At 39.4% G+C, this 72,089-nt stretch overlaps 4 protein-coding genes across 6 annotated transcripts in view; all 4 read right to left on the bottom strand.

The window, feature by feature from the left end:
* Positions 1-28,548: 28,548 nt before the first annotated feature.
* On the bottom strand, positions 28,549-34,075 carry LOC125286307 (protein S100-A1-like). Its single transcript, XM_048231273.1, has 4 exons — positions 34,045-34,075; positions 30,515-30,673; positions 29,722-29,855; positions 28,549-28,858 (listed from the first exon to the last, which is right to left on the bottom strand). Exons 3-4 carry the CDS (start codon positions 29,848-29,850, stop codon positions 28,712-28,714), a joined length of 276 nt encoding a protein of 91 aa, XP_048087230.1. The 5' UTR covers positions 29,851-29,855; positions 30,515-30,673; positions 34,045-34,075; the 3' UTR covers positions 28,549-28,711.
* Positions 34,076-35,391: 1,316 nt separating this feature from the next.
* b4galt7 (xylosylprotein beta 1,4-galactosyltransferase, polypeptide 7 (galactosyltransferase I)) lies at positions 35,392-42,776 on the bottom strand. 3 transcript variants are annotated; one of them, XM_048231269.1, is made up of 6 exons: positions 42,066-42,776; positions 38,993-39,349; positions 38,123-38,348; positions 37,087-37,170; positions 36,800-36,904; positions 35,392-36,250 (listed from the first exon to the last, which is right to left on the bottom strand). In XM_048231269.1, exons 1-6 carry the CDS (start codon positions 42,116-42,118, stop codon positions 36,095-36,097), a joined length of 981 nt encoding a protein of 326 aa, XP_048087226.1. In that variant the 5' UTR covers positions 42,119-42,776; the 3' UTR covers positions 35,392-36,094. The 3 variants fall into 3 exon arrangements, with proteins under 3 accessions (XP_048087226.1, XP_048087227.1, XP_048087228.1); XM_048231270.1 differs by having other exon boundaries at positions 38,993-39,334; XM_048231271.1 differs by lacking the exon at positions 42,066-42,776 and adding an exon at positions 41,811-41,833.
* Positions 42,777-44,605: 1,829 nt separating this feature from the next.
* On the bottom strand, positions 44,606-50,128 carry tmed9 (transmembrane p24 trafficking protein 9). The gene is made up of 5 exons (XM_048231272.1): positions 49,961-50,128; positions 48,025-48,125; positions 47,699-47,824; positions 46,690-46,836; positions 44,606-46,351 (listed from the first exon to the last, which is right to left on the bottom strand). The coding sequence occupies exons 1-5, from the start codon at positions 50,106-50,108 to the stop codon at positions 46,202-46,204; spliced, it is 672 nt and encodes a 223-aa protein (XP_048087229.1). The 5' UTR covers positions 50,109-50,128; the 3' UTR covers positions 44,606-46,201.
* A 17,306-nt stretch (positions 50,129-67,434) lies between these two features.
* LOC125286140 overlaps positions 67,435-72,089 on the bottom strand; it is a 9,693-nt gene continuing 5,038 nt past the window's right edge. Inside the window, exons 4-14 of the mRNA XM_048230907.1 lie at positions 71,550-71,608; positions 71,416-71,434; positions 71,226-71,275; positions 71,115-71,142; positions 70,765-70,823; positions 70,613-70,640; positions 70,398-70,445; positions 70,212-70,270; positions 68,591-68,615; positions 68,112-68,149; positions 67,435-67,630 (exon numbers count right to left, since the gene is read on the bottom strand). Coding sequence (XP_048086864.1) covers positions 67,569-67,630; positions 68,112-68,149; positions 68,591-68,615; positions 70,212-70,270; positions 70,398-70,445; positions 70,613-70,640; positions 70,765-70,823; positions 71,115-71,142; positions 71,226-71,275; positions 71,416-71,434; positions 71,550-71,608 — 475 coding nt within the window. The 3' untranslated portion in view covers positions 67,435-67,568. The remainder of the gene's footprint in view (positions 67,631-68,111; positions 68,150-68,590; positions 68,616-70,211; positions 70,271-70,397; positions 70,446-70,612; positions 70,641-70,764; positions 70,824-71,114; positions 71,143-71,225; positions 71,276-71,415; positions 71,435-71,549; positions 71,609-72,089) is intronic.

Raw genomic sequence — 72,089 nt, 5'->3', positions numbered from 1 at the left:
AGAGAGCTATATTTAGGTAAATATAACATAGCCTATCATAGCAACAACAACATTTACACAATCAATTTCCACCTTACAAGTTTTTAACATTCACTACTCGCTTTTTGGAGGTGAAAAAAGTATTAGTGTGACCCTACAGAAAGTTAGTACATCTGTGGAGCCGGAGGAGTGTTTTCTCTGTCTGTGTATGTTGAGATGAAGGCTGAAAACCAGAAAGATCAATCTGAAATATACTCGGTGTAATGTGTTTTTTTTTTCGGTCTTTCCCATCTGTTTTAAGTACAGAACCATTTTAGCCATATGAAGAACATAGACATGCATTCTTTCCTCTGTGTGAACTTCTTCTTACTACTGGTGTTTCAGACTATTGAAGGACACAGCAGAAGGGACACATTCAATTCTTTGCTTTATCAGTTTGCTTTACCATAAATTGTCTAATCTTCTGATGAGAATAATAATGGATAATGTAGATAAATGCAGATTAGCATGCACATCTTCCCAGTAAACCTCCCCACAGAGGCTGCGCCTATGCTGAACTTGAAATGTAACTGTGTAAGCAGCAAATACAATAATTGCCCTGTCTGGAGTAGGTATGTCATGGTACCTGACATTTGGTATTCAGTAGGCTACCAGTGACTCACATGCAGCTGATTATATATATAAAAAAAATGCAACACAATTTAAAGTTCAGTGTGCTTTCATATTCCTATTTAAACAATTTCTACATTTGCAGCTTGTCTCAGTTTAAAAATAAACATGTGACATTTGAAACGAATAACCTTTGTATTCAACTCATAAATAGCACAGTACAGGGGATCGAAACTGTGATCAGTTTTAAAACATCTGCACCTATAGCTTCAATGGGCACAGCGCCACTGAGTGGATGTTTATAGTAAGTGAAGAGTGATTCACTGGACTGTGATGAATTCACTTTACCGTCTTCTTCCTCTTGTGTTGTAATGCTGCCATCTAGTGTTGAGACAGGTTGTGTCTGTTTCTGTCTCTTCCTGACTCCTGCAGGAATTTGAGCTTCACACTCTAGTTCCTTCACTAGGAAGGAACCCAGGAAACCCTGGAATTAGAATTATTTTGACTTTTTATAATGCTATTTTAATGAGTGTATTACTGTTATTCCTGTAATGTGCTGTGCTCATTTTATACTAGTGAAATGAAATGTAGCACGGAAATATGTCATATCTCATAAAGTCATACACTCTCTTCCCTATGATATTGGTTTCTTTAAGCCTTGTGTTATCCTCAAATCTTACCGACATGCTTTATCCTTGGGGTCAATTTGACCCCAGCTAAATAAACCCTTAGAAAATTATTATAATTCATATTGTTACCCAGTTTTTGTGACAGGTACTTAACAAGAGTATAATAATCACCATCAAAAGCCCTACAAAACAATCCCACCCCCACACACCCCTTTATGAACTGTGGAACCCTGGCTGGCAATATTGCCCATCCAGTGTCAGCAGCCCAAAGGCTTGCTGTTGCTTCCCCTTTTGACTTGTACAGTCCTGCCAAAATTACTTATATGTAATATGTACTTGTGTATGTAATAATGATAATAACATTACTATATTATACTATATATTACTATTCAAATAATGTGTCAAATATTCATGTATGTTTCATACAGCTGGGGTCAAACTGACCCCAAGGAACATCAATGTACAAAATATTTGTACAGGACATTGAAAACATATTGTACAAATTTCATGCTAACTGTGTTGTACCCTTCAATTGAGGAAAAGTCATGAAACATGAAGCAAAAAAAAAAAAGTGAACCATATATTTTATGATGATATTTTATGATTTTATTATGTTGCTTGGGGTCAAATTGACCCCAAGGATAACAGGAGGGTTAAAATATTGCAGGCCGAAGTAACAGCTCACACATACATGCACACAGAACTCTTCCCAAGTCAGGAAAGGAGAAATCCGGCAAATTTTCACATAGATCTCCATTTCTCAGTATTGCCCACAGAGTGTAGCACTGTACAGTAGCCGCCTGTGTGAAAATTTGCCGGACTACTCCTTTAATAAGACATCGAACTAATCAAACGTTTTTCATAGCATGGCCAGATTAACTAGCCTGATTAAAGCCATACTCATTCAGTTCGTGAAAAGAGTCTGGGGGTTCACAATGGGGAAACGTTTCCATGCACTAGCATGGTGACAGGTGTAGACTTTGCGTTAACTTTGAACTTTGATCCATCTTCCTGAAAGGAGATCTACTGTAGGTGGCCAGGCAACAGATCAACTATCCCTAATGACATACTCATATGCAAACACAGGTTACTTCAGGTCGCAAATGCAGAGGAGTATAAGGCACATTCTTCATTCAATGGTTCAGTGACAATACTTCAGTGAAAGAAACAATTCATAATGAGTAAAATATTTATGTCTGCACTCTGTACATATTTTTGAAAATGCCATCTAAGCCAGAGTATCCCACCATCATTATATTGAATTGATATGAAAACAATCAATGAGACGTAAATTATTTTTCCTTGATATAAAAGCTGACATAGGAAATATGCAAGTGTTACCACATCATATTTCCCTTATATGGTAGTCTAGACTGATCTGAAATAAAAAAAAAAATAAAAAAAAACAAGCATTAGCATGTGTAGATAGCCATTACAATGACCAAGATAAAAGCTTAGGCAGTAAAATTAGACTGAAAATAGCCGCCTAGGCCTCAACGGGTTAAAGCATTCTGCTTTTCTGACTCGACTCCAAAGAAGCTCAGTCAGTGGAAATGGAGACAGAAGATGTAAGCTGTGCAAGGGTCAAGGGTCAAAGCATACTCTGCTTTTCTGCCCTGTGGAGATAGGTGTTAGAAGAGGCTGTTAGAAGTCAGCTCTTCTCTTGGATTTTGGGCCAATGGCTATGGCTGAGGCACTCACAGACCATTTGGGGTCATGTTGTAACCTGAATTGAATCTGAGATATGTTTAAATCTTAATGGCCAGAGCAACAAAAATGTGTGTGTTTTCACATCAAGGGCTTGCCGTTTGTCTGGTTGTGTTGCTGATTGGATCATAAACAGCCACAGCAATGAACAGTATGAAATCTGTTGGCAGAGAATGCGTCATGAGTGTGGAGGGTGGACACCAGACACTGCTGTTGAGCCTTCTGGAGGTATTGAGGGCCTAATTCAACAACACCAATGAAGGAAGGTGCCTGCTTGATAAACCCAGTGAAATGCTAATGCAAGCTGCTCTGTTGGTGATGCTGTTTTTTGTGCACTAAGGTTGCTTTGTTGGTGATTTCATTTTTGTTTTGCTTTGGTTCTTTGGTTGGGCATTCAGGGTACTGGCTGGCAGCGCATGTGGTGTGAAGGAGGATTGTTTCGGATCCTGGGTTCAACATGTGGTGCGTTTGTGGCTGCCACCAGCCAACTGTGCATTGTTGTTCTGTCATACGTTATAGTGTGTAATGTTATGGCTTGTTGATTGACCCCTAAGGGAAATCCTCTTCCTACAGCACAAGGAATTTAACACCTCTCCCATGTATATCTGAAAAAGTATAGCATTGCTATCTGGTCCTTATGTCATGGGGAAAGGTAAACCCTCAGCCCAAGGAGGTTTACAAGGAGCTTGCTAGCATGCAACTGGTGCAACATAACTTTAAACTGTGAATTGTAGCACAAAATTAGTTCAGCAACCTGCTTCCTGCAGTTTCATTTGATTTTTTATTTCATTTTTGTTGCTTTGGTTCTTTGGTTGGCCATTCAGGCTTGCGGCAGCACAGGTGGTGTGAAGGTGGGTCGTTTTGGATCCTGGGTACATGTGGTGCGTTTGCGGCAAAAGCCCAGCTCTTAAGATAGGCGACCAAAATGTTAAGCATTTTCACAGCTCAACAGGTATGCACAATGACTGCCCAATGCTCAGCGACCAGATATCATGAACATTTGTCAACTAGCGACTATCTCAAGATAGGCTACTTATCACAAGATTCTGCCAACTGAAGCCTTCAGGGCTGGGTCTGATGAAAGCCTCTCTGCGCCCCTGCAAATTTTAGAGTGGAACAAAGTTGCATTCTGGGAAGGAAGTTGAAAATAAACCAATAGGCGTGTTCGGCTTCAGGCAGATCTGTGCAGATCTGACTTGATGTGATGCATGCTGGGTTGAACACAATGCATACTAGGATGAACGCAATGCTTACTGGTTAGAAATTTTGTCCGACTTCTGTCAGCCGGGGAGGGACTTACCACCGTGACACCATGTCACATGACCTTAAAAAATCGCGGGAGTCTTAGCCTGCAGACAGATTTTGCAGTTGCCTTCCACGAGCTGCACGAGCTGAAACACGCCCTCATGACGTCAGTTCAAAGACGTGATAGGGCCATTTGGGAGGAATGTCCTCATGACGATTTTGACAGAAGTCTCATGCTGCTTCCTTATGTTGGAATATGCGAAAATAAACAGAAATCGAAGGGATACCTTCTCATACGTGATTTCTGCAACAATGGTAGGCTAGCCTACTGAAAATGTTTGGATATTCTGTTATTTTCTGCTGTTGGTTAAATAGATAGACACACATATTAGGGAAAACACTTGATATTGAATTTATGTGCTATAAAGCAGGCCTGTTACGTAGTAAGCCAGACCAAGTCAGACTCAGTCCAGGTAACACTTTACTTGACAGTATCAACATAAGAGTGACATGATACTGTCATGACACATGAAACCTAACCCTAAACCCTAGCCCTAATCCTAACCCTAAACCTAACCCTAATCCTAACCCGAATGTCACTTAATAACAGAAGCGTTATGACATTAATGTTTACGACTTGTTTATGATATGTTCATGACAGTGTCATGTCACTCTTATGTCGACACTGTCAATTAAAGTGTATTAAATCTGCAACTTTTACTTTGAATCTGCTCAAAGTCACTGACAAAATATCAGAGGACAAATTAGTTCCTCCTTTTAAAAAGGTATCACACTATCAAAGCTTCTTAACACGCTGCCTCTTACGTTTGACATTACAAAGGCGCTGTCCCAAGTGAAGGTGCTGAATTAGTTGACATCGATTGCTCAGGAATCGATTTTCTACTTCACGTGAAGGTGCATGACGGCGTTAAGAAACACAACACGTTCTATGCAAATGAAACATTCCTCAAATTATTCCAGTAACATTTATTTTAACATAGTTTAAGTTATCAGTAAAATATAAACTATTAACTAAATTATCAAAATGGTCAGTAGGCCTAATATGTTTACACGATATGTTGTGACTGGTAGACTAACCGGGTAGGCCTATCCCTCGCTAATCATCCACCCTCCTTATCCCGTTGGGCCACTTGTGCCGCTTCTTGACATGGGTTTAACAACTTCTTAAAATGATGAAATACACTTTTATATTAATGGTACGGTACCTTACAATTATAATTGATTGGCAAGCAGCTGCAGTTACTTCTGTTTAATGCGGTATTGATAGATAGATAGATACTTTATTGATCCCCAGGGGAAATTCAAGGTTCAAATAAAAAAAAAATGCGTTGGCTTTGAGGCGGGTTGAGGTGTGACGCTACGAACAACATGACGGCATCCACAGATGAGATGAGCATAGCTATTATATCGCGCACGTTTTATTCAAATTAGAAAGTATTCCTGGGTAAGCTGTGAAGCTATGAGTCTCAGCCATGCAGCTGGGAGGAATGAACGACACAGACATCCTCCACGGCCGATTCCAGTTCATAATGGAGGAGTATACTTTCTTCAGAAGTGTAGGGCCTACCGTGAAAACTTGATGGGAATTGTCGTTGATTAGGTTAATGTCACATACAAATGGTAAGTTAAAACATCTTAACGTTAGTTACTAACGTTAGTAACGTTAGTTACTAATACAATTAAGTTACCTAACTTAATTGTATGTTAAACGAAGGCATTAGAAGAACACTTTGTTCATCTAATTCTACAAGAAAGGGCAGAGCAGGCTGTACTTCCTGAGGAGGCTGCGGTCCTTCAATGTGTGCAGTAAGCTCCTCAGGATGTTCTACCAGTCTGTTGTTGCCAGCGTCCTCTTCTATGCAGTAGTATGCTGGGGAGGAAGCATAAGGAAGAAGGATGTGGGGCGAATTAACAGGCTGGTAAGGAAAGCTGGCTCTGTAGTTGGAGCTGAACTGGAGTGCATCACTTCACTATCTGACAAAAGGACCCTGAACAAACTGATCAACATCTTGGACAATGAGTGTCACCCACTCCACAGCACTATTGTTAAGCAGAAGAGCCTGATCAGCTGGAGACTTTGCTCACTGCCTTGCACAACTGACAGACTGAGAAAGTCATTTGTCCCCAGGGCCATTGAACTGTTCAATGCCTCACTTAAGGGAAGAGGAGAGATAGACTTCTCTGCATAGTCTGTCTGCCTATTCACCCCCTCCATGTTTGGTACTGTCTGTCCACTAGCCACTTGTACCACTGTCTTTATGCTGCCTCACTGTATATTAGCACATCAGCACATATGCATAACCCCCCCCCCCTATATTAGCACATTAGCACATATGCATAACCCCCCCCCTCCATGCCACAGCCGAACTGTGGCCACACTTATACATTTTCTTAAATAGTTAAATATATAGATATATAGACTTTACTTTACTTTATTTCTTCATTGTTGCACTGTTGACTTACTCATTTGCACTATCACCATGGCCACTATCACCATTGCTCTACCACCATGACACTCATTCACACAGAGCACCTTAGAGCACCTTACCATACCTTACTATGCACAGAGAATCACAGGCTCAGTCCCTGCCTCAGTCATTGCAAGCGCCTCTGATTTATTAATCACTACTATGTGGATACTGTTTTTAGAATTGATTTAGATTAAGTGTGAGTATAATTTGTATTTTTGTAATTTGTATTTTAGTATATTTTTATATATTGTATTAAGTGTTAGTATAAGTAGTTTTTTAGTATATTTAGCATATTCTTTATCTTCTACTGTCCTTACTGCTTAGTTGTGTTTTTATATTATATACTTTAATTACTCTTTCTGCTGTTAAATAATGTGTTTGTGTTGTATGTATGCTGCTGCTGAGACCTTGAATTTCCCCTGGGGATCAATAAATCTATCTATCTATCTATCTATCTATCTATCTATCTATCTAATTGGTTGATTTGGCCCGTCGATAACCACCAAAGGTGGTGATAGACAGATGGTTTATCCAATCAGCTAACCAGTATTTCCGCCCCTTCCCAAAAGTTCTTCAATGAAAAGTTCCCAGATGGATATGCGGAGCAAATCCATCTGGCGGAGTCAGGTTAAGATTCTGTATCCTCTGGGCTAAAGAGGAGAGGGACTACCTAATTTGTTATAATGCTCAGTTCAAAACCCAGATCTATGATGGTGTGGAGGTGCATTAGTGCCTATGGCATCTGGCAAAGCACAATCAATTCTGAATGAAGTATACAGGTTTTGAGCAAAACATACTGCCATCCAGACAAAGGGAAGACTTTGAATATTTCAGGAAAACAATGCCAACATGAATTCTGCACATATTTAAACAGTATGACCAGAGTCCAGGTGCTAAAAATGGGCTGTCTGCAGTCCAGACCTGTCAAATTATGTGCATCATGTAACGAAAAACATAATTAAGAAGACCCCATGCTATTTAGCAGCTGAAATCCATATTGAGCAGTGGGACATTCTCAAAACTCTAGTCACTGCCTCCTCAGTTCTTAAACATTTACAGAATGTTGTTAAATGAAGAGGTGAAGAAACACAGTGCTAAAAAGCCCTATGAGACATGGCATCAACTTTTATTTCCCCATGAAATAGTAAAATTATTATTATTATTATTATTATTATTATTTTATAATAATAAACTATATTAATATACTATACGGTGTTGTTGTTTTATTTTATTATTATTATTATTATTATTATTATTATTATTATTATTATTATTATTATTATTCACTGTTTATTATTCATTGTCATTATATGATATATTAAATATATTTTTAGATGCACACAGCACTGTGACATCCACTAACACACTGATTACTGTCAATGACAACCCCAAGATGGAGACACCTGTTTGTGAGTATGTCTTTAATTACTTTAATTAATTACTCATTAATTAATTGATTGATTTATATATGTCAATTCCATACAATAATATTTTGTGAATATTCATATTCTCTTTAAACATATTTAGACGTGATCATAGCATCAGCTTGTCTTGGCGTGATCCTGCTGTGTGGGGCTGTGGGAGTGCTCTATGTCTGCCAGAGGAGAACACACACACCCAAACCAGGTCAGACAACCAAGTGCAGTGAGACATGAGTTAGACCCAGGAAAGTGTAAAGAAATCTGATATTTTTTTCTAATAATGATTGCAGAAAAAACAGCAAACAGAAACCAAATTGCCATAAAAATATCTGAAATGTCAGATATGAAAGTTATTGGCATAAATATTGTCCTTCAATGATTACTTGAATTCTTCTAGGTGATAGAATTCTTCTAGGCTGAATTTGGGATTATTAACACTCCACGCTTTTTTGATGCATGTACCCCCCACCTTCCTGTCTTCCCCTTTAGCTGAGACTACTGGACTGGAGTATGCTGTTGTGTCTACACTGAGAAGAAAGAAAAAGCAACCAGAACAGGAGAGTTGTGAGGAGGAGATGGACCACAGGGAGGGGAACTTACCTGCAGCCATTACAGATTCTCCGATTGTAGAGCTAGAAGAGATTGTGTATGCTGATGTGCGACATAGAGAGTGAGAGAGGATTGAATGGTCTCCCATGCATCGTCCTGGCTCAGGATAAACCTCTGCTTTCCTTTATGTGAAAACTGCATCGCCACATTTTAAACATGACCATGCAAAAGTTATTCTGTTGCAGCTTTGTTTTTTGCAACCTGTTTTATTTATAATTACATATTAAATTAAATAAATACACTATTATACTATTTAATATACTAAAACTGCAAGACATATTCTACTGTTTGCCCCATTCATTAGTTGTACTCTCCAAAGTTAGGAATTTATTCTGTTGATGTTCATTCTCAGTTTATTCTGTAAATTCTAAAATAATTCCAAGCATTGAATGTATATATATAGAAAAATTATATTTTATTATTTTATATTTAAAAGTTAAAGTGTGATTGCCAAAAAAGTGTTAAAATAAATCTTTATGCTAATTTTGTAAATTAAATAAAAATAAACATTAGAGAGATCAATGTAGTATTGATTAATAAAAGTAATAAATAAGTAATTCATAATCTTTGACATATTATGTTGATGTTTCCAAGACTCTTTGTGTTAATGCATTCAAAATACATACAGTATACACCCATGAAACCTGCCTCCCCAGGCCAAGAGCACAACAAATAACCCTACATGCAGCAGTCTGACTGCATACCCTTAGGCTAAATGTCCCTACATGCAGCAGTCTGACTGCATACCATCAGGCTAAATGTCTAAATGACAATCAGACCGTACCTAACCCAACATGCCACCCAGCTCTAGTACAGACCGTAGTTATCTCACAGATTGACTACTGCAACTCCCTCTTCACAGGTCTTCCAGCTTGTGCTGTAGAACCGTTACAGACAGCCCAGAATGCTGCGGCCCGTCTGGTCCTCAATTAACCAAAAAGGGAACTCGTTACCCCACTGTTCCTTCAGCTCCACTACCTTAGCCACCCACATCCAATTCAAGTCACTAATGCTTACATACAAATTGATTGCTTTGCTGGCACTGCCGCCCCCACACCCACGGCAATCCTGACTATTTTAATCTGTGGTTCCTTGATGGTGGAACCATCTGCCTAGTGCCACTAGAGCAGCAGGGATGTCCCTCTCTGTCTTCAAATAGCTTTTGACTCCATTTTGGGCTAGACTGGCCTCGGCTTTTTAACAGTCTTCTCTGCATTGTAGCTTTGATGTTATTCTATTGCTGTAAGTTGCTTTGGGTAAAAGTGTCCTCCAAATGAATACATGTAAATGTAAATGTTAATCGGTCTGTCAAGTGATACATTTCTTTTGACTGTGTACAGGGGCTCTGTAAAGTGAATTGAATTGAATCTGCAACTTTTACGTTGAATATGCTCAAGGGCACTGACAAAATATAAGAGGACAATGGAGTTCCTCCTTTTAAAAAGGTGTCAGAATCAAAGCATTAGTCTGCAAGCCAAAGCAAAGAACATTTTCCACTATGGTTTCACTGACAAGAGTTGCAAATCACCACAACTTTCATACAAATGAAAGACAAAGGAAAGAAACAAGTGGGTTTTAAAAAAAAACATGCAGTACACCTTTAGAAAGCTTTACAGATCTGCAGAGCTGCTGCTCACAGCTCTCCAACCACAGTGTATCACAGGAAATGTTCTTGACTCAGAAGGCCAGTCACACACAAACACTCAGTGGTGTAGTAAAGGCACGCTGTTTGTCTGCAACCTTTTGAGCAAAAATCCAAAGCTGCATAATGGGGAAAACATTTGCATGCATAGATAAGGGTTTGAGGCTTCTAGGAGGTATCTGTGTTATCACACAAAGGACTCAACATGTTTAGTATTGTATTTAGTAAGTTTTGTATGCATTTTAACATTCCTTTCAATTCATTTACCTTCTGTCTTTGTAGATTGTGAATTTGATTGGATAGGAATTGTATCAGGTTTACCAAGTGACTGTTATCAAATTCGCAAACATTTTCCTTGAACTTCTTTTTGAGAGCCACTCAGAAACAGGTGGGGAGCTACTGGTAGCTTGCGAGCTGCTGTACCTGTTGGAGACCCCTGGAGTAGGGTACCAGGATAAATTACGTGGAAGCAGGGCAAGAAGAGCTGGTAGCTGGTGACCACACTCATGCCTTGCATCTAATGCATGTACAGGAGACAGAGGGAAGATCACAGTTCATTTTAGATGCTGTATGAACATCTCTATAAATATCTCCTGTCAAGGCACCATACACCACACTGGGTTTTCACCACATTAGCGAGAGAAGACAAGAAGACAGTGTGGCTTTGTAACAGGGTCACAGTCAGGCTCAGATCTTATAGACTTTGTTGATGCAAAAAAGGCATACAGCTTTATTTTTACATGTGACCATAGAAATAGACTTTTACAGGTTACTTTAGACAAGGAAGTCCTTTTAGAAACCCCTGCATTTCTCTCTCTCTCTCTTTCTCTATCTCTCTCTCTGTCTCTCTCTCACACACTCACACACACACTCTCACACACACACACACACACAGACACATACACATGCCTTGTTCTGCGACAGCCATCTCAAGCTGAGGCCGTATTAGATTTTCTCACTTTCTCACTTGACTCACGTCATTTTGGTAAACTGAGATCATAATGGGTGATAATCAATTAATGAGTAGTTAGATAATACTTACAGTAGTACTGTATTAACTTCATTTTTGTGTCATTACAAGCAAAGAAACAATGTTAGGCAAGGGCGCGGGAAGGGGGGTGCTGAGGGTGCTGCAGCACCCCCTGCTGGCAGGAGATAGATTTTTAAAAAAAAGATTATATATATTTTTTAAAATAATTACTAATTCGCTGTCTGACATTATTTATATTTTTGTATGTGAAATGATGAGTCAAATAGCAAAAAAGGGTTATGGATAGGTTCGAATATAGGCTACTAAAAATTAACAGTTATAGAGATCAACGTGAACGTGAGTCAGTTACTGTAAGAATCGTAGCGTGGTTTCAGCTATGTGATAGCGATCAAGTGTGTAGGCCTACGGTTGATATAGGCCTACATATTCTATGCGATTTACACGTTCAAAAAAAGCATGGATAAGCTGAAAGAAACTAATAAATGTATAGCTATTGAAATCATTTCACTATCCTAGTCGCTAAGATAGAAATTATGGCACATACTTGCTGTGGAGACGACACACTTTAGGCTATTCAGAAATTATTTGCGAGATCATTGCAGCCTGATTATTAGCCTATATTTAAAGCTTATACCATGGTCTAGGTTGAAAAGGGTGTCATTTAAAAAGTGATATACTACACCTATAAAATTATTATGACGTTGCTTGACAATGCCTGAGTTAGTCCGCTCTGTGACTTATCAACATTCCACAGCATTGCAAAAACAACGAACGGTTTTAACTCTAAAACTCATTTAGTATTAATAATTGATTTCATTTTTATTTATTTCGTAAGTGACCATGGTATAAACGGGATAATGCCCTTCGATTCGTCCATTATCAGAAATAAATACTTCGCAAAAGCAACCGTCCTCCGCTTCGCGTCGGACAGTTCACGTCCATTTATTTCTGATAGCCTAATGGACACCTCGTCGGGCATTATCCCTTACCTAACAATTCTGGTATGGTTTTGACGATCAGAAAAGTAATTTTCCTTAGCTATACTGAAATAGGCTAATGATGTCAAGTGCGCTTCTGTGGGGTTAGGGTGGGTGCAGTGGACTCGGAGTGCTGTCGCGGAACATTGGAATTTATGGCTGCCCAGGACTTTTCTAAAACTTCGCGCTATCACCCGCATACCACACTACACTGTTTAGCAGTCAAAATCCGAAACATGTCCAGGGGAGGGGAGGGGGAATCGTCGGACATCCATTATTTTTGTTATTCAGCACCCCTGGTCAAAAATAGGTTCCCGCACGCCTGTGTTAGGCTGCCGTGAACAATAAGGCACATTTCACAGTTTAAACGTGCATACTTTATGTCTTCTTGGTAAAGAATCTATTTATTTTAGGATAACATTTCATTACATTATATTTAACTAAAGCAATAAGATGGGGCAAAGCATGTCATTGGAGGGCAACTGCAAGTTCCACAGTGTATTGTTGTACACTTAATACTTTGAGACCAGACATGGTATTGTATTCTGAGTGTGAGCGAATCACCTACCTATTTTACTGAGCTGTCTATTCCCTTTGAAATATGCTGAACTGATAACAAAAGCAAGAAATTTAGTTTTTTATGGACGATCACTGAAAAGAGATGTAAAGGATTTGTTTGAGGCTCCTGAAAATGCAAATCAATGGTTATTGAGCACTCAGAGACAACTTGGGGTCATGTTATGTGACCTGACTTGTCTCGGACATAAAAAAAAAATCTTGTCACTGTGTTTCTGAAAATGCATTTGTTGATGTCTGTATTTTTTTAACATGGCCAATCTTATCATCAAGAGTGTGGGTCCATGATGCCTGAGGGGGGTCCATGATAATGGAAAACTCCGGCATTTTTTTACATAGATCTCTGTTTCTCTTTTTCTTTCCGTACCGACAGTACTCGGTGACCTTCGAGAAACAGAGATCTACGTGAAAAATGTTCTCCTCTCCAGAGTTCTCCTTTAAGCCCTTTAGCGGTGTCATGGGCCTAATTCAATGAAAGATATATGAAGGATGTGGCTATATTTGTTAAGGATGCCAGTAAGCTCACATTCATATTTTATCTACTAGGGAGCAGTGTCACAATGATAAAATAGTAAATGGAGCTGTTGGACTCTGTAACTGTCTGGACATGTAGAAAGGTAGTGGGGCATGCAAAGTTGCAAACACCCACATACACATAGCTACACGAACACTCACACACCAGTTGGTCCGCTTGCATTCTCAAATTCCTCAGGAGAAGCTTGAGAGCCTCCTCTACTGATTAAACTATCCTGTTAAAGGCATCATGAAAGCCAAGTTCTTAAATTGATATAGGGGACCAAAAGGCAAGAAAGGAGTCTGAAATAGACCAACATCATGTGCATTTTTCACAGTTCAACAAGTGTGCACATGACTGCCCACTGCTCGGAGACCAGATCATGAAAGTTTTTCAACTAGCATCTATCTCAAGATACACAAGATCTTGCCAACTAAGCCTTCAGGGCTGGGTCTGATGAAAGCCTCTCTGCACCCCTGCAACCTCTAGAGTGGAACAATGTAGTTGCATTGTGGGAACGAGGCTGAACAAAGGTTTCTATTTTTAAACATAGCACACATCTCTGAATGGCCCGGTTGCAGACAGAAATGATGTGTGTATTTCTCATGCTGATGTTATCAGGAGTTTCAGATGGTAAGACTTTATGGGAATCTATGAATCTTTTGTCATTAGTGAATACAGTTTGACTGGTCTATATGAGTCTAAATAAAATGGGGGCCCTCTTCAGAAACCTCAAATTACAAAACCTCAAATATGAGGAGCCAAATTGTTAAGCAAACATTGTCATCATTTAAGCATTTCACTAAAACTCTTAAGAAGTCATACTGATTCTGATGTAAAGTATAGCATCTTCAGTTTAGAGCAGAGATAGAAATAGTAAGGCTAAAAATAGTTAGAAATGTGATGTAATTACCTTTACAAAAAATGAATTAAGTTAAAGTTGTCGTTATGTTGTCAACTTTGTACTAAGCACTATAGATTACTGGCTGTGTTAAACCAATAGCTGTGTTACATCACACAAGATATATATTGATTGTTTGCTAATGTATACATAGATACCTTATTATATTGTTTGGAATACTGTCCCGTAAATCCTCTTTAAATTGATCTGTTGACTTGTTTTGCTTCATTGAAAGGAAACACTTTTATCTGTGATGCTACGAAATCCATTACATGCCATGGAGTCCAAGGAGAACCTCTTTATCTACAGGTGATCCCTAATGCCACTGGATATCGCCTAATTTTAAAGGAAATAACCCAGAATGGTGCGAGTGCGATTTTTAGATATAGAAGAAACCAGATTCTGTTCTTCAATGAAACGCTCAGTTCATCTTTAAAACAGAGATTGCACTTTACTGCTATGAACGGGACTATATCTATAAACCCAGCAACAAAAGGAGACTCAGGAACATATCAAGTAGAGATCATCAATGATGACAAAGGGGTAAATGTGGCAAACATCACAATTCAGATTATTATTCAAGGTAATTTATTTTTAAATGAAATGTTTGTGTTTACTTTTCAAATATCTATATAAATGATCTTTTCCATCTGTTATAAATGTGTGATTTTATTGAACAGTATATAATATATAAGTATATAAAGGACAAATTAGACCACAATAATAACAATACAACCCCAAAACAGGAAAAAGTTGGGATGTTGTGGAAAATACAAACCCCCTCCTGTAAACCCATATTTAGCTGGAAAAAAGACAGACAAGATATCAAATGTTGAAAATTACAGATTGGATTATTTCATGGAAAATATAAATGCATTTTGAATATACAAAATGCTGAAAAAGCAAACCTGTGTGGGCAAATGATGAATATCAGAATAATGCTTCTAAATATAAAATTGCTGAAAATAATTATAGGATTTCATCATACAGTACATAATTTCATTAAAATATTTAGAGAATCCAAAGACATCTTTGCAGACAAAGGACAGGGCTGAAAAACAATATTTTATTGCCATTGTCTCTTGGATCTCAGATGCATTTCTGTAAAGAAATATGGACTCTTGTATGAAAATTGTATGGAAAACTTCCAATAGTCATTGTCTGTGAGCACAGTTTGATGCTCAGTTTGCAAATAAAGTTTGCTAGTATAAACTTTACCATGCACAGAAGAAATTGTATTTAGACATGATACAGAAATGCCACCACATTTATCCACCTTCACAGCTCATATAAATATATAGATGCACTCAACACTATGACATCCACTGGTTTTAACCAGGCTATTATTATTATTATTGTTGTTGTTGTTGTTGTTATTATTATTATTATTATTATGTAGAATATTAGGCATTGTTTATTATACATTGTTAGTATATAATATATTAAATATATTTTTAGATGCACACAGCACTGTGACATCCACTAACACACAGATTACTGTCAATGACAACCCCAAGATGGAGACACCTGTTTGTAAGTATGTCTTTAAGAGTCATTAATTAATTAATTGATTTATTTATATATGTCAATTCCATACAAAAATATTTTATGAATATTCATATTCTCTTTAAACATATTTAGACGTGATTATAGCATCAGCTTGTCTTGGAGTGATCCTGCTGTGTGGGGCTGTGGGAGTGCTCTGTGTCTGCCAGAGGAGAACACACACACACAAACCAGGTCAGACCACCAAGTGCAATGAGACATGAGTTAGACCCAGAAAAGTGTAAAGAAATATGAACATTTTATAATAATAACCCCCCCCCCCCCCATTTTTTAGCTGAGACTATTGAACTGGTGTATGCTGATGTGTCTGTGCTGAAGAGACAGAAAAAGCAACCAGAAAAGGAGAGTTGCAAAGAGGAGAAGGACCTTACGGAGCTGGAGGACACTGTGTATGCTGATGTTCAACATGGACAGTGAGAAAGAATTGGGGGGTCTCTCCCATGCCTGGTCCTGGCTCAGGTTAAGCCTCTGCTTTCCTTTATGTAATAACTGCATCACTACAATTTGAATATGACCGTGCAAGTTATTCTGTTGCAGCTTTGTTTTTGCATTATTTTATATTAAATATATTTGTAAACTGCAAGACATTATGCTACTGTTTGCTCCATTCATTACAGTAATTGTACTCTCCAAAATGTATTTTAATTATCAGTTTATTCTAGTAATTCAAAAATAATTATGCTTATAGGGTTCAGATCTTAAAATACATCTGCATGTGTTGGACCACGAAGAGCTTACATATACCAAAACATTGCACTTTCTTATTTAGCTTTTAATTTTGAGTGCTACATTATTTTCTTTGAATTCTTTTGGAGTGGCCCATTATTTTATGCTAAATATATTGTTATAGAAATATTACAGTAAAAAAAAGTGTTAAAAATAATCCTTCATGGTATTGTTTTGAATGAATATTAGAGAGATCAATGTAGTTGTGATTCATAATAAGTATCTTTGACATATTATGTTGATGTTTTAAATTGGTCATTGAAGTGATATATTGACTATATCCAGGGGCGTTGCAAAGTGAATTAAATCTGCAACTTTTACTTTGAATATGCTCAAAGGCATTGACAAAACATCCTATCAAATGCTTTCCTCCTTTTAGTTGTTGTCAGTGTCAAATCATCAGGCTGCAACCACTGTGGTTTTACTGACAACACTTTAATGACAAAGGAAAGAAACAAGAGTTCTGAAGGAAACTTCTCTGCTTCCTGACCACAGTTCATCACAAGAACGATTGTTGACTCATTCAATAGTCAGAAACACACACTCAGTGGTCTAGTAAAAGCATGGTTTTTGCCTGCAACCTTTTGAGCAAACGATTTTTCGCCATTAAGCAGCTTATTGAGAAGAGTTTTTTTGGAGCCACCTTTGGAGAAACGGTGTACTACAGCTCTGCTGGGTTTTGTTCTTGCGTTGTTGCTGTACCCACTCACTCCACCACCGTATAAAGCACTCCCCACTTTCTTTTTAATTTTCCCAAAGGAATAAACTCTTTCCATGTCTGACCACCGTTACATATGCCATAAATTCATGAGACAGATCTTCAGGAGTACCTGACCTGTAGACCATAGCCTACACGATTTTAGGATGGTTGTCTTCCACACTCCTTTTAAGAACGCTATCATATCCATTTGCCGTCTGTTTAATAAGTTCAAATAAATAGACTTGCCCCTTGCAAACATTTCAATATCAGAGATAGTTCTAACATCATTGAACATCAAATTGGGAATGGATTGGGGATTGGGAAATCATGACCCGGGTCAGACTTGAACCCAGGTCCCTGTGGGAGCCACAGCGCCCCCACTGACACCACTCTTTCCAACCTGTGATCCTGTAATTTGTACAACTCTGTTATGTGTAGAGTTTGGGCTTTTGGGCTCATCCATTTGAGTCTAACCTCACCCCGAGCATTAGGTCTGAGGATATTATCCACTCTGACTAAGAAGCCTTATTCAACAACTTACACACTGCAGCTGGGCGCCAGTTATTTATTTATTTCATTTTTTAAGTTGAAAGTTCTGCTGTGCATCTTACAAAAATGGATTTAAGCCCATGTGACTCGGAGACATTCCAAACCCAAGGTAGGCCTACTCGTTGGCAAATTCAGACTTTCCTATTAGAAAAACATAGAGGTCTATGTGCTGTGCTGTGAGTCAGCTAGCTTTACTACACCTGTTTTTGTTCCCCTAAGATGGATTTTGCTCTGCCTTCTAGATGCCTCTCATTTAAACCATACTCTCTCTCTCTCTCCCTTTGTGTGTGTGTGCGTGCGATCTGTGCAGACATGAAAAAAAAAACAAGTGTGTATGATGCAGAGGTGTGAAGGCCCTGTATAAGGTAGGTGTACAGGTAGAATTAATATGGTAGGACTTACAGTACTTTCTGAAGCCAGACTTTTACACCTCTGGCATGATGAGAGTGAGTGAATGCACAGGCATAGGGACCATGCTGACTCATCTCTCCTGTTTTGTAGTCCCTACAATACAATGAACAAAAGCTCACAGACACCACCAAAACCACAGAATCCCATTTCAGAATCCCATTTCAACGTTCTTCTGACCTGACCAGAAAACCTGACCAGATATACTTGAGTACTTCCACCAGGGGGCAGCAAGGAGACAGCGTGAACAGTTGTTATATTACCTTCTCTGACTTCTGTCTCCACTAGTTATTATGAGCGCCGCGCAGCGAAGCGGCGGTCATATAGGTTTAGTCAGATTTATTTATTTATTTATTTATTTATTTTTTCTTTTTCGCATGCCCAAATTTCCGTCAATGATTCCCGGGACACTGAAAGACCGGGGTACACGAAACTTGGTGGACATGTAACCCCACATGGATAGCATGGAACCATCGTTTTTCGTTTTGATCTGTAGCCCCCGCTGAATTGGACCCCCCAAAAGGAGGGTAGGGCAGACACAGTTTTCTGTGAATATCTCGAAAACCGTAGGGTTTAGGAGGACCATTTTTTTTTTTGTATGTTGATCTCAAGGGGCCATGTCAACCCATTCCATAACCACTCATTTCATGTATAGCGCCACCTAGTTAAACACAAAAAAGTAAAAATGAGGTGGTGTAATTGAAGGTATCTGTGACCTAACATAGTCAAAACTGCACGAAATTGGAAGTGTAGGATCATTATGACAGCCTCTGTATGCACGCCAAGTTTTGTGGAATTCCGTTCATGGGGGGCCACACAATAAATTAATTTATGTTACTATACACCAACTGGCCTGTAGGTGGCCGGAGACAGTTTTCTGTGAATATCTCGAGAACCGTAGGGCCTAGGAGGTCCACCTTTTTTTTGTATGTTGGTCTTAAGGGGGCATGTCAACCCATCCCATTACCGCTTATTTAATGTATAGCGCCACCTAGTTAAAAATTAAAAAGCAAAAAATTAGGTGTTTTCATCTCAATATCTCTGGCTGACAAGGTCAAAACTGCACGAAATTAAAAGTGTAGGATCATTATGACACCCTCTGAATGCATGCCAAGTTGTGTGTACTTTCGTTCATGGGGGGCCTTACAATGAAATAATTTATGTGTACATTTAGTGACGTACACCAACAAGGATTCCCGGGACACTGAAAGACCGGGGTACACAAAACTTGGTGAGCATGTACCCCCACATGGATAGCATGGAACCGTCATTTTTCGTTTTCATCTGCAGCCCCCCCGCTGGACTGGACCCCCGAAAGGAGGGTAGGGCAGACACAGTTCTCTGTGAATCTTTTATGGTATGTTGGTCTCAAGGGCCCACATCAACCTGGCTCATAATCACTCATTTGTGAATTGCCCCCCCCGGTAAAAAATTAAAATCAGTAGGATTAAAAGAAAGCCAAAATAAATATTCATCATCATCATCATGGCTGCATTTTCAGTATTGGCGAGAAGTAGTCGTTTGTCCACTAGATGGCGATCGTTGCAGTGAGACGTAATTTTGTTGGAAGTTAAAAAGTGGGTTGGAAAAAACAATGGACGCCTTCATACAAGGACTGTAATTTACCGCGAGCGAACATCTAATAAGGATAGGACGATGTTCACATGAAGTGTAATTCCCATTTCTTCTTGAAGCTGAAATAAATCTGAGGATGTTTATCGGACATGCTTGGTTTTACTGCAGGTACGTTAATCTTGTAATATCAATAAGGACCTAGGTAATGTTACCTTTAAGCTTGGTTGAGTGATGGAGGCATTTGATTTATTGCATTTGTAGAAAACTATAAATGCGGTTATACCAAGCAAATGTATAGCAGCACTGTTTGTATCTTCGACTGTCATTTATTGCACGCGTGCTAAAAATCATTCTGTGCAATGGAAGATTTACCAACGTTACACCGGGTCTGATACAGTTTTGCCTATACATGCGTGAGACTGAGACGCCTGTTTATTTTGTTTTAAGTGCGTGCAGGGTGTGAGAGGGGAATCGATGTGCTTTGATTACAGCTTGGTAGTTGTAGTCTGTGAAATTAAAAAGCGTGTGTGTGAAGTATCCAAACAATGACGCCTTCATTTCATTATGGCTGCTTTAGCAAAACACCTTAAGCTACTGTGTAGTGGGTCCCATTTAGAAGTGGCTACTTCATTCGCTTTTCCTTGACTCATGGAGCTGCGTGAATGTTATTACAACTTTTCGCCACGATATGACAGTTTAAGTCCGGCTTGATACTGTAAGGCGTAGTTTTCATTGGTTTCAAAGGAGATTTTATTTGTGTCGCCAGCATAGCCTATTGACAATTTATGTTGTCAATAGGCCTACCTTATAATCCTACCTGTAGCTTAGGGAAGCTAACAACTTTCTATTAGGATCTAGTTTGTTAGTTACCGTTTTGTCATAACTCCCTGATGCATTTTTGCATTTAGAATAGCCAGAGCGTGTATATCTCAATCGGAAAATTAAACAATATCGGTGCCTATGGACTAGGCTGGGTGAACCCAGCCTGATCTGCCCGCTATTTATTTTTGATTTCTTAAAAGATTGAGCTTGGTCTGATGAAAGCCAGACTAGCCATGGACCTCAGTTAAACAATGCAAGGGAACATGAATCAGCCTATATTTGCACTAACAATAACGGACAAAAGCTCTTCAACTTTGGCCCGTTAAAATGTGTATGAACAGTCTAGCGGCGCGATTTCATCAAGGCCCATTTGGACATGTCAGTAATTTGCACCACTGGTTAGATGTAAAACAGCATTTCGTTTCAGACTAGGCTACTGTTACTTAATTTGTGCATTAACAATAACGTTTCAGACTACTGTTACTTAATTTGTGCATTGACAATAAAGTATTACATGAACTAAAGATGACTAAAATCTTATGTAGAAGAAGAAACATTCACAAAAATCCATCCATCCAAAATGACCTTTGTTTTTGATAGCTGTTGAAAACGGCATGGAACTGACAGAGATGTTTTTTTTGTTTATAAATACATAAAAATAAATAAATAAATAACATTATGCTGATACCTTTTGCTTTTCCCAAATACAATGTAGCCTACAGGTGTAGGTGACCTTTCATCCATCCAGTTGCAATGGATGAACTGTGATGAACTGCCCTACTTGTGATTGTTTAGAGATTTTAAAGGTTTTATGACAATTCTACATCTTCTTTGGCTATTCTACAATCTATTCACCTTTTCAGCACCAGTAGGGTACTTTCTGTGCAGCCGCACACACACACTCAGGCATGCCAAACAAGCATACACAAAAGTTTCAAGAGTGGGGGATGGAGTAAAATATGGAGACAAATTGAAGTGTGATTTATTTTCGCGGAACGGATGTACAGGACTGAGCGGCGGTCATATTTTGTACCGCTATGCGGTACATCTAGTTTAATCTCATCTCAGTGCAATAACCATTGTTTTTCTTAATTGCTCTTTACAAGCGTTTTAGCAGTGAAATCAAGCTTCTCATGATGTCATGATCAAAGGTGAAATGATTTTGAGTCATGATAGGGCCCTCAAAAGAGCCTCCCAATTTGAAATTGACATATTCTGTAGTTTTAAACTTTTTTATGGACTAGAATTTATAAACATGTTTTAATGTAGGCCAAGTAACTCTCAAGATGTGTAGACAAGCAGGAAGAAACACACTGATTTATTTTTAACTAATATATCCACCTCATTCCTGAAGCCTATTTCTGTTCTGGTTTTCATCTTCCATTCATTCTGTTTACATAATAACTTAGTGCAGTCTCAGTAGGCTACTTGAATATTCTTCAACTTATATCAGTTTCGAAATGTTGACAATTCTGCACTTAACATGTATATTTTAATATTATATACAGTATAACTGACAGGAAAATTATACTTTTACGTTCACATGGGTTAGGTGTCATGTGTCATCATGCAATACCCATTGTTTGGTTCAGGAATGAGTTGGATAAGGATTTAATTTAATTGCCCCTGCCATTGTGTTAAGATGGGATGTGTTTGGCAGTAGATGACTGTAAATGACTGTACAAACTGCTGTTCAACCCAGAGAGTGTTGTGTAGTTACCAGGCTCAATTATTTGTGTGTAACAGGAGGAACAGGTGTCCAGTGGTGTGATTGTATAGGCTAGTGGGAATCCTTTTATCTGATTTTATGTCTACACAATTGCCTCCTGCAGGTGCAGCCAGCTGCCCTGTCAAGCTTTCTGCAGCAAGGACAGGGAGCTGTACAGCAGAGAGTCTAAACAAACACACACACACACACACACACACACCACACACACACACCAAACACACACACACACGCACACACGCACACACACACACACACACACAGGTGACATTGTGTTGAGATGGGATGTGTTAGATGCCTGTAAATGGTTGTACAAACTGCTGTTCAACCCAGAGAGTTTTGTGTAGTTGGCAGTAACTCCGCAAAAACTACGCCAAAGAGACCTGTGGGGTATACTACGAATCTCGATTAGTGTGTTAGCGAGGTATGTTGCGCTCAAAGCCAGGCTATGCTGTGACACGAAAGTGGATCTGTTTTAGTGTCGCTATATCACCATGGTATCTTATGCTGTCACCAAATCTGGTCTGGAGGAGGTTATGTGCTAAGTTATAGCTCAAATCGTGTAATCTACCGCACACTGACCAATCAATTGTCTTAAAAACGAAGTTCTCTCACGTGTAGGATTATGTCATATATCTGACAGGTGGAGCTCCGCCTCTACTAACATTTTTGATCTGGAATGTGCTTTAATAGTGCTGTGCGTGCAAATATCCCACTATGGACGTGCATACCATACAACAACTGATGACAATTGATTTATTTGATGTTATAGGTTAGATACAAAAAAATACCGCAGTGTAGATTACTTTAATGCGGAAGTAATTGTTTTTAATTAAAGACGGTCTTGTTCGTCTCCACGTTTCACGATTGGCCAACGTCATCCCAACACCGAGAACGCGCACAGATCTGAGCTGAAAGCCTAGTTTGACAAATATATCACATAACTGCAATCGTAGTATCACTTAACGTATACCCCTGAGTCAAGGCTTTGTCAAGCCTCGATATGTCTAACGTGCTTCATAGTATACCCCACTGGTCATCTACCAGCAGAGAGTCCAAACACACACACACACACACACACACACACACAGGTGTAATTTCCATTAGAGCTTATAATTTACAATTTAAGAGTGGCCATCAGCTGGATTATTATCTTGATGATGTGTGCACAGGATGACCAGAGGGGTATTCCAGAAAGGAGGTTTAACAAACACTGAGATAAAACTTAACCTCTGGGTTGTCTGAACCTGTGGCGACTAAACCCGAGCTGTCGGTTCCAAAACACCGGTTACCAGTTAGTTCAATCAACCCTGTGTTAGATAACCTAGAGTTGTGCGCGTTCACGGCGAACTTATAAAGGCATCATCTATTGAGAGTCGAAACAATGAGTGAAACCGGCGAAACGAAGAGCACCGTATTTTTCAGAGGCGGAGTAGTCGAGGCTTACGAGGAGAGAACTGTAATAACAAAAAAAAGAGCCAATACTTGCGTCCGAGACCTTGCTTGGCAGAGAATAGCCTAACTGACCGTGTAAATGCGTACGTTTAGGATAGCCTATTTAATGTCAAAAGCACAATGAAATAATTCACTGGACATCACGTATTGTATTGACTGCTTTCAATGATGCTTTCTCAAACTAGCCTACCTTGTCACAGATTGAGTGGGCCATAGAATTATTTGAGAATCCCAAATGCAATTTTCTATTTTAACGCGGGTTCTGCAACTGTGGGCCAAGTTAAACTTTTGCGCTCCATCATCGGAAGGGTGAATGTCGGAACGCATGGGTAGCCTATTGGACACATTTCGGTGCACATTTGGAAAATTTAATAAGTGATGCTGACCTGCCAGTTGGTGAAACTACACTTTAATGATCATCGTGGGTTTGTGTCCAGGAAAACGAATGAAGTTGCGCAGGAACTGCTTTAGCGCAAGGCTACGCACCAACCGACAGCTTGCCGATATGCTCTGCGTCTCCAACACTACAAAAACTCCCAGTCGGAGAGCGTGTGTAGCCTATTAAAAATACATTTTATCCCAAATGCCATCAGCATTCTTAACCAAACTTAGTGACAACATGCATACCCGGCTGAGCTGTACAGCTATTTAAACTTATTTATTAATTTTCTATAGGCTGTTTCCCCTTTTTTGTACTGTACTCGTTTTATATGATCAATGTGTCTTCAATGTGTCCTCGAGTGTCCTTTGGAGTAGGTAAGACTGTTTTTAGTGGCAGGCTAGCACATACCGTTGACTTGCGCTAGCCTAGCACCTGCGAACTCTGCAATTAGAACGACTGGATGAAACGTGTTGAAAACGGTCTCCACTGATCAATATCACACTTGCTTACTTGGAAATGAGGTCCTATGTCCAAAATCCTGAACCACCCCTTTAACATACCCAGTTAAGCCAGTAAACCTGCTTTCTGGAATACCCCCCAGGGGAATGAAGATCAGCATCAACAAAGCACATATTTTGGCTGTGCTGGATTCCATTTGATCTTCACCTTTGAATGTGAGAGGGGCCGTTGCCCCATGTGCAAAAGAATCAGAGTGCTGCTTGTGTGTGAATATCCCTAAATGAATGCCCATTCTTTCAGCTCCAATATTAAGGTCATTCCTAAAGCTGTGTAACTTTCTAACTGGTCTGATTAACATAATATTTGCCTATATGAGGCATATCATCTGTTCACATCACAAGTGATGGCAGAGCACTTGTGCTTCTGTATCAGGTAGTCCAGGCCATCTGAGGAGAGCTTATGCAGAGGCAGAAAGTCAGTACACAGTGCTGTTGTTGCCATACAGACAAGACACTTACGCAAATAAAGGCCTCTAAAGAGCAGGGGCCTGTACTACGAAGGGAGCTTAACCTACCCAGATGTAACCCAGGGTTACTTTGTTAAACCAGGGTTGACAAAACCTGGTTATCTTAAGTGGTGTTAATCGGTACTACTGACGCTGATTATGAAGTTGATTTGTTGAGCGGGGTTAACCTAATTGGAGTTTGTGCGTTCACATAAAAGGGGTTGCAGCAAAGTCACCACTTTCAATGATGACGCGATCACCTTATTTTACGGATGAGGAATGCACAATTATTATGACAAGTTATGAGGAATTAAAACCCACTCTACGACAAAAATCAAATACGTCGGCAGTGAGCAAAGCAAGGCTGTTGGCAACGTATTGCAGATCGGGTAGCCTAAATGCCTAAAAGTAAAGTTTTATTCCCACATGTTCTTCAAATATGTGTTACGGAGGATTAGTAGCTTGCGGAATGTCTGAAATGAGTTGAAATAATTAAATAGCCTAATTTGAGTTCATAGAAAGGCCTACAGATGCAACCCAATTCAGAAGTGGGCATATAGATTACAGTAATAAGGATAATTGAATGTTTAAGTAGCCCCCATTGACTAATTTAGTGTGCCTAATCCTGTGAACATTTCAGATGCAACACCATTGCCAAACGCACATGGCAGCAGGTGAAAATGATACACAAAAACATTATTCAGAATAGTAGGTTTATATAGTTATAGATTGCATTAATATTTCTTAATTATAAAAACATGTAGGCCTAGCTTATAGCCTTCACTTGGCCTCTGTTTTACAGCTAACAAGAAACAGGTGTCTTTGAACACTAGGCCTACTGTAGGAGGAAAGGCACCAGAGTGTTTTACAGTAGCAGAGGAGTTGGCCATCGCAAATAATAGTGGAAGGCCGATTATGGAGGGGGTTGAGGGAGGCATTCGGTCGGATTCTGGTGCTGTGGAAATGTGTAGCCTTTATGGGCAGGGTACATAGGCTAATATGACATTGAATTCAACAAGTTTGTTAAAATGGTGATTTTTATTTATTAGGCCTACTGTAGGCTATGTCCGATTTATTTTAGGCTATTCTTGCTCAGATGTTCAGCATACTGTAGGCCTATGTCCGATTTATTTTCGGACATAGCCTACAGTATTCTTGCATCACCGATTGAATACATGAATGTCCACGTACGGGCATTGCTATGAGACGTCTTCCTAGATCATCTGACAAAAATAACGAATTCCCTCGGCTGACAATCTATATCTTCATAGAGAATATCGTCCGGGTAGGCTATATATATTTTCTGGCGGTCTCTAAAACCCCTCGCCCTGCGAAGAGAGTGCCTCCACGATTTAGCTCCAATGTCGTATGGATCATCCAGGTACGCCGATATGTCTCGGGAGAAATTGTTAGTGGAGGGGTGGTACTTATAAAGGGTGTGGTTAACAGAAACCTCGGGTTAACCAAGAACATAACCTGGTCGGAGCAGGTTTGAGATCCAGCGTAAATTGCCATGGCAGCATACCTAGGTTAAAACCTATCCACCTTTCGTAGTACGGGTTAATCGGGAAGTTACGCCACACTTGATCAAGTTACTCTCGAAGTTACCCAGATAAGCCAGAAACCCCGCTTCGTAGTACAGGCCCCAGGCCTCTTAGCCCCCGGTCAATCACCTGTCATTTTGCACACCTGGGCCCCAATCATCTGCCACAAAGAGAGAAACCACAGGCAGCAAACACATTGTAGAAAATAACACAAATGCATTTTACTGCAGTGTCACAAGTATACTATAGACTGACCTAGTGTTCTTACTAGAGTAACATTACTAATGTGCTGAACTTGCATGGATGGGGTCTAAAACTCAGTGGTGGAATGTAACGAAGTACAAATACTTCGTTACTGTATACATTTTCCACGTATTTGTACTTTACTTAAGTAAAATTTATAGTGCATACTTTTGACTTTTACTTCGTTACATTTTACAGCAATTATCTGTACTTTTACGCCGCTACATTTCTACAACACCATCATTCCTTTTTACGATACATTTTATGATCAGTTTTTTTTTCTCTCTGACAAACACGTTTGTTTTACCAGGGGGCGGGGTTGCTACCAAAGATTCTGGAGCGCTACGTGCATTCTTAGAAACATAAGCTTCTAGTCTAGACCAGGCAAAGCGTGAGCTTGTAGCCATCTGCATTCGGTAGGCTATATTCACCAGACCCATGGCTACACTGTACATGCAACTGTGTTCTGTGCCTTTCTCTGTCTGTTATCTGCAGCGTTAGGGCCTCCTCTCCGATGACATTGCTATCCGCGGATCAGCGAAGTTATAGGCTATGCCCATGCTTCTGTCACACGTCTGATCATTTGCGGCACAAATGAATGGTAGACTATGAACCGGTGGCCGGAAAAAAACGTATCATTTTCCAGATTAGGAAATATTCCTTAATTGTGTGTGATCAAATAAAGATGCATAGCCTACAATTGGGGGGTAGTAATGTGAGCGTTCATTCAATCTCTATTCGTCTGAACCTAATCATAAAGACACCTTTCTCAGCAACTTTTCTGTTCAATCAGCATAATTGGCATTACGATCCACCCGACGTTTCCCTTGTCTACCCCGTTAAACTTCAGGCTCTCGTGTTTTGCTGACTGATATTACTCAGCAGATCACCCTAGTTAGATAACCAGAATTACAGTCTCTAGAATTGTATGTCAGAATGTAAACTGGGCCACAGATGGTAAGCACAATTGCATTAGCTTAAAACTATCTAGTCGAGTATAACCTAAAACTAGCTTAATTAAAATGGCACAGCCCATACTGATTTTTCGTTTTAGAATATAGTATATAAATCATTATGCAAATACTTTTACTTTTAATAAAGTACATTTAAAAGCAGGTACTTTTTACTTTTACTAAAGTAAATATTTCTCTGTGTATTTGTACTTTTACTTAAGTACTGAGTTTCAGTACTTCCTCCACCACTGCTAAAACTTGAGATACACAACCTGAGTAAACTGGACTCACGCAGTGCACATGCGTACAAGTGCGATTCAGTCAGCAGAGGGAGCATTCTGTATTCCACAACCAACGGTCGGCAGTGTTCACCTTTCACAACGGTGTGTAGCTGACTTTTGGGACGGGAGTGTAACGTAGCTTTACCAGTGACTTGCTCTGTAAGTTTACAATATGTATTAATGTGTCAAATGTCAGAAAAATAAATAGGTCTAGACTAGATTTGCCAATAGCAGTTGTCTTTCAGAAAAGTTTTGTTTACTTATTTAAGGCAACAAGTTTCCACCTTTTCTTCAAGTAAAATAAAATATTTCTCTCTTCATTTTCAAACAATTGGTTATTTTTCTTACACACAGGAGGCCTGTGATGGTCACAACTCTTTATTTCAGTTAGTGATCCATTTTTTGCTTACAACACAAAAATGTGTGCGAGAAGTGGTTTTATTTTGTGTTTCTTTATCAATTGTTGAATGGTGAAAGAATGAAACTCATAGATGAGCTGTAGGCCTATTGCTATGACTTTTCTCTCTATTTTTTTTCGTTGAACAGCATTTCATTGGTTAAGGCAGTAATCGAGGCCACCATTGTGACAAACTCAGTGAAGTCCGCTGATCCGCTCCCATCCTGGTCCAGCATGTTAAACAGCTTATCCACAGAATTCGGATCCTTTGCACTCTGAGGGGAAGAGAGAGTATGGCTGTTAGCATTGCCAACTTTATTTCAGAGCATCAAACACAGCTGCTGCTGTGGAATTGAAGTAATTTGATATTGTATCCACAAGACTCGAGTCTTTTGCATTCTGAGGAGAAGAGAGAGTATGGCTGTTAGCATTGCCAACTTTATTTCAGAGCATCAAACACAGCTGCTGCTGTGGAATTGAAGTAATTTGATATTGTATCCACAAGACTCGAGTCTTTTGCATTCTGAGGAGAAGAGAGAGTATGGGCGTCACTTTATTTCATAGTATCAAACACGGTTCCTTTTGTGGGGCAGCCGTGGCCTACTGGTTAGGGCTTCGGGCTTGGAACCGAAGGGTTGCTGGTTCGATCCCTGACCAATAAGAAAAAAATGGGCGGGGAAGTGGTTGAGCACTGCTCTCCCATGCTCACATCCACGGCTGAAGTGTCCTTAAGCAAGGCACCTAACCCCTCACTGCTACCCGAGTGCCACTGTAGCAAGGCACCTAACCCCTCACTGCTACCCGAGTGCCACTGTAGCAAGGCACCTCACTGCTCCAGGTTAATGTGTGCTTCACCTCACTGTGCGCTCTGTGTTTTTCACTAATTAACGGATGGGATGGGATGAATGCCGAGACCAAATTCCTTGTCTACACAAAACTTGGCATATAAACCTGATTTACATTTACATTTTTGTGGAATTGAAGTAATTTGAATTTGTCCAAATTTCTGGTCCAACACTGTTAACAAATGAACATTGATAGACTTCAAATGATGTTGATGGAATCTGTTTGTCTTATTTCTAATGCTGGCAAATTTGATTTGAAGTGGACATCTGTGAGCTGGTGACGCATGTCTTACCCCAAGGTCATCACCGAATTCCTTCTGCAGAAGACCCTTGAGCTCGGCCTTATTCAGCAGTTGGTCCTGGCCAGCATGCTCATGGAAGACTGAAATGAGTCCGACCATAGCTTGCTTTAATTGACTCATGACGACTGTTAAAGAGAGACAGCACAGTGAGTGTTTTCACAATGCCATTACTGTTTCAATACAGATACTGTACCAAGCGAAGAGTTTAGATTTCGATACTTTTTCGATTTCTAAAATTGGATTTGATTTAGGGGCCCCCACCACCTTGACGCAATCAGTAATATTGAATATTGTGTGTTACACTTAATATCATTACATTTGTGGTGTGTAGGTCTAATTGAGGGCCTGTCACTTTAAGAAGAATGTGAAAGTAATTAGCTTACCTTGACTGTAGGGTCACCAACTTGGGTAACCCTACAGTCACAATTAGCTACAAAAGACAGCGACAACTCCGGCACCAACTTGCCGTTAAGTTGGCTGTAACATAAAAGAAGGCTGTGCTTCGCGGGTGATTGATGGCTATCAATTTCTAGGATTTCCACTTGGCTGAAATGTTGGTGCTACATTTAAAAATACAATTACCCAGTCAGTTTATCTTCATCATATGCGCAAGTTAAAACGAATACAGTACACACAATTTTGACAGCCTATGTTATAGACATTATAAATAAAAACCCAGATTAAGTAACCAGTATCCAATAGGACAACAGAAGTGACAGACAGGAAAAAGCCCTCCGAGGTAGGCTAGGCTATATGAGGATATTCAAAAACCTGTTGAACTCACCGACAGCTGTGATCAGGATCTGGTTGCGGTGATAAGGGAGAGCTGGAGAGCAGTAGTTGTGCCATTGGAGGGAAATGCTGCATCTTTTATACCAGCCAGCCAGCCAGCCAGCCACACCTTCCTCATAACATGCCCTCTTTATCCTTCCCTCCACATAAACTACAATACACAAAGTACAAAGTATGCTGGTATCTGCCTTGGCGAAAGATGCATGTTTTGACACACACAAACACACACACACACACACACACTGTGAGCTAGCTGTGCACAGGTTTACCTACACAACATACAGTATATACACGGTTAGAAGTCAGTAGTCGGTAGCTTGACAAATAAAATCGACCCAATTACTTGGGACTGCAGTGATGGGCAGCATTATTCACAGATAGTTATATTGATATTATTGTTTCTGATTAATTTGTTTTTCTGCTGGCCTGTGACATAAATATCACATACAGAGATCACAGAGGTTCAAATAACACTAGATTGAGCTAGTCCACATTGGACATAAATGTTCATTTATAGGCTGTCAATTGCTCTCTATTGCTTTCATCTGTATCATTTGCATTGGGAAAGTTCATAATTAAGGCACACAAGCGAATGTCTCATTTGCACACATCTCATGTCTGAGTGCTCATATGAACAGCCACACTTATCACTCATGCAAATACAGCCATTAGGGAGGGTAGTCTTTTCACAGGCCACAGTGTCCCTCTGTCCCCCTTTCTCTCGTGTTTGCAGTGTGAGTCACCTTTGTTTGCTTTTCCATGATAGGAGATGTACAACTCCAACACAGAAAAAGTTGTTACATTGTAAAATGCAAATAAAAACAGAATGTGGCAATCTGCAAATATCGTAAACCCATACAGAGCAACCGGAAAGTTTTCATACCCTTTCAAGTTTTCCGCATTTTGTTATTTTTCAGACTGATCTTAAAATGGATTCAATTAATTTTTTTTCTCATCAATCTACACACAATACTTCAACACTCCACAAAAAAACAGGTGTTTGGAGTGTTTCGTAAATTTATTAAAAAAATAAAAGACTGAAATATCCCATTTACATAAGTATTCAGACCCTTTTTTATGACTTGCAATTGAGCTGTGGTGCATCCTACGTAGGGTCCTTGAGATGCTTCTACAACTTGATTGGAGTCCACCTGTGCCTAAATGAATTCACTGGACATTAGTAGGAGAGGCACACATCTCTTTATATAAGCTCTCACAGTTGGTGATGTATGTCAGAGTCAAAACCAAGCCACAAGGGTCGAGAGAATTGTTTGTAGACCTGGGAGACAGGGTTGTGTGAAGACACAGATCTGGGGAAGAATACTTATGTAAAATGGAATATTTCAGTCTATTATTTTTTTATAAATGTACAAAACACTCCAAAAACCTGTTTTTTGTGTATGTAGATTAATAAGAAAAAATGAATTTAATCCATTTTAAGATGTGTCTGAAACATAACAAAATGTGGAAAACTTGAAAGGGTGTGAAAACGTTCCGGTTACAAAAAGGACACACACTACATATCAAATGTTGTAAATTACAAGTTCTACTTCATGGAAATGATGTGTTCATGTTCAAAAGTTGGTACGGGGGCAACAAAATGCTGGAAAAGTTGTGTAATGATAAAGACAACATTAGGAGGAATATTTCATAACTAATCAGGGTAACTGGCACCATGATTGGGTATTAAAAAAAAAAACATCAGAGAGGCAATCTCTTAGAAGATAAATCTCAAGACATAACTTTTTAACCTAGCATTCCACTTGCACTTTATTTTCCCTACCTGCCCTCTTAATACCTTGCTATTTCAGTGAGATCTGAGACGAGTTAATACTAACATATCATTATAATTTTATTGACATGGTTTCATGTATGAATGCCTTTTTCCATGTATGTATGTATGTATGTATGAATGTATGTATAGTATATGCTGTATGTTTATGAGAATTGTATAGCCTTTGTTTGCACTGATGTATAACTACCTCGACCACCCTACTCAGCCAGGCCCTGCATAGGGACCCCCCCCTCCCTTAAATGGGTGTAAGTGTTGCCTTGCCCCTGACGCTTTGATGCTTGCTCTAGCCAGGGCTGTGGTCACCGTGGGCTCACGGCTCTGTAAAGTGCCCTAAAACGCTGGAAAAAACTGAACTGAACTGAACGGAACATTACTGTGAAGCACCTTGTATGCGGAAGGTGCTAAATAAAGATTGATTGATTGATTGATTGATTGATTGATTGATTGATTCATTCATTCATTCATTCATTCATTCATTTATTGATTGATAGTAAAGATGTAGAGGTATTCATCACTCTGTGTAAACCTGTGCAGACAAATTATTAAAAAATAGTTATAATGCTTCTTACCATGAAATTGCTAGATATGTTGGGGATTTCATCCTACATAATATTATTAAAATATTTAGAGAATACAAAGAAATCTTTGCAAACAAAGGACAGAGCTGATAAAAAATATTGGATGGCCGATTGGCCGTGGTCTTTTGGACCTCAGATGGCACTGCATTTAAAACCAGACCTGTTTCTGTAAAGAAAATCATTATATGGGCTCATGTAAACCTCTGATAACCATTGTCTATGAGCACAGTTTCATACTCAATTCATTTGTAAACTGTATTTAGACATAATACAGAAATACCACTGTCTTATCTCTTGGCCTCAGCTCATTTTTTCTAGAAATTATTTTTAGAAATTATGGACTCCTCTGGGCTAAAGAGTAGAGGGACTATCCAACTTATCCAACTTGTTATAGTGCTCAGTTCAAAACCCAGCATGTATGATGGTGTGGAGGTGCATTAGTGCCTACAGCATGGGCATCTTGCACATCAGGCAAGGCACAATGACTTCTAAATGATATATAGAGGTTTTGAGAAACATCCAGACAATGTCTTTTTAAGGGAAGACCTTGAATATTTCAGGGAAACAAATAGTCCTTGAGCCAGACAACCTAATTTAGATCAATTGCCTTTCAAGGAGAATAAGTCTCATAGTGATTTTTGACAAGGTACAACCCCAGAATTAGAAAATATGTGATAGCATTGCATTTGGGGTAGCTTTTTGTGTTTTATTGGCCTCTTTATGTTCATTGTATGTCTATGGAAGGATATTTCACACACACACACACACACACACATATATAAACACACACACACACATGCAGGTGAGCAGGGGCACACACACACTAACACACAGACACAGATAAATGCACACAAACACAAGGCCAAAGTAAAACATTTTGATATTCCCTTTGCTCTTCAGCATGTACATGTTTGCCCCTTTTTGTGGTTTGTAGATCAGCTATGCCATTATGCAGAGTCTAAGTAGGCAAACTAGCCATACAAACTGGCGACTAGTAACCAGGCTTTCAAATTCGGATTTTAGCCTACTGTGTAAAGTAACATTAGCTGTTAGGATTACCCAGGATATTGTCACAGCTAAACCTAGCTTCTGCAATCTTACTTTGGCCTTTTATGGGGTATGTATTGGCAGACAGCCCTGGTAACTTACCGTTGTCGTTGACACACCTGCTCGTTTGACTGCCAAAGTAGCCTGTGCATTGGCATTCTCCATGCGTGTAGCCTGCGTGTCAGATAACCCTGACGTTTCTTGTATTGTCGTGCTGGCTGTCGGAATGATCAGCAAATAAGTTCGCTATCGTAACACCCCCAATTATCACCACTTTTGTTCAGAAATTCTAAAACAACGATGTTTTTTAACACTTCAAAATAAAATTTACTAAATGAACCTTACATTTTTCAGTAGCCATAGATGTGTAGATTTGAACTAAATCTGGTTTGGTTCTTAACGGGAGCATTTACTGCCTGAAATATCCGATTTTGTTTACCACGCTCGGAGTTATAGTGCTGGCCTGATGGGTCGCCTATTTACACCGTTTCAACGGCACATGAACGGTTAGACCGAGAATTCTCGTCATGAAATTAAACCGGACCGACGGTAATAGGGGGAGTTCCGATAAAATATTGGTGGGGACAATTTTGTCATCTTAAAATTTTGATTAGGACTAGTCCTTAGCGTCCCACCCTAAATCTACGCCCATGGCCTATGTTACCATAGTTACTTACATAGCCTGATAATTTTTTAGCTTTCTGGAACTGAAATCCCAGGTTTATCGTTTACTCTGGGTTTACATACCCAGTTCAGTTCAGAGCCTATGTTACCATAGTTACTTACATAGCCTGATAATTTTTTAGCTTTCTGGAACTGAAATCCTAGGTTTATCGTTTACTCTGGGTTTACATACCCAGTTAAGCCAGTAACCTGCTTTCTGGAATACCCCCCTGGACCGGTCTGGACATGTAGTGAATGAAAACACAGAGGTATGCAAACACCCACACACCCATAGCTACACACACACACACACACCAGTTGGTCCACATTCTCAATCTGTAGTTTTACAGGCAGACCAATGAACACTGATCAAAGAACATCAAAATTGATTCAGGTTTTTTGCTATTGAGGACTATTAAATTAATTTACTACTGTTAGCATTTTGCATTAATGTTGGGAAGACAATCGGCAGCTCTTGAAAGTTAGTCATTTAGCTAAAGTGCATCTGAATCACAGGCACAAAACTCGCACTCGTTTGACCAGCGTGTCTGAAATCCCCATTTTAGGCTACCAGGCCGGAGGTCTGACAAGTATCGACAAGGACTCTTAATTCTGCTCTTGAACTGTTCAAGTAGTTTTGGGGGTTTCCAGACCAAGATGGATGAAATAATCTTCTTGCATCAATATCTTTGATGAATACATTACCACAAAGTAGATCTTAAGGATGCCTACTTTGGAACAGGCAGAACAATGTAAACTTCACACACATATCTCTCACAAGAAATGTTGGATTGAAATCATTTTATGGGTTTTATAAGAATAAAACAATGTGCAAATAAATTCCAGACACTTAATGTTATATAAATAGGTGCAAACGCACATGAGAGTACCCTAAAACCATCTGTAATATTTGAGGATTTTGTCCTTCCAGTGATGATCTTAGTATCCCACTTCAAGATGTCCCCTCCATCACTGTAGACAGCAGATGTGAACCACTGCATTAAGTTACTGTTGGATCCCTGTGAAATAAAGGTCACTGCTGCATCCTACCATGTAACTTGACTCCACAAAAAAATTAAAATAAAAACAAACAAACAAACAAAACATAAGCATAAAAAGAGGCTGGAATCGGAAAACATTTAACTTCTGTGCAGTTCACGAAATCCAGCTAATTTGTTCTGAGAAGAAATCAGGCAGCTATACAGCAATTTTGCATTTGCATAAAAAAAGATATCTAAAGCCTTTGGATGTATGGATTCGCAACATTTTTGTCACTCGTGTCCACTTTTTGTCTCATGTCAAACATTTCATTATTCCACAACCAAAGGGACTAACCCAGTACCCAGAGTTTGCCTGAGTAAAAATACAACTAAAGAAAAATCAAAATCAATCACAAAATGTCAAATGCGTGACAGTGTCTCCTGCCAAAAATCCGTCCAATGAGAGGGGCCCAAAAGAGAGCCAATGAGAGTGCTGGCAGGCCAGCAGACTAGTTGAACTGGCACCAGGGCGTGTCGTCCAGGTCACAGTCCAGTTTGGCGCTGATGACTGTGCAGGGAGCCCCACTGATGCTCAGCTCCTGCCTGGAATCCACAGTGTAGCGCAGGTTAGTCAGGCCGCCCGAGGGGTCGACCTTAAACTGCTCCTGAGACAGACGAAGGGAGGGAGAGAGAAAGAGACAAAGAGAAGGAGAGAAATGGCATTAGCATGGAGCACCAGTATAATTCAACATTATACTGTTTTACCAAAGTATGGATGGACACAGATCAAGACATTGGGCTTGAAATAATGAGAAAAACCACCCTTGCAACTGTGGGCCGGCGGGCCGACGGCCTCAGTGTCAGGAAGTATAACTAGTGTAACGAATTGCTTTACTGCATTCAAATACACATACTGTACACGCCAGGCACCGGCTAGAAAAAGGTAGCGATGGAGTTTCTCAGACATTCGTCATGACTGAGCCAGCGGAAAAAAAAAGCAAAAACCGAGAAAAAACTAAGGAAATTGCCAATACTGCATAGTTTACCTTTAATTTAATAACAAAATGACATCAAGCTCTTACGGAGTTACCAAACCGAGAACTTAATGAAAAGTAAGGCTTGTAAATGCCTGTTAGAAAGCCTAACATCCAAACTACAGTAATATGTTATTCAATTAGAGCAATGGCTTTGCAGAATGAGCGTGTCCTCTTTACCTGCTTCTGAGATGCTATTCTCTTCTGGTCTCTCTTCCTCCATGCAGGGTCGTGGATGTGGCGGAAGGTTTTGTAACCCGTTTTTATCCCAGTCGGCCTGAATAGCTGGAGGCACAATGACAACTGATCAGGGGTCATATTGAAGTTTAACACCAGCAGGAAGCACAACAAAATCTTAACTGTGGTGATCAATAGCCACCTAGCACTGTATGCCGTGAGACAGGATATCTGTACAGCAGGTAGCAATAGTCTGCCACCAGATGGCGCAATTGAACCCAAAGGATTACCTGTAGTCCAGCAGTCTTGAGTCTCCGGAAGAATTCGTCGTCTTCTCTTCCCCAACCCCAGAACCGGTTGGACATGCCATTGCACTGTGGGTGACAACACTACATCAACAGGACAGTCCACTACGGTTGCACACGGCATAATGGTCCACTTCCTGGTGACATGGATTAAGTACTGTAAATGTATAGTTTACTTGTATTTATAGAGCTATTTTTACAGTCTATGGTATAGAGTCAGAACATATTGGTGAGTGTCTCTCATAATCCATCAAAATAAAACAAGACTAAATACCTCTCTAGGCTATGAACACTAAAATACTAAAACTGACAAAAACGACAGGCCACACAAAGAAGCCAATATTAACACAGTTCACACACACAATTGAAATGACAATATATTAACACAGTTCACACACACACAATGGAAATTTCCTACAAATGAGCCGAATGCAGATCCAATTCCAGATATAGACAGTAAAGATGTTCAATTCCTTGTGCTGTAGGTAGGTGATTTCCCAAAGTGGCTGGCTGATAAACAACCAAGCCTTTAACATGATGCAGGATACAACAGCAATGCACAATTGTCATGAACACAGAACAAAGCAGAAAAGACCTTAAAGCAACACCAAAGATTCTTTTGTACCTGAAAATAATGTTTCCAAAATCATATCAGTGGTTCATCAACTCGTAACAGGGTGAACAGCATTTCTGCATTCGCTTTGCGGCCCTCTATCGGCTATAACCGCACTATGTAAGTTTGCCATATCGGGTAGCAGATCTGTAGTTCGAATGAGACATAAGAAACTACAAATTTGACTTGCTTTACGGCAAGCGTTACAATAGCTGATAGGTGGAGCAAGGTGGAGCGTACTCTGCAGGTACATATAAATGGAAGACGGTAGGCTGCGGTAGGCTAAATTATTTACGACAGCGGTAATGGACAATTCCGCTTCCAACTTGCAGGGGATCCGAAGTGGAAAAGTGCTTTGGTGTTGTTTTAAAACCATGTCAAAGAGCGTAACGGAAAGGGCTGAGTTACCATTTGATAGTGCTGTTTGGAGAGGAGCAGGATGCCTCCTACGTAGGTTTTGTAGTGGTAGAGGGGGTGCAGCTCTGGCGAGGCCACATGGAAGGGCCCCTCCTCTGGGAAGCTGTAGTCCAGTGCCTCGTTCATGGGGAGGAGGTCCACATCATGCATGGCTATGTAGTCCGTGTCGTTCCCACTCTCCTGGTATCCCACGTTAATGAGGGACGCTCTGTTGAAACTAGGAGAGATGGGAGTACAGCAGAGATTATGGAAAATCTCATATATTGATTTCTGTGATGAAAATGCACTGGTTGGTCACAGAACTGAACACCATTGAGCTGTGTGAATCTTTGGCCTGAGGCAAGGGGTGCTTGGATGTACAAAGATGTGATACATTGGAAATTGTTCTCTTTTAAAGATACAGTCAGCGATTTGGTTTCGCAAATTATCTTCTTGTTTGTGGGCTTGAAACACAATTGGCTTTGATTGGGATTGTAAGTTTGTTACAATCATTGTCATTTAACCAACACAGTTGTTACAATCATTTGTCGTTTAACCAACACCGAACCAGGGTGTTTCCAGGAGTGCAAACAGAATGGACAACTAGAGGACCACAAGAAGCAATTAGTTGAATTTGACTAGAAGTGTATGGGATGAGTCTAGAATAGAAATCTCAGACCGCAACAAAGAGGAATCTACTGGTCCACTCATCAGTGCTGATTTGTATGAAACGTCTGCACTATATCTTTGTAGAATACATAAAAAAACACACAGACTAAACACACACCATACGACAGCAAATATACTTTAATTCACACACACACACACACACACACACACACACACACACAGGTTGAGTGACCAAGCCAAACCAACGCTTACCGAAAGTGGTCCACCTGATTGATCACCAGGATCTTGTGTTGTATCCGCTTCTTGTTGAGGAAGGTGTGCATGAAGGGCACAAACACCAGCAACTCCTCAAAGCGCTCCCTGAAGGGGATGATCAGGGCCAGCTTGTGGGGGCCCCAGGCCGGGTTGTCCTGCCCGGGAATGGGCTTGTCGTGGGGGCAGGGCTGGGCCTGGTACTGGGCTCGGCCTCCGGCCTCCGCTGCGGCGTGGCCCAGGTCTCCAGAGCAGCTCAGCTGGAGCCACAGCAGGGAGCCCACCACCAGCAGCAAGCACAGGCCAAACAGCTTGAACACGGTGCACTTCCCTGTGAATAACCTGACAAAGCGAGCACTACGGATAACTAAATGGACGATTCAGTCAGCAGCACAGACACCAAATGAAATGTGAATGACAATCCTTTAGAGCCATTTTCACCAAGGGCAGTCATGAAATGATGGGCAAAGAACCAAGTCTGAAGTCTAGCTGAATTGAATGACTATGCAAGATCTATTTAAGCAATATGGCGCACACACATGTGAGAATGGGGTTGGTAAGGATATCCATGGCTGTGGTTCAGCCGTAGGTCAAGCCATGTGTATATGTATAGCCTTTGCTTCTCTGTACGTCATATGCTAAATTGAACATTCATCCTACTCCATTTTCTCACTCAATAACAGTCAAATTTGACGTTATGAAATAGCTGCTCTCGATTTGAATTTATGGAATGTTCACATCGGAGTGATCGGATAGTGGTAGCGGTACAGAGTCCAAGTGGGGATGTCCTGAGATAAGCCTACTCCAGAATGCCTCTCGTCAAATCAGAAATTAATAAATAGTTGGGCTGGACCTAACTTTCGTATTAAAACCAATTTAATATCATGAACAAGATCCTAAGCACAATGTGATTCAGTTAAGTTTAGTTAATGCAAGACACTCTTGTTCATTGATGGACTTTGCCAAGCATTTAATATGTGCCAAGTTTTTCTTTGTAAGGTATTTCAACCGAATTATTTTAATTATGGTTTAAACATATTTTTCTTCTTTAGGACAAACTTAAACAATCACCACTGAACTCAATATTATTATTGAACTCAACTGTTAGGATTTCCACTATTACAATGTGATACTTTTCATGCCTGTCTAAAATGCAAACCATAACAATCTCACCATCATAACATTAACACACAGTTGAGTTAATGTTGGGTCAGAATAAACTATTTGCCACTCAACTGTTAACTTTCCCCATTTAAAACACCTGGTGGTATATTCCACGAACGTGGTTTAGTGAAAAATCTGGGTGAGTTATCTACCTCAGAGAGTACGTCAAAGTTACTCACATCAGGTAGGGCTAGTGTGTGAGTTCATGCTTTAGCATAGGTTCTGTTCTTGGTTGTTTGTTTAGTTATGGAAGAGGAGGCCATTTTATTCACCCTTAGATAACATAACTTGGATGCCAAGCCAAAGTGCACTTCCTCCTCCATAGCACTTAGGTGGCTTGTCCGGGATGGACTTTTGTTTGCTTCTTTGTATATCTTGGTATGAGTGTTAAATCTCTTAAAAGAAGAGAATGAGGCCACGGAGCTATTCATGGGGCTATTAGAGAGTTTAAATACTAAAAACTTACTTAACTTCTTAAATCTTTCCTTTTTTGTGTAATATTTTGTCATACGTGGCTGAACAGCATGCATACTTGTTCAGCCAAGTATGACAAAATAAAAAAAGGAAATATTCAAGTGTGCAGACTTTTTATGTATTTATTGACAGTTTTCTTAGCCCACACCTGAGATGTGCACAATTACCTCCTTTAACTGCTATTAGGGAGTTTACCATTTAGGTCTACTCCAAGTTAACTTACCCAGGTTTGTCACTAAACTATGTAGGTGGTACACACCAATGAGGAACAAAGATGACAGAGAGGGCAATAAAAAAAAAAGTTATATAGAAACGGCAATAATTCACTAGGTTGTAATGGGATTCCCCTTACAAGTTGGGTTCTGCTCAATGGTTCTTCTTATTAGAAGGGAGTTGCTACCATTTAGTGCTACCGTTAGTGCTTGCCCGATGGGATTGGGGGGGCTCTGACCTCTTAAAGGGACTTGAGACAATCGACAAAATAAGGGAAATAAAACTGAACTGCAGACAGGGCTGAACTGACGATATAGGAAAATAATGTAATTGTGAACCAAGGCCTAGACATTGGGCCTTTATCTTGTCTCATTGGGCAAGACCAGCTCTCCTTCAGCACTACTACTTCTTGCCTGGCTTCTTGTGACGCTTTTTCAAGTTGCTACATGTTTGTTGTGTTGCCTCAGGAGGTAGCAACTGCAGCTTGACAATAGGTTACATAGAAGAAGCTTCTTTACATCGCTTCTGGTAAACCCAAAATATTAGCTAATAACCATAGCTGCAAGCTGTCCAATTAATTGCAGCTTTTGCAATTTGCTAAAATTAGTTGAAATTGAAGGCCTAATCATTCACTTCTAACTGCAGAAATAGCTTGAGGCAACAAAGTTAACTTAAGGTCTCCTCTGAGCAACTCTCTTGTCAAATATGTCTAATTATCAAATGTGTTGAGCTGCGTTCCAGTTCAAATTATGCACTGTTTCTTCGTCATTGTTTGGGATAGAGACAGACAGTGTACCCCAATATTGTGAAGGCAGGCAATGTCTGACAGTTGAGTATATTAGATGTGAAGAGGATGTAGCTCAGTGCCACACAAAAACAAGCATACATTTGTTGTTTAAAAGAGAACATGCGTTACATCAATCACTGGCATAGTACATATCACTTCACCCATGTTAGGCCTACTCACGGATTAATGTCATGTTTGTTCATCTTGGAGTTTGAGATTTTGAGCGAAATCAGCATAGATTCAGAACTGAGTTTTAACTTCATATTTCATTATTACGGCTTACACATACAGGTAGGTATAATGAACCAATTACAAATTAAATCGTACCATCTCACCTAGGATATGACATGAGGTTTGGACTGAGCAAATGATAATTCTATTAACGTAACGTTAAAGATTTAATCAGATAGGGTTTAACACAGGTGTAGAACTTACCTTCTGTCTTCTTTGAAATAAAGCACTGGTTTTCTACGCGAAGAATACATCATCTTGAGGCTTGATGGCAAAATAACTTCGTTGTTGAAGTGACTCAATTTAAATAGGCTATCTTGGCACTTTAAATGTCTCTGTTTAAAGTTGTAGCCGCTGGGGAATCCAATAATGTTAAAACTCCTCCAAATGTAAGAGAATAAACATGTTGTTCCCTTTACGGACACTCGTCTCCATTTTCCTCCTTAATGTAAAGTAAGCAGCTTTGAACTACAGCTCTGATTTAATCATACTCAAATCCGTACAATTTCATTTCAGCGAGCCGACAACTATCTCCCATTAAAGCCTAAAATGTTTGGCATCGCTTAAGATTATAGTTCTGTAGTATCACTGCATCAATATGACTATAGAAAGTCATATTCACAAGCTGTTCCTTTAGGTCAATTATCCATTTAGCTAGCTAGCCAGCCAAACAGAAATTCTCTGCACTTACATTAGCTTGTCAGCTAAATTGTCTCCAGCCCAAAATAGCTATAACATTAGCGCTTAAGTTTATCATTTCAATGCGTTTGGATCACAAACTTCAATATATCGCCCAGTAGGCCTACTACAACAACTGCATTTCCCCATCGCTAGTCCCACAACCGGTACTCCTTGGCATCTCTCGTAGTAGGGGGGGAAAAATCCTACACGCTGGCTGTTTTCTTTTTTTTTTGGGCTGTGTGTAACCGCCAATGTTTCCACTGCAACTGTTGCTGTGAGTAAAGGTTCCGCAGGGTCTTCTTCCTTATCGATGGATGGCAGCCCAAGTTTCTGTTACATTACCGCCGCCTTCTGTGCTGGCGTGTAAAAGCGGCTATGGACAATAAGTGTAACGAGAGGGTTCCCCAATCGTCTCAGTCTTTGATCCAAATAGCCATAGCTCTGCTGGTCCAGCTGCTGAGTTTGGCGAGAGAGTATTTCCAAGATAGCACTATATTTTATTGTTAGAATCATCGTTTTCGTTGGGGGCAGGGGGATCCACGTGCTTTCTACATAACACGAGACATTTCTAATGTCAGAAGAAAACAGAAAAAGAGACATATTTTACCATCATCAGTTATTGAGCTATTTCATGTTGTGTGATATGTTCATTCATATATGCATATTCTGTGATGCCCTGACAGAAGTTTTTCCTGATAACTAGGCCTAAAGTACAGAAACGTGTGTGTATAAATAGGCTATGTGTAAAATATGTGTGTATAAATTTGTGACCAGGACTATTCAACTTCAATACCAAGTGGGCCAGACAGGAAAGCAACTGGGTCTTCATGAGCCACCAAAATATGGTGTTGCTAAAATGACTATTGTGGCTATAAGAGACATGCGTTCATGAGTAGGCTATCCAGCTACATTTATTAAGTTCAGTTAAATATATTCACAAACGGGTCTTGAATTTCCCCTTGAGGATCAATAAAGTATCTATCTATCTATCAAACACTGGATGTGGTGGACCTTCCTTTATCCTGAGATCAATAGGCTCTCAAACAATTTCAAATAGACATAATGTGCTTATAGAGCAGGTCATTATATGTCAACCAGTAAAACAGTATCATGGGATGGAATACACAACATTCTTACCCAAATTTTGTCATAACTCATGTTTAAAAGAAACCAGTGGAACAGTAGGCTATTTGACAACGGTTTTTGGGCACTTGTCGGGCATCCATTTAAGTATAAGTATGTAAGTATATATACTCTTTTGATCCCGTGAGAGAAATTTGGTCTCTGCATTTAACCCAATCCGTGAATTAGTGAAACACAGCACACAGTGAGGTGAGGCACACACTAATCCCGGCGCAGTGAGCTGCCTGCAACCACAGCGGCGCTCGGGGAGCAGTGAGGGGTTAGGTGCCTTGCTCAAGGGCACTTCAGCCATGGCCCACTGGTCGGGGCTCGAACCGGCAACCCTCCGGTTACAAGTCCAGAGTGCTAACCAGTGGGCCACGGCTGCACGCGCATTTCGGCAGAAATGCGCGTGCACAAGGCCCCACGACACCAATCTTGCTCCAGAGGCGAGATCACAACACATGATTGGCACAATGTCTTCACAACACACCATATGATTGGCTCAATGTATTCACATGTCGACGTTTTGCCGAGGAAGGGGTGGGATATGTGTAGACAACGGCCATATTGGCGTGACAAACTAGCCCCATGCATTACTATGGAGTATTTTTTGAGTGCTGTCTCCACATTAGAAAGCTATCCTGACCAACAATAAGCAGCATTTAATGCCTCAATCAAGTCATAGGCTAATATTATTTGTGATATACATGAAATTAACATTAGTACATTCTTTACCTTTTTTTTTTTCAATCAAGAGGTTTGAGAATCAAGCTGCATCGTGTCCTTGGTTTATGAGTGTGAAGTAAGATTTCTCAACATTTCAGAAACCTTTCATAATTGTGACCTCTGGCCTAATTTCAAGCCAAACTCATATACACCCTCACCCACATGATACTTTCACCCATAAGACTGGGCTCTGGAATAATGGAATACAAAAATAAAAGGAGGCAAATCTTTTATTTTATTTTTTTCCTTTGAGTGCAATTATAAACATTTTTTTATGCAAATATCGTTACCCCTCACATTTATTTAATAAAAAGCCTCAGCCCAATGACTCAAACGTTTGTTTGAAAAGTCTAAGGTGTGACACAAACAGCCAGATGTTTAAAAACAAACAAAAACAAACAAACAAAGTAGGATGGAACCAGTAAGCATCAGCCATCTATCAGCATCATCAGTGCCTCTTTAACAGTAGTTCAGAGAAAAGGTTGCATGTTGCTGAAAAAGGTTCTTACGACAAGGCCAAATGAACAAAAAATTGCGCTTGCTTTTGCAGCTTCCACAGATACATTTTGTCCTCACATTTTCTTGGGATGAGGTGTCCTCCCATGGCAAACACTAAGGCCAAAGTCCCCATTCCCTGAACACTGTTGTGTTCAATCAAACGATCCATACACAATCGATTACTTGAGCATTTGCATGAGGAGGAAGAAGTTGAACTGTTGGTTAGAAAAACGCATTTCCTGAAACTCAGCTCATGATTGTTACAATGTTTCAGAAACTCATGTTAACACCCAAATATATTGATTTTTCTATCCGTTTCCTTCCATAGGTAAACAAAAAAGGCCAGCTACGACAAGCAAAGAGCGTCATGGAGGAGGGATGCCTTCAAACTTTGTGTCAGAGGTGGACATAACCATCAGAGGTACAAATAACTAGTTGTATTTCAAACACTTTACTGTAAAAAGTGTTTTTATAGCACAGAAATGAAATTCCCCAAAAAATAATGGGTGCCACCTTCAGAAAGATACAAAATATGTCTAAATTCTCCAAGAACTTGCCAAGGATTGAGATAGCTTGTGTCCATTTGCAGAATGTGCTACCCAAGAAACTGGGATAGAAAACTATAACCAAAAAACATACATTCATTTCTACACAACCAAAACCTTAAATATCATCGACAGTAACAAACCATTGCAAGTAAACTACCTAACACACAACCTAGTTGGATGAAAGGGATGTGTGTCAGCTAGCCTACAATCCAGTTCAAAGCTTTAAGTCCACATGGCAAATGTCTAGTATGCACAAATAAGGCGAATTGCTTTCTAATTTGAGGAACTGCATGTAATATATAGTAACTTTGAAGATGAAAGATGGTTGAAAGTAACTGAGAACTGTTAATGTAAATACAAGGGCAGCGGTTTTAACCCTTTCATGACGCTGCAAGACAAAATTTGAACAGCTCCTCACTGACTGTGCAATGACTCCAATTTAGCCATCATTTGACTGGCTTCAAACTAAGTCAACCAGGCATTTAAAATGCATCTTAAGCATGGTAAAGATTCATATTGAGAGAGGGTAGGTGACAAAAAGAAGTTGTAAAATTAATCAGAATCTCAAAGCAATTAAAACTAAACATTTAGGGAAGGGGACTTGTGTTGAAAGAAAATAAATCCACCGGCTTGTGTTCTGGCATTTTTTGAAGTTTTCGCCAAAACCATTTTCTGCATACTGCATTCACTGTACAAGGTATGTACTTTCAAGACAAAAAAGAACACTCTGCACACACACACACATATACACTCACACACACACTACACTAATTTTTTGGCCTCGAAGAAGCTCTTGAGGTGCCTCATTTGCCAGAAGCCAATGGCCACTAGGATCAGTGTCTGGACGATGGACCACCACAGCACTCTCTGATTGGTGCTCTCGCTGGTCTGACGGAAGCGCTCCTCGCGATACTGCAGGGGAAACACAGGGAAAACAGTCACTCAGACGTCCCGTGAGAAATTCAATATGGTGCACTTCATCACATTAACTAGTTATCTTATTCCCAGCCAGTTTACTTACTTATTTAAGTTTTTTTTTTATCCCCTCGACTATTAATTTGCTGTTACAGTTAAAATGAAAACATGGCCTTTGGTTAAATCTAGTTTATGAGTTAATCTAGTTTGATCAGCTTTCATATGTGTTACAGTACATTGCAACTTCAAAGTGTATGATATGTTAGTAAGTTATATGTCTGGACTCCGGAGTCTTTATAATTAAGTCCATAGACTTGACATGACTAAGTACTTACCCGCTGATAGTTCTGCTCTTTCTGAATCTGATCCACCTGCTCCACCAGCTGACGAACCCTCAACTGGAGCTCCGTCAGCTTATCTTTGGCTGCAATTTCTGCATAGTTGTTGGTGTGCTCCCCAACCTGGATGTCCAGGTGTACTCTCTGGATGTGAGAAAAGAAATCCATGTGATCAGAAACAGACAGAACCAAACCAAACTAAAGACAGTGCCATAGGGGGGCCTACTGTTTACATACACATACAATTATACATGATAACCTAACCCACAGTCTACACATGTGTAGTTGTGTAAGGCTTTGTTCAGACTAGGCTTATTTTTAAAGCTGCCAGCTTCCGTTTTCCATTTAATCCTATAGAGTAGACCATGTTTTCAAAAAAAAAAAAAAAAAAATCTGCAGCTCAGAGCGTCTTTTTAAAGTTGAGAAAAATGAAACTTCTCAGAAAAAAGTGCCCTACGTCAAGCGTTTTTTTGACAGCTGACCATTTACAAGCTGAGTAATGAGACGTTTGTAACCAGCAAAAATGGAGACGTAGCAGTGAAAAAAGGTATTACGATCAACTGTGAGCACAATGAGCTATATGACGCAAGAGTGAATCTGTATCACCATATTCATTAATGGAGTCCCACATTTTCTAGTCAGCATGTGTCTTTATTGCAGTTGTTTGAAAAATTAGCATGTTAGCTATCATTAACTCTGATTAGCACACATCGTCATGGCAGTAAAATACTCTCTCGACTGCTTTTTGCTGCCAGCGTTTTTTTTTTTAAATCAAAAGAGCACCCTGTTCAAACAAAGAAGTCTAGTTTGAACATGGCCTAAGGGACTCTCTATAATAATAATAATAATAATAATAATAATATTAATGTTTAACATTGTGTGAGCTATAGAGTACTATGAGTACAAGTCAACCAAGCGCAGCCTAGATTTGCATTTCCATACAAAAATCATGGAGGTGCTTATGGTAGGGTGAGATTCTGATTTTTTTTTTTAAACATATACTTACAAGCATCCCACCCGCAAAAAGGGAGAACTTGGAGGAATTGGAATGAAGGCAGATCTGATGTTCACCAGGGGTGTGAGAGGTAAATGTGAACCTTCCCTCTGAGCCATACTGACGAGAAAGGATCAGCTGCAGAACAAACACAAAGAAATAAAAACAAACAAACACAATGAAAGCACTTGAAAAAAACTGTACTTTTCATCCTCCTTACAGTGTACAAATGCACTTCTCCCTCTGTATTTGCATACAGACCGATTGAAAAGAGTCTTTATTGTCCACAAGGGAAATTTTATACCTCTGACAACTGTCAACTCCATAAACCTATTTACCTTCTCGTCAGGGTCTTTCACTTCAACAAACATGCCAAGTCCTTGAGTGGCAGGCATGTACTCCTCTTTCATTTTGTCATACAGCTGTACACGGTAGTTTCCTGAAAGGTTGAGCATTGACATTATAAGTGACATAGGTTCACAACCAACATTGATAAAGAAAACTAGCATTTCATCTAACATAGTGTAGTTAGGATTGGGTGACCAAACATCACCTTCTGAACACAGAGCGATCGAAAGGAGGTGTGTGATGTATGCCGCAGGTAATGTAGGCTACCGAAACTTAACATTACAGTAAAACCAATAACATCAAAATGACAAGGCAGCTAGCATAGCTCACTTGCTGTAATATCATTTTAGTTGCAATGCAAAACAACTGACTGTCAACCAAAAAATGAACAAGTCCACTCAAAAAAATAGGCTATGCAAAGCGACTAGCAAAACAACAAATCTTTATGACCAAGATCATGAGTGTTTTGTCCCTTCTGATTTCAACACCAACTGGTTTTCTCTTGCATGTGCATGTTCATCACCACAGCAGCAGCAAGGGTCTGACATCCACAAAAAATGTAATGATTGATTTCAAGCTACATTTTATTTCTACATCATGTGTACAGACACATGTACAAAAACATGTACATGTACAAAAATATATACATATTTTTGCAAACTAGCTTCCATCCTGCAATAGTACAAATGAACGGTCACCCCACTGACATGCTGCTCGACTTTCTGAACTACTCTTCCTCATACACAAGAGTTTTGCAATCATGTATCAATTAACCACGTCAGCACTACCCAGACCGTTTTATTTGAAACAAATGGATGCATTTGAGCAAACTCGCGTCATTCGATCCCTGAATAGCAAAACACTGGACTGGTGGACGGGAATAACAAATCTCACTGGACTGGTGGCGTACTGTGCAATGTGAATTATTTCTTCACTCACCATTTAGTTGCCCAAGTATTTAAATTAGTATATTACCCTAAATACGTAAGCACCCCGGGAAGCGGAATCGAGTTGATGACTAAATAATGAACCCACACACTAAGAACTGTCAACTGTCTTTGCTATACTTTAGGCTGCGGCTACTTAATGCTATTAACGATGCCAGGTAACCAATTGGTTCAGGTCAAGGCAACCACTTGTTTCAGATAACACAACGTATTGCCTGTGTGCTGCTTACGGCATACGTTGATAGATTATTAGAAAGCGACATGAGAAGAGGTGGAGTAAGTGGTAGACAGAACTGTTTTGCTGTTGCAGGGTGGAATCCAACTTGCCATTTGCAGAAATATGCATGTGTTTCACTCGAGTGGCTGTAACGTTAATGTAATGCTCACGACATAGATATAAAATGCGACTAAAAAACATCAGTATATGTTTGACAATATCTGTGTGTGAATGTCTGACAACTGCTGCTGCTATTACGAACACAGCGCATGCAAGCGGAAGAAAACCAGTTGGTGGAGAAACCAGAAGAGACCGGCAACGTCTCTTGACATCAGGGTTAAGTGACATGTCTTTGCGTTAGCTGCTTGCTAGATTCATTGCCAACATGTACCAAGACCAACCTTACAACCTTTGACAGTCTAAACACTGAATACTAAGAAGGGTATAACGGTAGGTTAGCTAAGTGAATCGATGACAACGATTTTACGTTAAGATTACTATCGTTACCTTTAACGTAACATGTGAAACATCGTAATTCACTTAGAAATGTATAACAGTATACACTCTGAAATGCAGTTCAAACAATGGTGGTTTGCCAACAAGCTTGCTAGCAAACTAGGTGACGTAGACTGGTGCCACTAGTTATCCTTCAGTCAGTTCCAGAAAGTAGTTAGCCGAGCTAACAGCTAACTTCCCGTGTCTCAATGATTAGCAAGCAGGCTAGCAAGGAAACTCAGCAATAAACAATATTTGAATACCTACCAATTATCATAGTTTCGTCTGGAATTTCTTCTATGAAACATTTCTTCTCCGTTTCCCCGATGTGAAAATATAAAGCGGAGACGAAACTGTTGAAAAAGTTCAGAAGCAAAACCGTGTATAAAGTGAGCTGCATCCTGGCTGCCACCATCTTGCCACTAACACTACGGGTACACACAGAGGCTGCGCAAAATTTCCTGTGCCACGTAACCTTTCGCTTTACATCGTCCAATCAAAATTTGACTTGCCTACCATAGAATATGTAGGCCTCCTTGACTTGCCTACCGTAGGCATACCTCTATCATTTTATATGTCTGCATCAGGCTAATGATTAGGCTCAAGAGTGGTATCCAGTATGACATGGTTGAGGAAATAACAGGAGACTAAACAATCAACACGAGAATAGCTAAGATAAAATGTTTATTTAAAACATTTGTTCTGAACCTTTTTTGTCTTCACAGAAATGAACAATCAAACAATACAGTCCAAGTTTAGGCTATATGTTTATTCTTCAGAAAGGGTTAGGGGAAATAAAGGCTAGGTTTTTGGAAATTTCATCCAAAACATAGCCTACTTGCAGAAAGAACTATCATGTTTGAATCATACATCTTTTATAACAATTTCACAGCACAAACATGATCAAGAGATATTTGACAAGCCCACTTTGAAAAGAGCATATAGATATTTATGTGCATATAACTTATTCAACTAGCTTCAAGTCGTTTTGTTGGGCAGGTGCCGATGTTCATTCCTGTTGTTTACAGAGGAACTGCAGTGTCAGGCTGTGCATCCCCATCTGTGTTAGTTTGAGAACATATTTTTGTAAAGACAAAAAACTGAACTCTGTATATGTAGACCTATGCCTGAACTTTCTTTATTTCTGGCATGAAATGATAGCCTCTGCTTGGAAATTAAAAAATCCTACATTGTGTTACTTTAAAGGGAAAATGGATTTCTTTCCTGTCTTCTCATATTTTAAGATAGGATGCAAGGTGATCTATTGGCATTGTAATAGAATATTAGCATTATTGTTTTAATGGAATATTAGCATTTAAATGGAATTAAAATGTTTCATGAGCTTAGAATGAGTTTGTACATAGTGAGCAGTTGATTGCAATTCAACAATCTCTCTAGACTCTACACACTGTATGCATACACAGAACTACACAACCGTTTCCAAAAAAACGAGACACTGTAAAATGTAAATAAAAACATAATGCTATTGCAAGTCATGTTAACCCTGAGAATAGTCCAAAGACAACATATCAATTGATGAAACAGTTTATACCACTGTGTTGCTTCACATCTTCTTTAAAGGCGCTCTAAGCGATGCTGGGTAACGTCACTTCTGTTGACTTTCAAACAAAACAGAGAGCTAGCTCGCTACTTCCTCCCCCTCCCTCCCGTGCTGCTCCTGTGCAATTGAAACTCTCCTAAACGTGCATTTCGTCTGTGATTTGCTGGGACAGTTTGTTATGTTTTTATGGGCTAGGTTTGCCCAGGTTGTTTTTGTTGCCATTTTTGGAGCCTGGGCTGTCCACAGAGATCACATTTTTTACCGTGTATTCAGGACACAGACAGCTAGCGGTTGGTTAGGTGATGTTTGCAGTAAGTGACATAAAATGTTTTAGCCTAAAAAACACGTGGCATCGCTTAGAGCACCTTTAACAACAGTCCCTAAATGTTTGGAAACTGAAGACACCGGTAGCTGGAGCTTTTAGAATGTAATGTTGTCCCATTCTTGTCCGATTGCAGAATACAGCTAACAGTCTGGGATTTTCTTAATCGTAATCATATTTTTTTCTCCATGATGCACCCAAATGTGACAGGTCTGGCCTGCAGGCAGCTATTTTGCACTATTCTATCAACCTGACAGGGACGTGCACAGGAATTTTGAAGGGCAGTTGCTCTCCCAAAAATAAATAAATAAATAAATAAATAAATAAATAAACAAAAACTCACGGCCTATATGCAGGACTGAGAATAACAGCGTCTTTTTAAAAATATATACACAAAGAAGTAAAACACTGAAATACAGCACTCAATCACCTTAACTTATCATTATTTTAATGCCCTTAGTGGTATTTATGTTCTGCTCAGGCAAGATCTTTGAAATGACCTCTAAAATAGCCTATGTTTTTTTATATTACAATTATTTAGCATGCAGCTCTTTAATCCTGTACTTTCTAGCATGGTCCTCTCATCTCATATTTGGTGATCATCACTTAGGCCTTCCTGTCCTGTGCCTTAAACAATACCCAAAATACTAGTGATAGGATTTACGGATTTATTTTGAATAAAATAATTAATGTGATGCATTACTTCCATCATTCATTCTTCTTGCTAAAACGAAATGTGAGAAACTAACTATCAGCAGACATGTAGCTTAGTTTGCCTAATGCCTACCAAAAAAAATAGTAGCCTAGGCTATGTGATAACGGGCTGCTTCTAGCTATCTGTCTGATTATTTAGGCTAAACGTGGCCTGGATTTGTGAAGATTTTAATTCATTTCATAAAACATGATGACGATGATCGTTCGTTTGTTATACATCACAAACCCACCTTTTCCGACAACGCTGAGTCGTCTCATATTACAACCGCGACAATCTCCCTCTAGGGCCGCTTATCCACTTCACGACACTTCATTTTGTCGTGTAGCATAGATGTCGCACTGCCTCCCCACGTTCAGTCGTGTGTGGGCGTTTTGTTTAAAATGTTACCAGCTCATACTCTGTTCGTTTTAACGTATCTTAAGTGTTTTTTCCACAAATGGACCACAATTTTAGGCATGTACTTAACAGTATACAACACATTAATAGCCATTTGGAAATCTTGTTTTATTTAAACTACTCAATGGAATCTCAAATCCTCACCAGAAACACCAATAGTCAATATATTCATCCAAATCCTAGTTTCGTTTGTTTTATGGACTATTAGGTGGTCGTGGAAGAGATCGTTAAAACATTATTTGTCTTGTAAGCGGAACCAAAGTTTCACAGGCACCGTTTTGGTAGAACAAATGACCTACGACCTCGTCCTTTTATTGGAGAGTCGCCTCGCGTTCAACGGATTAATTTGCATAAAGATGGGCTTCGACCAGCTTTTTGATGCGCGACATATTTTCAAATGCAGCGCTGCCTTCCCGGAATGCTTTGCGGGCGCGTTAAAGTCGCTTGACGTCACCCATAGGACTAGAGTGGAATGCGACACGACAAAATGAAGTGTCGTGCAAGTGGATCGGTACCGTTATGCAGGCTCTGCTCAGGGCGCCGGTCGCGTGCAGCGCTGCAGCCACGCAAACAGAGTTTGCCCTTCCCCTACTGACTTTCACTTTCGGTGCCCGAATGGAAGTGAATGAGGCTTTGCAATTTTTTTTTTATCTAGGCCTACGTGAAATTCTGCATCCATTGTACGATTTATTTATTTATTTTCCCCATTGGAAGGGAGTCAAGAAGGGCATATGGGCAGTTGCGGGCAACCTGAGCAACTCCCCTGTGCACGTCCCTGCAACCTGATGTAATATGTGCAGAGTGCACTTATACTTTCCATTCAAGGTCCTCCTTAAAAAAGACGTTGTCTGGATGTTGTCATTAGGCATAAATTGTGCTTTTCCAGATGTGAGCGCTGCCCATGCTAACCCTTGTAAGGTGTTGTGGGACCCGTTTTCAATGTTTGCTAAAAGAAAAATTATGCTATCTATTATTTCTTCTAACTCAAACTCATTGGCCTTGGCTCATTTTCTGTGAAGAACATGAAAATAACCGATTTTCAATGACTGCACATGGTACACCTACACATAACTATTACATATGAGGTGTTCAGGTCTACTGGACCCCGAGTGTAATAATTGTAGGTGCTACAGTATGTAGGCTACCTTAACTCATTGAGTGCCAAAAACGTAGCCTAATATTACGTTTTTCCTTCCCATGCGTTGAGTGCCAAAAACGTAATAGCCTATTACGTTTTTAGCTTTTTTTTTTTTAATTACGAAACTAGACACTCTAACACACCTTATGTGATTTTGGGAACTCTGTGATGAATGGAAATGAAATATATGACGATCGTGAAACTCATGAAAACGCACAATCTGGACATTTTATCATAACTCAGTTGCCGCTTTGGGTCGAATCAGTGACGCATGCACGTCAGGTCAAAACCAGGCCATTTTCGTGGGTCTATCACTAGGTGGCAGTCTCGCCAGGTCTCGCTGATCACTTCCCGGAACGTTTACACAAGTAACAGACAACACTTCATATTTCATGAAAGACATTATATCTCCATTTCTAGAAAAAAACAGCGATTTTGATGAAAACTAGCCACTGTTTAGCTTGGGATTTCTCAGGAACAGAGGCGTGTAGAAAAGGTGTCCCACCTTTTAATCGAGCTATCGTATGTGTTCATAGCTATAACACAGAATATGCTGTGGCTGTACAAAAATCATCAACAATGGTCTAGATTGCTGGCACTCTAGGACAAAGCTCCCGAAAACAGCTTGGCATTCAATGTGTCCTCATCCTAACTGGGCCTGCTGTGTGTGTGGCTGTGTTTATGTGTGTGTGTCTGTGTGTTTCTTTGTGTGTCTGTGTATCTGTGCGTCTGTGTGTGTCTGAGTGTACAGTAGGTGTCTGTGTGCAGGAATGTTGTCTTTCTGCACCTGCTATTCCCACACAAAGTTACACAATTGTTATAATTTCAAGCACTTTCACCTGTTCTGATTAAGTTCTAAGAAATAATCACCAATAATAATCAAAAATCTTGTTTCTATTTTTTTACCTTTTTTATAATTTAAAGGAACCGTATGTAAGAAATGTATTTCAATTAATCATAAAATGGCCCTAATATGTCACTAGACATTAAGAAATCATGTTCATTTTAAATACTTATATCACTGGCAACAGTAGTCCGGCCAGGATATTGTCATTTAAAAAGTGAAGTTGCAGCCCTCAACTGATGTTGATGTTGTGTTTTTTCATGTCATGTTGTATTTTGGCCTGATGCGCCACCCGTCACCTATCTACTAATCACAGGTCAGTAGTGTTTTGGCATCCGGGTTGGCAACCTCGAGCCAGGGGCGAGGGGGAGGGGATACACCTCTCTACAGTAATTTGAAAGTGATTGCAGTATCAGTTTTGGCCACAATCTTACATATGGTTCCTTTAATTTCCTTGTTTTCTCACAAAAAATGATCATATGATCATAAATGTGATATCACAGGAGTAATGGCAATGGCAAATATGAACCATAAATGATGTCGATATCATTGGTAATTGAGCTAAAGTAAACATTTAATAAATAATTAAATTAAACTGTTAATTTTTACATAAATTGTTAAGGCTGTATTGATTTAAAAGCCTAATCATGCGGTGGGTCCACCAGACCCGAGAACATTGGCTGAGTAACAAAAATAAGAAGACCTTTCAAGGATTAATGCACCCCTGCACTATCATAGATGCTGGCTTTTGATTGTGCACTCTTAAAGGAGAATTCCGGTGTGATATTGACCTAAAGTGTATTGAAACATGATACCGAGTGTGAACGTATGTCTCATAGCTCATCTCGACTTGTCCCCTGCACTCCAAAATCTGGCGCTAGTTAGCCGATGCTACCAACAGCTTTTTCAGTAGTGGTGCTTCGGCATCGGGCTAGCCATGCAAATAAATCACTGTTTTACACCCCATTTACGAGGGCTCAATGTATCGCCATACTTCATTGGTAGACTTCGAGGGCCCCTGACATTTAAAACGAGACATTGAGAACTTTGAAAAGCACTGGTAGTTTACTTACAAGACGATTTATACAGACAGTATCTTCACGAAGTTTAACGCTTGCAGCCATCTTGAATTTAGTCAATGCGATAAGTCGAGCAACGAGTAAGAATGAACAGGTATGATAAGGGATCAGATTCCAAAAATAATTCAGTGGAAATGCATGGATTTCAGTTTCTTCCAGTAGCAGCAACTGGAATCCATGCATTTCCACTGAATTATTTTTGGAATCTGATCCCTTATCATACTCCAGTCTGATAGTCTACCAATGAAGTGTGGCGATACATTGAGCCTCGTAAATGGGTGTAAAACAGTGATTTATTTGCATGGCTAGCCCGATGCCGAAGCACCACTACTGAAAAAGCTGTTGGTAGCATCGGCTAACTAGCGCCAGATTTTGGAGTGCAGGGGACAAGTCGAGATGGGCTATGAGACATACGTTCACACTCTTGGTCTAAGTAACCACGCACCTCAGTCCATCTCAAATGAGCCCGGGGCCCAGATAAAGCGGTAGCATTTCTGGATTATGTCTAAATATGGTTCTCTAGAGTAACTGCACTTGAGGATGGAGCATCAAACCGAGTTTATAGACAATGGGCCCTATTATCGTGGTCTAAAACGCATGGTCACTAGTCAAAAGCTTATTTAAATTAAGTAGGATGTCCAATCCACATTGGGAGGGTTTTCGTTATCGAATGTCGGCCGGATGGTGCAACAAGGCGTTCCTATGTTTCTTAATCAGTCATGGGTGTGTTTTGGATGTCATTCGCTTTAACAGCGAGCAGCGCAACTTCAAACAGCGTATCGGTATTTTGATAGTCAGCGGCACATTTGAAGGAATCTGCTTGCACGCGAGACCATATGGAACAGTTATTCCACTAAACCAAGCTTTACTAAAACCTAGGAGAGCATAGCCGACACGCATTTGCACCCGTCTATTATTTGAACTCATTGGCAAAGTGAAACTAACTTCACCGTGGTGTCAGTCAAAGACAAAACAGTTATACACAGTTAATTACTTTCACTATTGACTGACAATGGGTTACCATCAAAAACATAGCCTGGAAAAAGCAACACTTACCCCAATAATTTTCGAATGGCGCATTCATGGATGAGAGAAGCAAGGTGCGTTGTGCACCCGCCCATATCACTGTTGATAATGCACTCTTAAAATAACATATAAACAACTCGCCATGGATTTCTGACCAGGTTTCTCTTGGTCAGTGGCATAATCCGTTTTAGGTAGTATACGATAGCGATTTTTAGACAATGCGCCAGACCCCTCCTTAGGTCTTTAATTGCCACACCCCTTGGCGAGTTGCTCAAAAAAAGAGACATGCAAGATGAGAATAAACTTTGCGCTGGGATAATAATCCGCTTTCCCCCAGGCGCCAGGTTGTGAAAATAGGGCCCAATGGATCATCTTTTAATGCAGTGCTATCTCAGGCAACGGACATCAGCATCCAATATATGTTGGATTCTTTGAATATTTGAATGACATTATGTGTATAAATTGTTCGCAATTTCACGCTAAGGAGCATTTTTTTTATATTGTTATATTCGTTGTCTACACAGGTTTTCACAGAGGGATGAATTCCTCTTTATGATTTTCATCTTTACTTCTAAGAGACTCTGCCGCTCTGGGATTCTACACCCAATCATGGTTTACCTAACAAGGTGTGAAATGATCCTCCTGTGTTTTCTTTAGTATTACAGAACATTTCCAGCCTTTTGTTGCCCCAATCCCAACTCTTTTGAAAATTGTTGCAGGCATCAAATTTAAAATGAGCCCATATATTTCATGTAATGGTCAAATTAGTCAATTGTATCAATTGATATGTTGTTTATGTTCTTTTTGAGTTTATGAGATTTGAAGATTATCACATTCCGTTTTTATTTATATTTTACTATTGTTATGTAAATGTTCCTACCTTTTTGGTCCTATAACAGTTATGTGTTATGAAGATGAGCATAGAACATGTGTGTTCGGTCGGTACATAATTTTAAAAAAAAAAAAAGATCTGATAATTATGGCTGTGCCTGATACAAAAATATGAGGGTTGTATCTTTGTCTGTGTATCTGAGTATCGAAATATTCAAAAATATAAACGTGCGGTCACAAGACAAACCACAAGAACTGTCACATGTACATACCGATAAAATCAACGTTGACATATAATGGTAGCTCCTTATTTCTGCTTTAGAAAGAGAATAGAGAAATCCATCCAGACACAGCTGTGGTTAGACTCATATACATACTGCAGACATTTTGTAACTGTACAGTAGTTTAAAAGACTTTCAATGCTCTGTGGTTTGTTTATATTTGAATACTGTGCTTACACACCTAGATCTGTTGCTCGGTCTTCTCACTGTTGGTAAAAACATTTTGGTTTAGTTGCATAGTTCGGGGAGCACAATAACATCTTGATATCTTAAAGTCTATTTTAATTTCAAGTCACTAGGAAATAAAGATTGCATACCTGGGATAGGAGGCCCAATATGGTGTGTGCCCTGATTCTCACTGAACAAAGACAGAACAATCAGCATGTGTAGGCGTACATACAGTAACTACCAGGGTGTTGATGTTATGAAATCATGAAATAGTTAATTACTTAAACCCATCTTGGTGCCACTGATATTTATCTGTGACAGAGAAAAAAAACGTAATGAATTAGTTGTGTTTTGCTGCCTATGCAGTTCATCTTTATTTGCATCATCCCTGTGTATGTCTGTTAACATTCAAATCATCCGTGTCATACATACTACCCCAGGTTAGTTCATTGACATACTCACTATATATTCATTCAGGGTACATGTATATGTTACAACTGACTGATTGTTACAACAGTATTTAATCTGGACTAATTGATCAACTGCAAATAAACGGCACCTATGTATCTATCTATCTATCTATCTATCTATCTATCTATCTTGGGGGATGGAGATGAGGCATATGCATCATATGCAAGAGCAGGTAGAATAACAATTAAAATGTTAAGAAGGCCATTAAATGTTGAAAAGTTTTGATTATGTTGTACAGACTCGACAACTGCTTAATGATACATGATATAGTCTGAGACAATACAATTACTTACACTTGAGCCTGTACGCTACCACCAGCGCCACAACAGCTAATACAAATGCTATTGAAACTGCTATTAAAACAAAAAAGTTCACAGACAATCCAGAGCCATCTGGCCTTATTGTATGCATTGTTGTAGGGACAACTCCAGGAGACCTTTCTGAAAAAGAAGTGGCATTTCACATTTGTTATAGACAGATAGATAGATAGATAGATAGATAGATAGATAGATAGATAGATAGATAGATAGATAGATAGATAACTTGTGTTAAGTTTGCCACTACTTTTGGACCGCACACAACAGATGTGAGACACACAAACACTACTAATCCTGTGTTTCAAAATATGAAAACTATAACACAGTACAGTCTAGTGACACTGATAAAGTATACATTACCCTGGACTTGGATGATGACTGAGTTTTCATTTGTTGAAATACATTGCCTGGTAGTATTTCTTTATCGAGTACACACAGCTGTAATAGCCTGAGTCTTCTCTCCTGACTCTGAGTGTAAAAATTGCTTCCTTTTCCTGAGTTACCTCCATCCTGATTCCAATCCCATTCTTGCAAAGGTACATGTGCAAAGGCCTCTGTGTTTTGGCATTGAAATCACTACATTTCACTTCCACATTGTCACCCTCGAATAAATGAGTGTTTCTTAAAAATATATGTGCCACCACAAAGTCTAAAACATAAGAAAAACATTATTATTATAATTTTAAATCAAATGAACATCCTTGTATAACATGTATTTCCCAAAAAAATCAATCAACCAAAATCCCATCACAGAAATTATGTATGGAAAAAATGACACATTACCTTTGACTTGGATGAAGATGGAGTTTGTCCCAACAGCAGTCAGTGTACTAGCATGTTTAACTTCTGAGTAGACACAACTGTAATTCCCAGAGTCTTCTTTCTTAATATCTGGAAGCCTAAATGTAGTCTCTTTTAAAAATGTAAGCAATTCAGACCTGATTCCAACTCCATTTTTGCAGAGATACATGTGCTCATCTTTATGAGCTACATTTGTGCCACACTTAAGTTCCAAAGTAGTCCCCTCTAATACTTTGGTTGTACTTGAGGAAATTTCTGCAGGCTTAAAATCTGAAACATAAGGTAAAATACTTCTAACTATATGATCTGACTACAGACAAATTCATGTTGCTGTATGACATATAAAATATCTGCTAAGTAATAATATATACTAGGCCTAGAGAGAAGGAGGGACGCCGGTGCAGCTCAGATGTCTTCTTAATTTTCAATTTATTTAGTACAAGATGCAAAACATACGACTAACGTTTAGATGTAGTCACATCTTCATCAGAGTCCTCAAGGAAAATTGAGAAGACATCTGAGCTGCACCGGCGACCCTCCTTCTCTCTGAAATATCTGTCCTGGCCTGGTTGCACCGGATTGTTTGACAGAAGCGTGGAGAACCCTCCTTTGTCTACTGATATACTAGGCCTACTAAGTAAAGTATGAAATAAATAAATTAAATTAATTGAACATACCTGTCTGGGAAAATGTGTTCAAAATATATGTGAAGGCTTTGTTGAAGGAGAACCATTGATGAGAATCATGTATTTTGCATACTAATGCATACTTTTATTTATGGCACTATTAAATTGGATCTTTTGTACTGGAATTTTTATGTTTTTGTTTAAATTAATGACAGAACCCAAAGGCATGACATGAAAATATGTTTTATATAAATTATACATCAGCAACTTCAACTTGTTTCCTGACTAAAATTAAATAGTGTATTACTTAAATTATTCTATCTTGATTGTTTGAGTTTTACTTACTTATCGTAAGGAGTAAGAGCCCCATTGCTAAGAGATGCAGAGCTGACGATGATGATGTGGCCCTGTGGTTTCTCTGAGTAGCGCCGACTGAAGGAGACTCAGGCATGTCATGTGACAACATCAGAGATAGAACAAAGAGGAAATAGCTTGTAACTTTTGATCTAAAGAAAACTATTTGCATGTGACGTTGAAAACCTAAAGTTACCATTTTCCTATAATAATATTGAAAATTGCATTGATTGCAGCTCACATAATTCAAAAAGTTTAATTTTTGTTTTTTAAGAATATTGATCCTCCAGAATATTTTTTCAATTTGTTTGATGTGATTTCCTGTATTCTGGTGCATTTTGGGGATGGCCAATACTTAAATTCAATCAGATTCATAGCCTATCCCGATGTGTTGATATTGAGGCAATGATTCCATGCAATGGCTTGGGCTTCAGGACCCCTGACCCCTTGGGCCCCTGGGCCTGGGCCCGGTAGGCGCGTGCAGTAATCCACAATCATCCACATCACAGGCCATCTCAACATAAGGTGGCAATTGCAATGCAAGCAAAATCATTACATCAGAGGTAAAGGGGTAAAGGTGAGGAGTAAAATCAGTATTTACAATATATACTCTAGTATATATATATATATATATACTAGAGAGAACCCAGGGGTGAGCCGCGCACGCATGCCACGCTACTGTAAGTCCGAGGGGGCTAAGGTTGGCCATTTGTTGTGTGATGAAGCGCCCTCCTCTGGTGACCTTGGGTAGTGCACAGGGTAGAAATTATTTTTTGCTAACAAGTGCTTTGTGCCCTTGGCTGATGGCCTAGATGCGCGAGAGAAACTTTTATTCTCTGGTATTTTTATGTGAATGTTTCCCCTTCCCAGCGGGGTTCCAAGTGAGGCTTGGGCGGGGGTGTTTGAGAGCTAATGTGTGTGGTAACTGGTGTGACTGTGAGATGGTGAAGCTGAACTGGCCATAACACAGTGCTGACACAATTTTATTAACACTTTTCCCCTGCAATGGGGCACCGAGAGGGGCTGAGGGGAGTGTGTGCACTGTACAAAATATGTGGTGACCTTTTGATTGTTTCTGGAGGGAAATTTCAAAATGGCGCTGCGCAGATGGCTCACATTGATGACATCACATCGCAGTGATTGGTTTAATGGTTGTTGTTCCAGGAACAACATTAGAATGTTAATCCAGTAACAACTCTTACTTGAAAAAATCTGTGAAGGTTAGAGTGAGGTCAAAATGTGTGGCTGTTGTGCGAATGGTGTGTTCAAAACAACTTTGCACATTCTACAGAGTTATATACATAGCATCTTTTCAGGCCTATGGAACACAAGACAATGGACTGCGCCCATGGTCTGTTTGTTCTCTCACAGACCTTTGCACTTTTTTGTTTTGTAGATATTTAGGTCCCTTATAGCTGATCAAGCGGATTACAGCCACTGTGGTTTCGACAAAACCACACACCACCACAACTGTGTAGGCTACACTTAGGGAAATTTACATTACACAAGAAAATAGAGTTTTGGCATAAGAGTGGTTTCCAATGTGATATGGTTGAAGAAATAACAGGGAATACAGACAAAACCATTAAGAGAGAGGGGTGTTTATTTATGGAAAACATTCTTAACTTTTATGGAGTCTATAAAAGCCAATGCAATACATGGTAAGATTGTAAGTGTTTATCCATAAGAAAAGTTTAACAAAATTGTGGGAATTCCAACAAATAATAAAACAACAAAACAGAACAAAAAACATTGTTACTTGCAGAATCCTAAAATGATAAGAACTATCATGATTGCTCATTGTCCTGTTTTGTTCTACCAAAGCCCAATGACGCGCAAGAGATGGAACACTTTTCTAAACTTTGGCATCAAAGTGCATCAGACGCCGTCAGTGAGCGTTGGCCTTAATAGTTTCACAGCACTTAATCACATAATAACATAATCTAGTGAGATTTAATATGCCTACTTTGGTGTGAAAATGAATGTCAAATACACTACTGTGCAAAAGTCACTAATTCAGCCAGGTTTAGCAATTTTGCACAGTGCAACAAGGCTACAGGTCTTAATGTCTTCTGTGATTTTTGTGCCTTATGTTTTGATAAAGAGTGACCGCAGGTTCTGCACGTGTATCCCCACAGACTGTGTTTGAGAAAATGGCATAACATATAATTTGCTTTGACCCAGAGGCAAATATAGATATAGATAGAGATCTCTATGGCTCTGCCCTGACACATAGTTCTATGGTAGATCTATGGTTCTATCCACGATATTCTGTGGCCAACAATGGGCGTTGCCATGACACCTCAGTATTCAGAAATCCAGCCGAAGCTGCGTTGTATTGATATTAATGTGGCGGTAGACAGTGCTTGATGTATCCTAAGCCATGTAAAAGCAAACTTCTATTTTTCTGTCAGTCATATATTATATAAAATATCCATATTGAGTGCAGAATTGTCAATATTTCAAAATAAATATAAATTGAAGCATATTCTAGTTAACCTGCTGAGACTGCACAGTTATAATGTAAACAGAATGGATGGAAACTGGAGGGATTTCAGGTTTAATGAATAAGGTGGATATTTAGGCCTAAATGATGATGGCCTTACTGGCAAATGTCCTCCTTGTTTTCCATTTATATACTATGTAAATGATTTTTACTTTAAACCGATCAAATGACCTAGAAATAGCAACAAAATGTGATGAAACACTTGTTTCGATGAAATGCAAAAAACCCTGTACTTTTTGTAGCCCAGATATCCACTAAAATCCACTAAGCTAGCTTTCTCTATGCTCTGGAGTGGTACTCTCTTGCCAAGAGGTGCTCTATCAAATACATGTCAGTGAAGAGTACCATCATGTACACACACCTTAATGGGTCATTCAAGACAACTCGAGGCAACTCGAATTCTACAAATACAGTAGACCCTTTAAACTTTCTGCTGGTTCATGAAGGTCCATGTTGCTGGCCAAGTTATCAACATTTATATGTCAGCAGTGATGCATGCTTTTGCAACCTCATTATACTCTCCTATATCCGTCTTAAAGTCTTGGTGAAGCACACAATTCAATAAATAAATGCATGAGTTTTGTGTGGGGTATAAAGGCAGAAAATAACTGGATGGTTATCCACTAGACACACTGCTGTAAAAGCGAGGACTCTGAAGTTTTGAGCTAAATGTTTAACTAAATATTTTTGTACTGCCTGATATAATTATGTAACACAAGATGTGCAGATGTATGAGCACTCAGAGTAGTCGAGAAACTACTGTGAACGTGTGGTAACAATCAAGCTGAAATGTGCTAAGCCACGCTTACAGACAATGAGCAACCACAAGAATAGTCAACTTACATACTGTGGGCCTATACCGCTGAAATGAGCATTGGCGTATTGTTAGCTCCTTACTGCTTTAGAAAGAGAATAGAGAAATGCAGCCATACGCAACTGTGGTTAGACTCATTACACAGAAAGCAGACATATTGAGACTGTACACTCTCTACTAGTTCAGTTGAGGCCAAGTAATTGGCCGTAGTTTGTGTGAAACTGAATACAGTGTTTTACACACTCATTATCACACATTTATACTGTATGTCAGCAGAGATATACGTTTGGAGCTTTTTTTTTTAATCTTTATCTTTATTTATCTGAGTAGGTGGTTATTATTATGAAATAGCCCACATGGATTCATGTTGTAAGCAAACAAAAAGTGTAAATAAAGCTAAATGTTTAACATTTTAAATTCTTCAAGGTACAGACCTTTTGCTTAGTCTGGGGGTCATTGAAAATAAGTTATTTTTTTAAGTTCTTCACAATGAGCCAAGGACAAAGAGTCTGAGTTTGAAGAAATAATTAATAGCATAATTTTTCTTTTAGCAAACATTGAAAACGGGTCCCACAGACCTGAACACCTTAACCAAGGGTTAATAGAAACACCGACCATTCGCATTTGTGCTTTATCGAATTTCAGCAAATAGGCTATCGCTTTTATTTTGCGCAACGATGTAACGGAAAATCAGCTTGTACAGATGAACAACCACAAGAACAGATACATGTACATGCTGCTGAAAAAAATATTGGTGCATTTGACCTTACTGCTTTAGAAAGAGAAAAGAGAAACACAGCCAGACACAACTGTGGTTAGACTCATTACACAGACTGCAGACTTTCCACTGTAGACTCTATCTACTGATTCAGTTGAAGGCCAGTAATGTGGTTTCCATGGTATGAAGCTGAAAAACAATGCTTACACACCTACAGTAGTTCTATTGTTTGGTGTAAAAAAAGATTTGGTGTACAGTAGATGCACAGGTCAAGGAAGATAATAATGATAATAAGAATATAATAATAATGTGATCCAAATACCAAATTTCAGGATTACCAAATCCTGTTTACCAGAGCTTTAAATAGAACCAACAGTGTATCCTACTGGATTAGCAAAGAACAACAAGTAGGCAAAATACCGGTGGCCACAAACAGCCATTGTTTGTTTTAATTTTAAGAAACAGAAACACTGTAATACACAGAAACATTTCACATTCCTTATTTTGTTATAATGTTATTAAATAACAAAACAAAAAAAAAATCAAAAATCATTTACAGGACAGATACCAGCTCTTTCTATCTCTGCCTGTAGCAGATGTATCTCCATCTGCATTTTTGTCTGCTGCAGTTGGGTAAGCAAGATCTGTTCTTTACCCAGTTGAATCTGTACTTCTGCTCTTTTAGTTTCCGGAAAGTACCGTGAAAGGGTGTATGCTGAGCGTGCCAAACCACTCGATACATACACATTTACACATCAGAAGAACTGTATGCACGTTTTCGCTTTGGGAGAGATGACATTAAGCACATTGCAGATCTTGTCAGGCCAACATTTAATCACCAAACCCAAAGGAGCCATGCTTTATCCGTGGAGGAACAGTGCTTAATCACTCTGCGCTTTTACGCATGTGGGACTTTCAAGTAATTGGTGACAATATGGAAGTGAGAAAATCAACTGTGAGTAATGAGGTGAAGGCTGTGTCAGTAGCACTGGGCAGTCTGATCAATCAATTTGTTTCCTCTCCCAACGATGACCAGACAGCTCAGACTAAGCGCAAGTTTTTTCAAATGGGGAACACTAGCCTAGCACTATTGGAGCACACTCGTGCATATCCAAGCACCTGGTGAAAGGGAGTGGGAGTATGTCAATCAAAAGGGGAGGCACAGCATCAACATCCAACATGTGGGCAACGTCGACCTCATAATAACCAACTGTGTTGTGAAATGGCCCGGGGTCTGTTCATGACACAGACAAAAACACTTTTGTCTGTAAGTATTTCCTTGTATTCTTACATGTGACTCAATTTGAACTTGAGCTTAAATTGAAGGAAATGCAATCAAGCAATGAAGTAACTCATGTGCATCAATGAACACGAGACATGTTCATGAGCTTTCGCCTGTTGAACATGCATCTCTAGCATACATCTCTAGCATGTTTCCTAAAGTTGAGCATCCTTAAAAATTCGGCCAAACGAAGGACTTCGTCCTTGGTAGACTTTGGACCAGTACTTCGTACTTCGGAACTTGATGATGTAGCGTCCTTGAAAAGGTGGCCTTTAAGTATGCTTCCTTGACTTTTGGAAACAGTGATAGTATAGTAGACTAATAGTATTTGTTGAAATGTACTGTCTCTCTACCTCTCTATGACTAACAAAGAAATTGTTTGGTAGTACACTAAACGCAATGCAAACTCATGCTCTCTTATTGAAGACTGTTGTATAGACTGATGATAATTACTTTGACCAGCGGCATGAGCAGAGGTTTTGTGGAAGAAAAAGAGAATAATAATAATAATAATAATATTATTTCATAATAATTAATACATTGTGTTCAAAAAGCCCCTTAAATGTCACCCAAGGTCACTTCACAAATAAACATACAAATACAATTCTTAAATGTCATATTTACAACCAATAATAAAAAACACATCATAGTGAATATGCTATCTTAAGGAGATAGGTGTTCAGGTTACTGTAAAAGTCAATGGATTCACAATGCCTGATGTAATGGGGAAGTGAATTCCGGAGCTTAGGGACAGTGTGACTGTATGCTCTTCCATGGTGTTGAAGTTCATATTTGGTGTTTTGAGTGGACCTGCTGAGGAGGGTCGCAGTGACCGGGCAGGGGTGTAGTTCTCCAGTAGGTCAGTGAGATAAGTGGGAACATGATTGTATGTTGATTGATGTAGGACCAACAGAAAGACACTATTAAAACACCTGCCGGCAGATTTGTTCTTTATTAAACTGTGTGGTACGTATACATTTGTAACATTTAAATATTTTTTCACTGCTGTCTTTTCACTATAATCAATGTAGGGTTTATGTTATTTACAAATGATATAGCATTCTGTTTTTATTCACATTTTGCAAAAAAAAGTCACAGTCAAGTTTGAAAACAGGGCTGTAAGTAAATTTGCAAGAATAATACTGGTATATTTTTCACTACATTTCAGGGTTACATAACTTGATTTTTTAAATTTTTTTATTTATAGTAGTAGATGTGAGAAGGTATGTGATGATGAAGTCATATACATTACATTGTCAAAGCTGTGTTTCCCTGTGACAGCGTTATGAAAGGCCTTTAAAGGCCAACAGAGGAGAGAGTACATGTTGGGACACATACACTCACGAATGTGTTGTCCCTTTCTGGACACAGAGATGTGTTAAAAAACAAAACAAGTTGTGTTGTTTTCGACGCAAGCATGTATTGTGTAACAAATAAAATAAGGAAACACAAACTGTGTTGTTCCTATCTGGAGACAGAGATGTGTTAAAAACAACGCAAGTTGTTTTGTTTTCAACACATTCGTTTTAAGAGTGTACACACACAACATGGTTTCTTGTACTAAATTCAGATTAAATATTGCAAGTAGTATGTGGCTGATGTGCCTGGTGTGATGAAAAATTGATCTAGACAAATTCACCAAAGACAGAATCCTCTGGCGGAGAGAGTTCATGTTGTTTCTTCTTTTCTGTATAAAAGAAACGTGTAAAAACATTATTGGTCAGCGCTGTCTTATGAGACAAACATAGAATTGTTGGTTGGTATGTCTGCCTGGATAATGCTAATAATGTGATAAATTTGTGTGATACATTTGTGGCTAATAAATTTCATACTAGAAATTCCAATGCCCTATAACATACAAGGCAGGCTTTCTGTGCTGTAAATGAAAGGGGCCATCATTGCTTGTTAATCGAATAATACCTCAAATATAAGAATTGTACAGTTTTCTCCATATAGGGTGCTTGGTGCAGGGGCAGACATGTAGAGAGTGTAGAGGTGCCCATAGAAACGGGAAAGCCCCTGGTTGAATATGATCACCATTGCTGCCCCACCACCACCCACAACAACAAAAACAACAACACTAACAACAAAAACAACACCACCAACAACAACACATGACCAACTTTCCCCATAAACCACACTAATGCCAGGCAGACAGGAGCACATACTTTTGTATTGAACGCTGGCGTATTCCATCTCTGCTGGACTATATGGACAGACAAAAGAGGGAACAGCACATGACAGTCATTGTTATGAAGTATAAATATTGTTTCTTGCTGTGCGTCAAGGCATGCAAGCTAATAGCCAAAAGAGGCAACCAACAACAAGGTTGCAAACAGATTTTTTGGCAATGTTGTCATTCTGTAAAGATTATTCGGTTACACTTTACTTGACAGTATCGACATAAGAGTGACATGACACTGTCATGAACATGTCATAAATAAAAGTGTTACTGATTATTCTTATTTTTTTTCCATCAGGGTTTTTCCGTGGCACCCAATAAACAGATCTGGGCATTTTTTTCAAATACGAGAAAATGAACGTTTGGTTCCCAGACCACATCTCATTGAGAAGTGGTGGCGCTAGCCAGGCTATTGAAAATGGAATAAATCTGCAGAAAGGACAATTGTAATACAAACACACATACCTGCTAGATTTCGGTTTCCTTTTAGCTGTGAATGGGACATAAACATTGCGATTTATTGTGTGAAACATCGATTAACATTTAAAACATAAAATGTAATACACCACCACAGACCAGTACTGTAACAGTTTTTAAATGAGGAACCAAATGAATGACAAACGACAAGACAGACTTTGGGCCCTATTTTCGTCCTGGCGCATGGCGGAAAATGGGTTATTTTCTTGGCGCAAGGTTTAAATTCTTATTTTGCACCTCTTGCATCTTTTTTTTTGAGCAATGCACCAAGGAGTGTGGCAACTAACGACCTGAGGAGGGATCTGGCACGTTGTCTAAAAATCGCTATCGTACACTACCTAAAATGCATTACACCACTGACCAAGAGAAACCATGGACTAAACCAGAAGTCCATGGCGAGTTGTTTATGTTATTTTAAGAGTGTATTATCAACAGTGATATGGGCGGGTGTACAACGCACCATGCTACTCTCATCCACAAATGCACACCGGCGCACATCCATGCAAAACATTACAAATAACAAGATTACAATAGGAAATATAATTAGAATAAAGATATTACGAAATACATCTCACAATGAGTAGTTGTTCACCATCATCTGCAAATTGGTAATGACAGAGAGGCAAATATGGAGCACAGCTGAAAACGAGATGTAAGTAACTCCTCTGCAGGATAGATAGAAGATGAAGAAGAAGATGAAAATGCGCCACTGATTATGAAAATACAGATGAGCTGTTTAAAATTGCACTGCGCGCTGTGTGGTAGTACTCACAACGTGTGAATACTACCACAAAGACTGACAAAGAACTAGGAAACATATACAGTAGCACGCTGGGCTAAACAAGATTATTGCCACCTTCATGCCACATCGGATATTCGGAAATTCCGACCTCCGATAGAGCAAAAATGACTTGAATGCAAAGTTGGGTCGGATTTTATGCTCGGAGACTTGTGCAGAACTCTTGTGCCCTAAGGTACCCGACTTGACGTCACTATCATATCCTCCACCCAGCGGCCTCTCTTGCAACAACACAAGGCGAATCTCACTCTCTTATTACAAATAGGCAAGGTCATTTATCACTAAATTAACACTAGAGCTAGAAACACTCACCCGAGACATTTTCCTTCTTGCTCAACTATAGTAAACAGTTCTAATAACTTACCTAAGGTCCTCCGAGTTGAAGGAAGTACAAGAAGACACAGGAGGAAAAAGAACAAGGCAATGATCAGGGAACAGAATGTCCCTCAGGTGAGGGATGGAGGCAGGGATACAAGAAACAAGAATCCCATGTTAAAGAGGAATAGCCAGGCAGCTCTACACTCTCGGGGCATATTCATGAGCCCCCATGTCCATGGCCCCAGAGTGAGCACTGTAGCTACCTGCCTGCTTTAGCTGTTGGCTGCTGCAACTCGAGCTAGGTAATACTGATTGTTTTCATTTGTTTATTTTTTCATACCGACAGTACTCGGTGACCTCGAGACATGGAGATTTATGTGAAAAATCATTGAAATCATTGTAAACAAAGGAGCACACCATACAGTACAAAGTACACATTAGGAGCAGACATGATGGAATACAAAATAAAAGGAAACAGGACAAGACTCTTACATCGGGAATGTGTTGTTTCACTGTAGATCATATCTGTCTGTTGAGTTTCTCTAGTCACACTGGAGGAGAGGGGAAGGAGGAGTGTTAAACAGGGAAAGAGATAAAGACAAAATCATAGTCTGTCTTGGTGAATCAAGAGGCCTTTAATAGCCTTGGCAGCTAACGAGATTGTAAACGGATGTTTACCCTGTACGTGTTAATTTGCTGTAGACTGTATCTGTCTGCTGCATCTCACTAGAGAGAAGATAGTGGAGAGTGTGATGGAAAGAGACATAGTTAAAGAAAAGGAAAGAAAATAAAAAGAGTCGTATGTTTCATGGTACTTTGATTCGAGGGGGCATTTATAGCTGAGTTCTGAGGAGTATTTTCACTTTTATGAAATTCCTTTCACAGACATGTACCTGTTACATGGTTTAGGCTCACTGTTACCTGTGAACAAAACATAAACGTTGAACATAACATCTCTGAACATAAAAAAATATTTGCTGTCAACTCATCAGATATGACCTTGTTCCAAGTGAAATGTGGTAAGAAGTGTAAATAAAATAGTCACTTTGCACAAGTCTTGGATCGCTGTAGATTACTTCTGGTTCCTGGGCTGCTTCTGTTTGTCTGTATTGGAGGGGAGAAGAGAGAAACAGAGAGAGAGAGAGAGGGCGAGAGAGAGAGAGAGAGAGAGAGAAAGAGAGAGAGAGAGAGAGAAAGAAAGCAACATTAATAATACATTTATGGAGTGCCACATTTGTTTGCCAGCTATTGTTTCAAGGGTTTTAGACTCAGCTCACAAAAATACTTACTGAAAAGCCTGGGTAATTTCTATTTTTAAAAAAATTCCCCTTTCGACTGGCTCAAAAATTGTGAAAATCTGCATAATGATTGATTGGCATGTACAAATTCACATACCTGCTATGAGATTTAGGTTTATTTTTAGCTGTGAACAGAACACAAGAAATGAGTGTTATTCTGTAAAACATGAACTTACAGAAAGAGCATGGAATCTGAAAGAGCTCACACCTTTAGAACGTGTTGGTTTGCTGTAGACTTCATCTGTTTGCTGCGTCTCACTAGAGAGAAGATAGTGGAGAGTGAGGAGCAAAGAGACATGGTTAAAGAAAAAAAAGAGTCATGGTATGTTTCATGGTATTCATAGCTGAGTTCTGGGGAGTATTTTCACTTTTACCATATTCCTCTCACAGACATGTACCTTTCAGGCTCGCTGTTTCCTGTGAACAGAACATAAACATTGAACATTTCTGATCTCTGAACATAACTCTGAACATTGTTAGCTGTCAAAAAAACCCCAACAGAAATGGTATAAAGTGTAAATAAAATAGTCACTTTGCACAAGTTGTGCTTCGCTGTAGATTACTTCTGTTTCCTGGGCTGCCTCTGTTCGTCTGTATTGGAGAGGAGATGGGAGAAAGTGAAAGACAGACAGAGAGAGAGAGAGAGAGACAGAGAGAGAGAGAGACAGAGAGAGAGAGAGAGAGAGAGAGATGAGAAAGAAAACAACAGTAATCATACATGTATGGAGTTCCACATTTGTTTGCCAGCTATTGTTTCAACCTGTCAGTGTAATGATGTGGATGTTGTGATACGGTGTGTAATGATGTGGATGTTGTTATAGTAATGATGTGGATGTTGTTATACGGTGTGTAATGATGTGGATGTTGTTATAGTAATGATGTGGATCAGGGATGGACTGGGACCAAAAAATGGCCCGGGCATTTTTGGCCATGGCGGCCCACCATGATTATTTATACGATATGCTGAGGCACACGACATACCAGAGGATATATGCGCACATTTATCATCCATTTCGGGAAAACAATGTTTCACTAATATTACATGATAATAATAACTGTAAGCTGTAACACC

The sequence above is a fragment of the Alosa alosa genome, chromosome 21, assembly GCF_017589495.1.
Source record: "Alosa alosa isolate M-15738 ecotype Scorff River chromosome 21, AALO_Geno_1.1, whole genome shotgun sequence".
NCBI classification, from domain to species: domain Eukaryota; kingdom Metazoa; phylum Chordata; class Actinopteri; order Clupeiformes; family Clupeidae; genus Alosa; species Alosa alosa.
This window is presented reverse-complemented; position numbering and strand designations above follow the sequence as displayed.

Excerpts from the sequence above, each read along its gene's own strand:
- tmed9 (XM_048231272.1), bottom strand. The coding sequence starts at position 50,108 with ATGGTGGCAGCCAGGATGCAGCTCACTTTATACACGGTTTTGCTTCTG. Across the intron at positions 48,126-49,960 it reads AGACGAAACTATGATAATTG|GAAACTACCGTGTACAGCTG; the intron begins GTAGGTATTCAA and ends TCAACCTTTCAG. Across the intron at positions 46,837-47,698 it reads TTTTTGCGGGTGGGATGCTT|AGAGTACACCTGGACATCCA; the intron begins GTAAGTATATGT and ends TCTCACATCCAG.
- b4galt7 (XM_048231269.1), bottom strand. The coding sequence starts at position 42,118 with ATGATGTATTCTTCGCGTAGAAAACCAGTGCTTTATTTCAAAGAAGAC. Across the intron at positions 39,350-42,065 it reads TATTTCAAAGAAGACAGAAG|TGCTCGCTTTGTCAGGTTAT; the intron begins GTAAGTTCTACA and ends AGTTATCCGTAG. Across the intron at positions 36,905-37,086 it reads TCAAGACTGCTGGACTACAG|CTATTCAGGCCGACTGGGAT; the intron begins GTAATCCTTTGG and ends TTGTGCCTCCAG.
- LOC125286307 (XM_048231273.1), bottom strand. The coding sequence starts at position 29,850 with ATGAGTCAATTAAAGCAAGCTATGGTCGGACTCATTTCAGTCTTCCAT. Across the intron at positions 28,859-29,721 it reads AATTCGGTGATGACCTTGGG|AGTGCAAAGGATCCGAATTC; the intron begins GTAAGACATGCG and ends TCTTCCCCTCAG.